At 41.5% G+C, this 72089-nt stretch overlaps 1 protein-coding gene and 1 long non-coding RNA gene across 2 annotated transcripts; one reads left to right on the top strand and one right to left on the bottom strand.

Annotated features, from left to right (window-relative positions):
- Nucleotides 1–30423: 30423 nt before the first annotated feature.
- Nucleotides 30424–57098, bottom strand: ugt8 (UDP glycosyltransferase 8). The gene is made up of 6 exons (XM_050044554.1): nucleotides 56895–57098; nucleotides 48851–49683; nucleotides 43154–43296; nucleotides 36681–36757; nucleotides 34469–34688; nucleotides 30424–34214 (listed from the first exon to the last, which is right to left on the bottom strand). The coding sequence occupies exons 2-6, from the start codon at nucleotides 49679–49681 to the stop codon at nucleotides 33833–33835; spliced, it is 1653 nt and encodes a 550-aa protein (XP_049900511.1). The 5' UTR covers nucleotides 49682–49683; nucleotides 56895–57098; the 3' UTR covers nucleotides 30424–33832.
- A 10189-nt stretch (nucleotides 57099–67287) lies between these two features.
- Nucleotides 67288–68188, top strand: LOC126390311 (uncharacterized). Its single transcript, XR_007569960.1, has 2 exons — nucleotides 67288–67353; nucleotides 67819–68188. It is a non-coding gene; the product is annotated as an uncharacterized LOC126390311 (long non-coding RNA).
- Nucleotides 68189–72089: the final 3901 nt, after the last annotated feature.

The raw sequence follows: 72089 nt of genomic DNA, 5'->3' as shown, positions 1-72089 counted from the left end.
TGCTGACCTGCGCCTGCCCACATTGAAGACAAATATGGGTAGACATGTCTCGAGCTAAACACTAAAGTTAATCATTTCTGACCATTAGAGACTTATGGTATCTGTCACTTCAGGGAATGAGAACTTAGCAAAAGATATAGACATGTAAGCATGGACTTAACATTACGACCAAAGCTAATGAGTTATTGCAGTTTTATTTTTAATTTTTGAGTCGTGATTTCAGTGATTAAATGTGCAATTGTTAGCCAGAGGCTTCCACATCTCCATTTCAAGCACTGTTCTGATGGTAACTTGCCATTTTCAGTAACATCAAAGACCACACTGTCACCCTCGACAATGTACCGCACATGCTGGCAATGTGAATTTTAATGCTGATCATCAAATTTCAGCTAAACAGCTGTTGCGGCACACATGCAGTAAATGTGTATGCACACAGATGTCCCCAAGTCTCTGTACCTTGAACATACACACACAAGCACACCCTCACTCACGAACAGTTGGTGTATATGTAACACTTGTCTGAGAGGAGATAGAAATAGATCAAGCTGTGGCTTGTCATAGCAGGAGTTAGCCATAATGACAAGAGGTGTTAGAGGCGGAGGAGACGGGAGGTGAAGAAGAGAGAAGAACAGAGGCAGAGAGAGGTATAAAAAAAAACAGAGGAAGGGTAGTGACAGAGCATGTGGGAGGGAGGTGGGGAGAGATAAAGTCAAGAAAAGTTGCTCCACTGTTGGACAGAGACGAATTAAAAGAAGAAATAAAGGCATGAGAGGGAGAGAATAATGTGTTTTGATTTGCCTAGATTAATACAATGTACACTAAAAAATAGAAATGCAACATCTGTTTTGTTCTCATTTTTTTAGTTTAAAAAAAAGATCTAAGACTATCTCTCTGCACACAGAATTCTCTCAAATTTTATTCACAAATTTGTTAGTTAGTGAGCACTTTTACTTTTCCAAGATGAACCAGCCAGCTGACAGGTGCGGCATATCGAGATGCTGATTAAACAGCATAGTTACTACACAGGTGTGCTTTAGGCCGCTCTGAAATTTGCAGTTTTATCTTGAAAAAAATACATTAGGATTTCACATGAGGGCGTCTGAAATGCACGTTTTGGTCACAGTCATGCTATATATAACACACCTGTCAGGTGGATGGATTATCTTAGCAAAGGAGAACTGCTCGCTAACATGGATTTTACCACATTTGTAAGCAAATTTTTAGAGGAGCCTTTTGTTTAAGCCTTTTGTGTGCAGAGAAGAACTAATAAAAAAAAAAAAAGGGAGCAAAAGCCAGTGTTGCAATTGTGTTTTTGTTCAGTGCAGCACGCTGAAGAAAAGGAATTTAATTTGAAAATGAGAATAATGGACAATTTGAAAACAGAGACCACAGAGCAAAACATATCCAGCACATATTAGAACTAAAACAATTACTTAAGTCAATGAACAGAAATTAATCAGCTACAATTTTGAGAATCAATTAATTGTAGGTCTCTAACATAATTATCATTGACTGTGTATGTGTGTGGGTTTTGAGCTGTAAACACATTTCTTTTGGAAAATTGAAAAATATGAAAGGCATTTTCCTCTATTATCTGAAAATTTGTGGACCAAACAATAAAATAATTGACAAGCTAAGGCTAAAAAGTAGTTTTATTTTTCCATTATCTTGCTGCTGCTTTGATAAAGCAGTGTGCGGCTCATCTCGCTCTCACAATCTCTGACCCTTCATGCAAACCAAATCAGACTGACTTGTTTTCTGACAGGTTATTCACCAGCTTACATCCTTTAAAAGTCTTGATTATGGCACAACTGGGCCTGAATTGATATGGCGATGCTGCGAGCTACAGATACATGACAACTCCCTTATTACTCCATGAAATTTTGATGTCATGCTGTGCCTAAAATCATGTCATTTCCAGTGTTGGACAAACAAAAAAAGGTAGCTTATTGCTTATTGTTCATGACATGTTTGAAAACTAATATTATTACTTTACTTATTGCTCCCCTGCCAACAGTGATTCATTACACTACTCATCATATTACTTTTCTCTTACACCACACAAAATTGGTAATGTCCTTTCTCCTCAAAATTCTAGTTAGCCTGCAAACAACAGGAGTCTTCTGTTGCTTGTGACCAGTAAGAAGACCTTTCCGAAGATTCGTCGACAAGACAGAAAATAAATAGTCACATATCCAGCCACAAGGTTTATCAGTTCTTTGTTGCGTGCAGGTGACCACAGTTAGAATCCAGTTTTGGTTGTTAAGTCATTAAGTAGGGCTGCAGGTCTCCTCAGGGGCTGCAGAGGGCTCACCATTGCTGGGGTGTACTTCCTGGAGCTTCACATTGTTGTGTTGTCATAGCAGGCATTTCAGAGCAGACGTTTGAGGTCATGTTTTTTGCAGTGGAAAGAGTCTCAGTACCACAACCTGGACACTGTTCTTTTCATGTTTCGTCCTGACAAAATCAATGTAATGGGAATATTTCCAGTCACTGAAGGTAAGCACTTACATCTTCCAGTCTGGCTTGCTGCTTTGTAAAGTGCATGCATCACAATGGCAGAATTCAGAAATGGGTTGTAACAAGTTCTTTGTTTTGGGGACCACTCCAATATTATTACTGACATTTTATTAGTAATTTGTTACACTACTTGTTACTGAAAAATGTATTCCTGTAACATGTTACTGGACTCTTTACATTTAAGGATCACTAAATGTTAAACAATGTGAGAGTAAAGTATAAAATGGAAATTACTCTAACGAGTTGGTTACTAATTAAATTTCAGTACAGTCACCCCAAAACCAAACAACCTGTGTTGTTAGACTCATTTTCGTAATTGTTGCACTGCACAGGCACGCCATGGAGCAGCAAGCTAGTTGGAAGATGAAAACGCTTTACCTTAGCGGCTGGAAATATGCCCATTACGTTGATTCTGTCAGGTGGAAGATGACAAGAACACTGGCTGCAGGTAGTCAACTAAAACATGTCCTCAAATCTCCGCTCTGAAACACCTCAGCTACTACAACCAACAGCAAAACAACATGAAGCTCCAGGAAATACACCCCACCAAAGGTGAACCCTCCTCGGCCGCGGAGGTCGGCTGTAGCCCTACACTGACTTAACAATCAAAACTGGATTTTAATCATGGACAGCTGCAGCTACAAAGCAGTGATGAAGCTTGTGTCTGGATATGTAGTGGATGAAATGTTGCTCCAGGAGTGAATCTCCATCTTCTAGGCAGAGCCTTGGGAACAGGCAACCGAAGACCCCCAGGTAAAAAGAAATCTATCTAGCCTTAAGTCTAGTTCACATTACACGATTTTCACCCTGATTTTGAGACTCTGAGACTATTGTAACCTTTTGAGTGTTCATACCTGGCGACGTGTGTTTCTGTCAGCGGGAGTCTCGCCAACTACGTTATGACCTGTGTGTGCACACCACAAGATTTCTCCACCGAGCCCTCGCTGACAGATCCAGATAACGCAGTGACGTCACCAAACTTGGAGACTTTTCTTTATTATCCTGGGTCCAAACACAACGCGCTCCCCGTGATCCTGTGGACGCCGCCATTGTTGTTGTTGCTTGCCGGCTTGTCAGTGTTGCCAGATCTTGGGAGAGAAACAAGCAACCTGGGCTATGGAAACAAGCCCAAAAGATATTATCATGCGTTTAAATAACTTATTAGACGGATATATATAGAGGAAGGTGACGTTTAGAAACAAGCCCAAAGTTGCGGCTAACCTGGCAGGTGGCAACCCTGCGGCTTGTCCTCCACATTTCTTCCGTCCTCCTGCGTGCTGATGTGGGACGTATCCCGCCTCTCATTGGCTGATGCTCTTTGTCAGTCGTGTCAGACTTCTCCAGTTTTCTAGCATGCCAGATATCCAGTCCCAGTGGCAGACGAGGGGGCGACTTGCTCGTAGGCTTGTTCACACATGAGGACTCGTCGTGGCAGACTATCTGCCGACTCACCTCCGACCCAAGGTGGCTCTCAAGATCCTCTGCGATGCCAAAATTGTGGTGAAAATCGTGTAATGTGAACTAGGCTTTAGCTACACTACGAGTGCCCTGGTATTCACACAGAGGCACACATCTGAATTTTGGGGAGCTTTGCAATTACCAATTTAATTGGGTGTAACGGAAAAGTAATACACAGCAACGAGTAGTGATAAGTAATATTATCACATTTGAAAAGTGTAACATTTGATGAGTAATATATATTTTAGTGTAGTGAGCCCAACACTGTGACTGTGACGAAAATCCACTGTGACTCTCACCCTTATGTTTTTGCCTCAAAGGCAGGGAAAATGTCTTTCCAACGTTTTAATGAAACAAGTCAATTTATTTACCTATATATAGCTTTGACAGAATGACCTCTTATTTGAAAGAATAAATAAACTTGCCTCTGCAGCCAAGCAAACAACTTTTCAAGCTGATTTGCCCAGTCAGTTTGTTTACTCCAGGGCTCTATGTTCTCCTCCAAATGTCTGCAGAGGATGTGTCAAGTTGGCCCCAGGCAGGCTGCCAGCTTACCTGCAGAAAGTGTCTTCTTTTCCATAGAAATAGAAATAAATAGCCACGGTGTCCACGGAAATGTATTGGTTCCTGTGATGGATATCTCCCTCTCTCTACTCTGTTGACCTTCCTACTTAACCTTCTCTTCCTCTGCCGTTTAGCATCCCAGCAAGAGAACCGTCCCGCGCTCAGCCATGCGTGCGCGGCAACATTACTAACACACGCGCGCGGGGTGCACACACCTGCATGCACAAACAGACACGCAAAAAACACAAACAAACGAAGCCATGCATAACAGATGTGTTATGACAGGTCTGATTTGACTTCACTTTTTAGGACACGAGGCACTATATGGCACTGAAAGAAAAGAAACAGATATACAAATGTATTTAATAAGTTACGCAACCTCGTCTAACAACCTCGCAGCTGAGGAGAGGCAAAGAGGAACCACAGCCACTGAATATTTCACAATGAAAAAGTGTGAAAGTCCAGACAGATAAAGATAAGCAGGTAAGATTGGCATGACAGAGGAATCTTGTATTTTAGAAATAGGAGAGGCAAAATAGAGACAGAAAATGAGAGACGGAGAGAGCGCGCAGCATTTGGTGAAACAAAAGTCCATTTTTCAGCCCGACGACAGGTAATCGATGAGAAGAACAGGAGAAAATATGATAACATGACAGAACACAAAGAGAGCACATGCTGCGGCTGGACACAGAGGTAATGACACACAAAAACACCAGCAGCACCAACGCACACACACGCACACACAGGCAAACACACACACAGATTTTTAAAGGTCATCAGCAAGTCTGACTACCCAGAAGACAGCTGACAATCAATAGAAGAAAGAAAAAGATGGAACAATAAGCAAGGAGGCTGTTATTTGGGTACTTGGAGTATTTTGTTCCCTTAGAGACGAAAACACTTGGTTGTTGTTTCAGCTGACCTTCAAATGGCATCAGCAGTCCAAATAACATCGGAGGACATTTCATTACTTTTTTGCTCTGTGCCGACATCAAAGTATTGTCAAAATGAGACTGAAAATATATAAATAATAAGTACAATAAGTACAAAACCCCTAATTTCTTGCTCTGGGTTTGACATTTTTTTCCACATGTTGTCAGAAATTGTATTTGGCTTGACCTCTCTCTGTCTTTTGTCTGATGCAAGATTTTATCCTGACTCATGCAGCAGCTATGAGTTCTGAGAAACAGTTATGGAATTTAAAAATCAGCAATTTCCTACCTTGGAGAAGTTTTGGAAAAATAAATAAATGCAGAAAGTTCCGCAAAAGTCATTGAAATTTGCTTCACAAATACCTGTATAATCGACAGTCCCTCCAGGTTCTTGACATGTTACAATCGCAACAAATTCAGCCAATCCCTATGCATTCTGTGCGACACTGGAAAGTTGTCCAATCACTGCAACTCTACCACAAATTTGACTATGCAAAAGTGGTAAAATCTCATTTCATTGCACAAGTATGTGCAGCATAATGATTAACTCAACCCTTTTTTGCCCCCTTCTTTCTCATTCCCTGCTACTGGACTGCTCTGTGCCTGGGACAGAGCATACACACACACAGTGACAGGGCTAACTGTTAGCATCACACAGCTATTACCAGGCTTAACGTCAGACATGAGCCATTTCGGTGTCAGTCTCAGATTAACAGCTCAGCGTCGGATGTTAACCACTGCTGCAGGGCTTCGGCTCAAGGAGTAAAACATGAGAAGAGATGAGATCACATTGTGCTGTGTTAGCTCGTGCTTCCCGGGCAGAGGTAGCAGTGGGAGAGCATGTCACATAGACGGTCCTTCAGTGCAGCTTCAAACCCTGTGGACCCCCCTAGCATCACAAATAGATTCGAATTCTGTGGGAAACACTTAATGCTCATAATAATAAGCTTTTTTGTTTTTTGCAATTTTCACTTGCCCCCACAATTTTGCTGCGGAAAAAAACCCAAAACAAATACCAACCAAAATACGGGCAGCGCTACTCTGCTAACGTTAGGGATCCACAGCAGGGTCTGGACAGCACCCCACCAACACACCAGTCCTTATTCACCTCAAAACACACTCCTCTCTTTCTCTCACTCTTTCTGCTCTGATGGATTGATGATACAGTTCCTGATGTCCCAGTGGAAACTGTTGCGGCAAGAGACCATTTAGTTTATTAACCTGTACAATGGCTATTAGGATGCTAGTTCAGATGGGGCCCATCTTCTTCATCTTGTTTCTTGAAGACGTTTCGCCTCTCATCCAAGAAGCTTCTTCAGTTCTAAATGACTGGTACGAAGTTGCAGGCTATAAACCCTTAATGTTGTGACCTTAACAACTCTGAAACTAAGAGCTCACGTGACCCCTACGACTCTGCAAGGGTTCCCACCCACACAGGCTTTATAGCCTGCAACTTCGTACCAGTCATTTAGAACTGAAGAAGCTTCTTGGATGAGAGGCGAAACGTCTTTAAGAAACGCAAGCAAGTCCAGTTGCCTACAATATAGCACTTATGATTACCATGACCTGGATGACTGAGAATCTTCACCAACAACTTGTAATCAATGTTTACTGGTGTTTACATTTTAAAACCTTGACCTGGCTGGCTAACAGCTAGCTAGCTTGAAGTTGGCAGGAGGAGAGTTTACAGACTGGTGAACTGATTTCCTCATCCCAATAAGTGACTCGCAGCCACATGCCGCCATTGTCAAAAGCCAACCACAGAAATCACCACCAACACTTGCAAAACAGACGCAAGAGCCTAAATTTAGGACAAATTTAGCAGAGCTAACAGAAAGGCGACTGAAAACATCAAGGCCTGCGTCATGCAATCAGTCACATCACTTGACATGTTCTCTCCGTGGGTAATGTCAGACTCTGACTTGAGATGCAGCTTCGACATAGTGGAGATGTAAATTTGCATAATTCCAGGAAAATGCAGATTTGCTTACGTCTGGCTTCATTTGAACAAGTATAAAGGCCAAAATATATTTGTGGCATGGCTGCCTCAGCAGAGCACATCCATTATAATCAACTGAAGCGGCTACACTGACCACAGTAGCCGTGCTTGCCCACGCGAGCAACAAACTGCTGGACATTGATTTTGCACAACTGGTCAATTTATTTTTCTCTGCATGCAGTTCTCCAACAGGTAAGAATTACATTTAATTGTGTAAAGAATAATTACAATCTGCTTATAAATGATAAAAATGAATACTTCATTGTTCCAGGGGCAACGCGAAGCAGCAGCGCAACCGTGTGCAACCGTGCTTTTTACATTACATATTAAAATAAATCAATCAAATCAATGCATCCTGTTGTTAAAATGATCCAGTTAATTAACTCAGCACTAGGTAATACTGTCTATATGCTTCCAAACACTAGATAACCAACTGCATTTTCACCTGGCAAATCTCAGCACACACACAGTGAAGCTGGCAACAACCACATGCTACATAGACGGAGTCTGTGCACCACGTCCGTGCCCCATGTATTTTGGCTGTTAGGCATGGCTTGAGACAGACTGTGCATGGAAAAGGCAGCGCTAGCTAGCCATGCTAAAGGAGCTAGAGTTAAGAACCCCACTGCCAGTTGCAGTGCTTTCCTATGACCCACCATCAAACAAGAGACCATTTCAGGTGCTGTGTCCAGACACAAAGCACTAACTTTGGAAGTACTATGGGCGCTAATGGTGGCTAATTCTCACAGATGTTGTTCCCACAAGTCATCTGAGGACATAAGCCAGTTTTTTCAGGGTTTCCTGAACAGCCAGACTCCCAGATTTGCATATGATGAACGCAAGTGCAAGTACAGCATATGTGCTTTTGGACTGGCTCCTTATTCTCAGACACTGACTGGTAAATTTCGACATGGGTATTCATTCTTAATTTTCATGATGTGTTATACACAGATGTTCCGGAGAATGCATGGGAACAAAATTTGTCTCAAAGGCATGGAGAAGTCATTGAAATTTATTGGTGAAAATCTGTAGCCCCAGTAATCTGTCTCTCTCCTCACCCCACTGTCAGACCGAGGAATATTTATATGAGGGCTTTTGCACGTGTGTGTCTGTCTCCACGTTAAAGAGACATTCATATCAAGTCTGTGGCAGTACTCCGTGAAATGAGAGCTCTCATCCATTTTGAGTGATACTTAATGAAAGTAAAATGGGTTTACACAAGTGTGTGTTTCCTTGTGAGAGCGTGTCAGTACGGGATTATGCGTGGCAAGGATCAGTCGGAGTTTGTTATTGTCACTAAACCATTCACGTTATATTGTTCCCGCCGAATTAATGTGATCTGCAGTTTGTAGCCTTTGATGTGGTAATTTTGTTCGGCTGAATACACCTGAAACGCTTCCATGATACAAAGAGGCCAGGAGGTATCCTGGGGAGCCGTGCAAGGACATGTTTCAAGGAAGCAGGGGAGAAATATTAGTATGTAGCTGATATTTCACCCTGAGCGGCGAGGATAATATATATCTCTGAGGGATTAAAGCCTTCTGCTGCAGCTGGTGGCAAACTCTTTTCTACCTCCGGGCGTGTAGAAGAAGCCTGTACAGGTGCTGTTAAAGTCTTGTTTGTTTGGGAAATAAATGTGGAGTACGCCAGCGAGCATAGTCTCAGCTAATTATGCTCACACAATGTATACACATACACACACACACACGCAGAGTGTAATAAATGAGTGTGCTTAACCTCTGTGTCTCCAGAAACACACTCTCACCCTCCTTATCGGGGGCAGGTGACACAAACGATGGTGGCTCTAGTAGTCAAGCAGAAAATCACGCAGTTATTGGGGTATTTACTACAACACACACACACACATAGGGAGAAAGAAACCAGGCATTCTCGAGGGACAGTCACGTCTCTCTGCTTGATAATCTATCTCCATTAGGCACAAGTGATAGGTTCTGATTAATAGGGGCACAGGCAATAAACACACACATACACAAACACTCAGAAATACTGACATAAACTCTTATTAGCCCAGCACCACCATCAACAACACAATCACAATGATTTATTATTACTGTGTCGGTCACAAATGAAAATACAATTTATACAATTAAGGTATGCACTTATCCTATTTTTTGTCCATGTAATGTTTCGGTTGAGTGAAAAGCAAAGTGAATAAATTAGAAAACATTCTTGATGGCAGCCCAGATGTTCTTTCATTCCTTAATTCGTCCATTTCTTAAAAGCTCCATCCAGACAAGTTTTGAAATATGTAAAAAGTACTCTGCTATGATTAATGTTTTTTTAACACGGTTTTCCCACATTTGGATTTTTTTTCTTCCCCCATTTGTGGTGCCCTCAACATCTGCTGCGATGTGTGTTCAGATTGGTGCGGTTTACATCTGGAAACTGCACACTCTATTATGTTTGATATCAAAACTTTAACAATGGTAATGCAAACTGCTCAGCACTGGAAGTTTCAGGTAGAAACTCAGACATTTCAGGGGACATTAACATAAAGCGAGATTTAGGCTATAGATCTGCGTCAATTCGACAACGTACTTTCGGCATAACGTAGAGATCCTACACCGTACCCTACACTGCACCTGATGTGCACCTACCCAGAAATGTAACTCCACTTTGCAGCGACGCAGACCTCCTGTCTATTTTTGTAAGCTGAAACCATTTCCCTCAGTGGAAACAAAGCTTTTATTTACCTTAATTTCACAGACTGAAACAAAAAAAGTGAGGACAATAAAGCCCTTAAAAATTCATTTTAAGTCTTGTGTGTGATTTATCCTGGCTTTATATGAGCAGAGGAAACTCTGCTATTCGCTAGGCTAATTTATACAATGTAAAATGCCATGGGCTTGTGCTAATAACGTTAGCATGTTGTATTTGTTTGGAAAATGTCTAGTATAAGACAGTTTTGTTGGTGGACCTTATGAATTGTAATGGAGCGGAATATTGTAATGTTGCCTTTGTTAAATGTTGCTGTTGTCGCTGGCTTCATATAGAGTAGAGGAAAAGTCCGCTAGCCACTAGGCTAATTTATACAATGTAAAATGCCATAGGCTTGTGCTAAAAACGTTAGCATGTGGTATTTGTGGGGAAAATGTGTCCGGCAAAAGACAAATGCTTTGTCTGTGAATGTTGCGAGTCATAGTAAAGCTGATTTGTGTTCTTGAATTTGAAATTGTCTCTATTAAGCCATGTTTAATGTGTGTTTTGAATCAGCTAAACTTTACAGCACTTCACAGGAACCCAGATGCCAACTAGTGTTTTGGAGGTGCAACTGCAGAGTGACACAGACACACTATTGCACAAGTATAAATGCTCACAACAGCACAGGCCACGTGCATAGGCTATGGCATAGGCTCTGCACAGAGCTGATGCAGAAGTATAAATTCTGCATAAGAAAAACACATTTTCAAGTTGAGGGATGAATCAATAATTTCAGGATTTCTAAATCTTAAATATGTAACATGTATACATATTTTGTTACAAACATTTTGTATTCAGTAATGCATTTGTCTACAAATATAACTCCTCTTATGAAGCATTCATAACTAATGTATACAGTTAATAAGAAATGACTGATAAGACTGAACAATGTAGTACTCAGATCATTCACCAATTTATACATGTGTTCAAAACTCATGTCACTGTCAAACTGCTTGTGGCAATATTGTAGTGAGCTGTTAATGTTTATGTGATGAAATAGCACAGTTTAAACAACATGTTTAGAGCTGGTGACACTTGGTGCGGGTGAAGTCATAACTGTAGAAAATTATCTAAATTTTCATATTTGGCGTCTGGTATACTGTAACATACAGGGCTATGTGTCACTCGTTCCCTATCCCCTGTGTAATAAACACTCTGAAATCTCAAGTTATTGCTCACTAAAAAGTAAGTCACTGGCACTCAAAGTATAAATAATCAGCATTATGTGCCATCACTCACAGGTGTTGTGTCAGAAACTTCTAATCAACACATCTATGAAAAGCCAAGCATTGGCATGTGATGTCAAGCGCTAACGTGATGCACAGACATGGTACAGACATTTTTTTTTTCAGTCCATTGTGGGGCACTGGAGTGTTTTTGCAGGCTGTGTTTATTTGCCCCACACAGCAAATGGTCCAACTATCCAGAGGTTGCAAGCACGAAACGCACCCACCATATGTGTGTGTGACAGGTCAGCCGCTAACTGACCTCAAATCTCACCTGGAACGCCAGACTCTTTTCCACCAGAGCCATCCCCTTTTCTTAAAATCTTTTGTTTGTGTATTCAAGGAAAGTGCAAAATGCAGTTTTCTTGTAAACAAACAAATTCTTCTTGTTGCTTGCCTTTGCTGGCGCATTTCCACATACCATGCAATACCGCTACCAACTGTCAATCAGCATAATAGCATGAACTTACAAGAATGCATGTGCATCCTTGTGTGTGTGTGCATGATACAAACAAAATGGGGACACACCAGATTTCGTCTTTAAATCCTACACTGTGATATTTAAGCAATCTTATAAGTTTAGTATGGCTACACTGTGTGACATGGATCTAATAAACTTCAGACTGTACGATGACAGCGCCCACTGAATCACAGGCTACGATGTACGATGCAATAGCTTCCCATACCGAGCGCGCAAAGATGCTGCACGCGTTATTGCTTCTCCAACTGTGAAGCAACACAGAGGGTCACATTATTAAATAACCTAAGGTTTTGTAAGCACTATATACTGTGGTGTGTCTGCTCACCTGGCAGCTGCAACTCTGCCACTATTTCATTCCATACTACATCCTTTACAAGATCATGGTAAGAGCTGGAGGAGACATCATACTGGCAAGGCTTCAGCTGCCACAGCTCGACAAGGTTTTCCACTTTGCTTGAGTCCTGCACATTTCTTTTACGTGTTTTGCCTCCATGGCGAGCTGCTATCCATCTGTTTGTTCGGGTTTAGCACTAGTCATTTCATGCTGCATTTCTATTGGTCGGTTAGTAGATGGAAAATTCCTGATGCTGTCAGAATTTTGTCCCAGGCTGTCTTTGATCGCAAGACTGTGACAAAGGCCGTTCTTGAACCGGTCACTGTGCAACATAGGACCACCATTACGAGCAAAGATATCGCCACGTCTCTTTGACACTGGTCATCTTTCATCTGGGACAGCCCAAAATTGCACAGTGTATTGGGCTTTATATGAAAATGTTTATTTCTTTGTTAGTCACTTCTATTGTCATAGTTTATTTTTAATCCACAACAACTCATCATATTTTAGTTGATGAAAAGTCATTGCTTTAAGTCACAATTTCCTCTCTGAACTAATTCAATTAGGGTGGCACGGTGGTGTGGTGGTTAGCACTGTCGCCTCACAGCCAGACGGTTCCCGGTTCGATCCCGGGTGTGGGAGCCCTTCTGTGCGGAGTTTGCATGTTCTCCCCGTGTCAGCGTGGGTTTTCTCCAGGCACTCCGGCTTCCTCCCACAGTCCAAAGACATGCAGATTGGGGACTAGGTTAATTGGTGACTCTAAATTGTCTGTAGGTGTGAATGTGAGTGTGAGTGGTTGTCTGTCTCTATGTGTCAGCCCTGCGATAGTCTGTCGACCTGTCCAGGGTGTACCCTGCCTCTCGCCCGATGTTAGCTGGGATAGGCTCCAGCCCCCCCGCGACCCTCAAGAGGATGAAGCAGTTAGAAGATGAATGAATGAATGAACTAATTCAATTAGGCTAATACTGATGTCAGATATTGGTGATAGGTTGTATCAACTGTTGATATTTTGTTTTAACAAAAAAAAAAAAAATTACACCTACAAATTTCTTTCTGACAGGATTAAATCATAATTTACAAGGTCACTCTTACTGATCGTCACTTGAAAAACTCAAACTCTGAAACTTTGAGGCCATGAATATTTAATTTGAGGCAACTAGACAACCTATTTGTACCCACATTCACACTCTGCTTCACACTCTCTGAAAGCCAAACACCTTTTTAATGAAGACTGTGGTGAACACAAATGTCACATATACATGTCGTAGATGGTGTTAATTTTGACAGCTATTTTAGTTTTAGCCTTGAGATGAAAATGCTTATTAGTTTTAGTCACATTTTAGTATTTCTTATCCTTCATAGTTTTAGTCTAATTTTAGTCCAAAAAAATCCAAAATGTTTTAGTCGACAAAAATTCATGACATTTTAGTCAGCTGTTAGTCATTATGTTTTTATGGGGGGGGGTTGTTTGTTTTCTTAACCTTTAAACTAATCCAGTTAGGCTAATTCATGTTTTAGAAATTAGAATCACGCTGACAGGTTGTACAAAATTTTCATTTAGACAATTTTTTCTACAAATACAAATAATTTCTGAAAACTTGCATTTCACCTGCAGTTTCTTACAGGTTTAAGGGGTTATTTATGAACACACACTTACTGATGGTCTTTTGAAAAGCTCAATATCTCTCTATATGTTGTCTCAAACACTAAGCTGAGACAGCTAGGATTTATACCCAGGTTCATTGTAAACTCTGACTTATCGATCTCACTGAAAAATAACTTAATTAAAGCCCAAATTCATTCTTCACCTGCAACATGATAGTCTGGAGCTTTATACTCATGTCTTACGGAGCTGGTGATTAAAACTAAACTTTCATCTCTGTCATAGAAAACTGATCTGAGTTCAGACTGTTAACTTCCAGCACAGCTACACTCACAGATAACTGAGCCTCCTACCTGCCTGTCAAACAGCATCAACCCATGAACCTTCTACAGACTGTTCAGACTGAGTGGAGTCCTGCGGGGATCAAATGTGAAGTCCGGTGGCCGGTGGCTGCTTGCTCCGCTGCCGTTCAGCAGCTACCAGCCACTGCTGCAACAAACAAACTCCATAAATCCATTAAGCACCGCCACCATCCACAGTCAGACACACACAACTGCTTATTTACTGCTACTGCTATTTACTAGCAATGGCTGACGCTGCTCCAGTGTTATGCTGCATTCACATGGAATCAGCCTGACGGCAGGCAGCAGACGGGAGACATCCGCTGGACGGAACGGGAGAACTAAACAAGCAGTGCGACGGAACGGCACGATGGCAAAATGAGACACACGTGACTCGTGACATGTGATTGTTGCTATGGCGATGTTTTTGGGCTACAGAGAGCTAACGTTAGCCAGATAGCTCGCTAAGCTAATAAAGCAATTCATAACGTTACGTTTCATATTACGTACCTGGTATTCCACCCATTCCTCCCATATGTACGCCTTCTTGGAAGCATCATGGTAGGGTTTTAAAGTTTGGTCATATAATTCTGGGTGCTGCTGCACCAAAAGCACTAGCTTTTCGTTGTCGAGTTCAGCCATGTTTTCTTTTCTGTTTTGGAACTACGTCACATCCGGTTGAGTATTCCGTGGCCAGTGAATGGTAAAAGTTAAAATAATTTATCTTTGGACAGCATTGCCGTCTACCGTTGCTGTGGACAGAATCTCTGCCGGCCTCGCCCAAGTTTTACCGTCCTTCTCTCGTCCACTAACATGACATCCGGTTTGCCGTCTGCCGTTTGCCTGATTCCATGTGAATGCAGCATTAGTGTTTTTGCTGGCTAGCAAAACATCCTGGCGCAGGGGCAGCAGCATGCAGCATTTGAAGATAATTACAAGCACAATTTCGTCACGTCTTGTCTCGACAACGAAAATGAAGCATAGATTTTGTCTAGGCTTTTATCACCAAGATCCATTTTTAGCTCGTCATCGTCTCGTTTTAGTCGTGGAAAAAAGGTCTTGGATGCAAAATTTTCATCATAGTTTTCATCAATGAACTTAACACTGATCACAGACAGACAGTAGACAGGAAAATATAGATAGTTTAAGGTCATGCCCTCAGTGCATCAGATAATTGAGCTTACAGTGTCAACCACTTAGACACTTAATGTGATGCACTGTGCTGCTACATCCTACAATGGGCCAATTAGACAGGAAATCTATAACAGCATTAGGACCTTTATTGTCTATACTATCTATCTATCTATCTATCTATCTATCTACATGATGCCTGCTCTCACTGTCTCCTTCCACCTCTCTCTCCCATCACCTTCTTGGCTTTGTACTCACCAACAGATCCAGCTAAGCCCTTCGCAGTCCACCTTTCATTATATAACCAGAAATAGATTTGAGTCAAGAGTTTTTCACACAGAGAGCCCACAATACAAGCTTCTCCACTCTCTGTGACACAGGCTCCAGACGCAGCAATTTCATTTCTGCCCGTGTCCACTTCCATTCAATCCATATCTGTTCTCCCAGTTGACATGCGTGCACGATCATGTATGTGTCATGCGCGCACACACACATATATAGACACAGATACATGGACACACATGGACAAGCACATGCAGTTCACCTACATGAGACAACATTGTATTATTTCCCCCGTGACTTTGAATGGCAGGGTTGAGTAGGAACATTGAACCAGATGCTCTTTAATCCTGTAATGAGAAAACCAGCCAACCACACATGCAGGCGTTCTCTCACACACGCACACACACACACACACGGACCCAATAATCTGTTAGACACAATGCTGGTCTTTTAATCCCGATCCCTCTCTCCCTCATAATGATGACACTAAGACTCCCTCTCCTCTATTGCAACTAATCATTTATCTGTTTATCTCACTACGCACACTGAGAAACACAGATTGCCTTTGTGTTGCCGTCTGTTCCATTCTCACAGGCCTGAGAGGAGGACCGACAAGCTGGTGAGCAGAGAGACAGACAGATGTGCAGGCAGACAGATGCACGCTGATCTGGGGTCAGATTGCGGCAGTCAGACAGTCCGGTCGTACTTAGCATTCGGGATTAAGTTTGTTAGTAAATGGGGCATGTTTTACATTATACATACCTTCTGAAAATGAAAAATATTTCTATGTGCATGTATGTGCATGCATATTTATGGGTGTGGTTATGTGTGTGTGTGTGTGTGTGTGCGGGATTGTGTGCATGCAAACTGCAACCAAACAAACAGACTCCTGTAACCAGGCAACTGATTCACTCCTAAATCTTTTAAAACCTCAGATACTATTGCCATTGTTTTAGAAAGTGCACACAGGCACAAACACACATGTGGCTGTGCACAAACACACAAAATCCCAATGTGGAAAGTGTGGTATACTTAGAATATAAACGCACCATTTCTAAGCTGCAAAAAATCTGAAACATATTCTCTCCCAGACGTGCTGGCATCCAGAAATAGACGACAGCGAGAGCACATCACACGCTTTGTTTAGGCCTAACGATTGAGACGGGTGAGATGTTGGACGGATAGATAGATACTGCATGTATGCTAAGTGAAAGGGTGAGGGGAGGGAGACGGAGAGAGAGGTGGGTGAGAAAGGGAGGTAATCACAGTTCCACCCAAACAGATCTTTCTCTAGCATGGCTGGGCTAAAAATCGATAGCACTTCTCCTTCTCCCCCGCTCTGTCACCAGCGCTGCCCAGAACTAACTTCAACACACGCACACACACACACACACACAAATTGTTGACAGAGTGAGATAAAGCACGCACACACGTAGACAAATGCGCACGTGCATACGCAGCAGATGATGCACAGATCACTTTAACACGCTCACACACGGAGTCACGCCCGTGGGCCATCTAACTGCCACCAGATATGAGGGTTTGATCAATACAGTAATATCAGTGTTTACACCAGCCACAGTCTCTCCTCTGCTCCTGCCTTTCTTTTATTTTCACCATCTTTTTCCAAACAAGTAAAAAAAAAAAACATACACCCACATTTATCATAAATGTGCAAAGCTGTCACAGACACGTAGTTAGCCTGTTTGCATGGGAACACTTCACACACACGCAGACGCAGCGGAGAGAGTCAGTGTGAATAGGAATGACTTGGTTTCTGCTCCGCCACTTGCATACAATCACGCACATTAACACACATATTTTATTATGCATTTATCAAGCCTTCGTGCATCTCTGTCTTTGCGTTTATACATACCCTGGTGTGTGTGCGTGTGTGTATGTGTGTGTCAGGATAATGGCTTGTTTGTTTATTTGCCGTTTGACACCGGTCCGCCCTCTCCTATTGATTAGTGCTCCTGCCTCTCTCTTTAGATCTCCTCCCAGTTGGCTGGTTATGAAAACACTATTGTTGGAGAGACAAGTACTTTGCCTAAAGGCTTCAAATGCTCTGTGCTGTGATTTCACAGGTGGTTATAGCGAGGCATATCCAATATCCATGGGTGGAATCGACCACCAAACACCGGTTGTGGTTTCACTGAACCAGTACTTAAAGGTTCAGTGTGCAGGGTGTAGGGGGATATATTGGCAGAAATGGAATATAATATGTGTGTTTTCTTTAGTTTATAATCACTTGAAAACAAGAATGAGATGTTTATGTCTACAAAGGGAGCAAGTACTCGTCTCACAGGTCACTATGTTGCACCACCGTGTTTGTACAGTAGCCCAGAACGGTAAAACCAAACACTGGCTCACGATAGGGCCATTTGCGCTTTCGCATTTACACATAGGCCGCTGCACTTAGTAGCCCTTCCAAGATGAGAGCGTCAGAAAAACACCAATGTTTTTGACGTGAATATGCTTTTTTCAGTGTATTTACCTGCTTGACTAAAGGTCATTTATAATCTCTGCGGATAATTAAGCTCCTGGTAGAAACCTCCTGAAAATCTGAATGTTAAAGCCCCGTTTCCACCAAGCAGTACGGTTCAGTTCAGTTTGGTACGCTTTCTTTCCGTTTCCACTGTGAAAAGTTGTGGATGGTACCAATGGAACCGTTCCGTACTGTCCCCATTTTTGGTCCCCCCTCTGTTGGGGTACCTAGCACACAGATCTGGTACTAAAAGGTGGAGCTGTGAACACTGCAGTCTGTTGATTGGTCAGTAGAGGACGGTCACTCTGCTCAGGGCTGAGCTGTGGCTGGTTTTGAAGCTCGTGTAACCACTGTTCATACTGTGGAGAGTTTTACATATAGTAAACTGTAACTATAAAATGAATAGATGGTTTGCTGCCTCTTGAAGCAGCTGTAATCTGAGAAAAAAATAATTCAATTTACTGGGCTGGCGGAACTTGGTATGTTCCTCAATGTATGAGTTGACGACGTAAATCCATCAGCACACCTTAAATTTCACTGTGATAACTTTGACCATTACTTTTGCTTTTATTGTCTCTCTTGGATGTTGTACACTTTTAGTAATGAGTGGATCTTCAAGCTTTTTTGTATATCATGTGAATTGCACATATTATAATCCTTACTTGGAGGGGAAAAAAAGCATCGTGGAGCATCGTTCCTGTGGGCTCCAGCAACACTAAACCCCTGAGCTTGCCTGAGAAGGACTAAATGCACAAATCTGCTATTTTTAAATGTCCCATGCAGAGGGACTCTCACTGCAGCCTGTTGTACTTTGTTCTGAAAATATCAGCATGCAACCTCTTTTGTTGACGATAAACAAGGTGCAGACTGATAAAGGAGGAAATTCAGTGAGTGCTAGATGGAGCAGTGAACAACATCGCCCACATGAAAGAGTACTGTTTGCAGTGGAAACACTAGGGTCTAGGTACCATGTCTGAAGGGTGAAGAGCAGAAAGATGATCACACATTGGCAGGTGCTAGGTTAGCAGCCCATCTCTGACGTGCCAAGCACTTTATTTGTATGTGAAACTGTCCTGAACAATGAACACTGAAAGAATTCTAACCAGAAGTCACTAAATACCCCTTAATTTTACACACTGCAGCTTTAAGGCCTCTCTATCACTCACATTAGCTAACACTTTGTTGTTTTTCTACCGCTCTGTTTTTCCTCATTTCCATTCCTCTCCTGCACACATTCCCATGTACATCCTGACAGCCATTCAGACAGATCTGGTGTTAAGTCTGATGTCTGTAGGCTGGTTGAGTAGGTGACATATTGCGACTTGTCTCGTGAGTCTAAAACAAAGTACCCCCGGTGCTGCCAATAAATCTATGGAAACCATTAGCTGGTGGCTTGGGACTCAACCTCATCATTTAGAGACACACACACACGTACACTCTCACTCACACACTATCCAGCCCTGCACAATCCAAATTCTGCAGACTTCCATTGTGCTTGTGCATGATGTTACTCAAAGCCCCTTGCTTTCAGCAATAGATTATGGCTAATCTCTTTACAGCCTTAAATCTGTTTCATCTATACCTGCCATCTAAACCCAGGTATTCACCCTGTGGCCCACAATGCAACTGAAACACTAAGCTTTGCGAAAGGATTGTTGTGAGCAGAGAGATATTTATCCACCCTGTGTGTTATATGCCCAATTTATTCGGGTGAAAATTTAAATGTATACAAATCACAGCTGCTGGAAAAAAACAAGTCTTCCCTATCTTATCTATCTTAAATATTTCCCCACTCCTATCAAAGGAATAAACACCTCTCCTCCATTTTCTCCCTTCCTGCCCCCCCACTCTATAGTCTCTCCTCACCACTCACTCCTATCTCCATCCCTCTATCTTTCCATTTCCTCACCGTGCTTACCTCTCTATCCCCTCAGCCTCCCTCCATCCCTTGAGGAGGGAGATACTATCTGTTCACCCCTCCCTTCCCCCCCTGCACCCCTGTCCTCTTGACCCACGAGAAGGACGAAGCAGCCCAAGCCAGCAAACTTAGCCGCGGCCTAAACGCTTAAGAATAATCTCCTTTTGTTCTTTGTCCTTCCTTGAAACATGCCTGCGCTGGACAATTTTTCCTGTCGCCCAAACTCTTTGTGCACCTCTAGGGCCTCATTTTTGCGAGTCATTAGCATGTATTACTGTCTCCTTTGCCTCTAGCTTCAAGTCAAACTCATCTCCAGAACTCCATATCTATCTATCACAGCTCCATAAAAAAAAAAAAAAAACCTCAGCGTCATCAAGCGCTCTGCAGAGGGTCATGTTAAGATAAAATGAAAAAAAGGGTGAAAAATCAATCCAATGCCCCACTAATTTGCGAGGGAGGAATGAGGACGAAGTTGAGAGAGGACAATCGCGAAGCCCGAGAACTCAGCCGGCAGTGAAACCCGATGTGATGGTTTACTAACTGCCACAAAACGAGGAGACGAGAGGAGACTGTGAATATTCAAGCTGATGAGAGACAACCTGGGGGCTTATGAATCTTTCAGGGAACAAGTTAGGAAAGGAGACGAGGAGGCGATTAGAGGAGCGTTTTAATTGAACTTCGCAAAGGTACATTTAGTTAATGCAAACAGAAATTCATCAATCCTTTACAGTCATCGCGACGAGCATTAATTCGACTGTTTACGTGCCATGTCTCTGTTCCAATACTCTGTCTGCCGGATCCAAGAGCATACTAAGATTTGCACAAACTACCCGCTCCTCGGTGCCAAATTAAATTCATCTGGAGGCAGCACAAACACAAACAGATTTAAAAGCATGCAGGTTGTTTTGGCAAAAGAGTGCTGTGCATAGGAGCTAGGCTGCGACTCTGTCAGCTGACTATCTAACAATCTGTGGGCAATGTAGTTGTTTAAAGAATAAACACATCACTGGCGGGATGGCCTCGGTACAAGTCCCTCTCATTCATACATGCATATCTCGAGGAACAGATGAGTATTTGTCGCAGACTCACAAAGCCAGAGGGTGAGACACGTTCCTGCGCACAGAGAAACACTTTTCCCCAAAGAGAGAAAAAGAAAAAGCATCCCCGTGAAAAGCGGCGATGCCACCGCAATCCATCGAACGAAACAGCGGGACCACTGTACCTCACCTCTGACTACAGTAGGTCAACTGCATCTTTATTCCAGAAATCAGCCCTATTAATAATTCATACAACGGCATCAATATTTTAGTCATAAGCAGTCATATTTCTGTCCTGCCTGTAAGACTAAATCATTAATGGCCAACGGAACTCTTAAAAACAACACAGCAGAGAGTTGATGCGTCTGTGTGTCCATCCACACACATGAGCAGCTGACCCCGAACATGTCAGCGCCCTCGTCACTTCTACCCCCCCCCTCGCCTACATCCTCAAATCACTTCTGCAACAGTGATTTAACACTCTGGGCGGCGCAGTGTATGCTGCTGATTAAAAGGAAATTAGTCTTTATTTTTAAACCGCATCATCAGTTGAGACTTATCTCCAGGCCCTCACTGGGAAGTACCATGATTTCATGCTGAAATTGCTTTTTCTTTTTTTTTTTTTTTTTTTGGTGCAGCTATCAAGTTTTCAAAGCAATTTACTGGAAGTGTAATGGCTTTCACATTGTTGTGTAGTTCATAAAGAATGTCAGGCCTGACTTAAAGGCTGCAGTGACCAGGCAGCTTCGGAGCAATAAACAACCACTACTATATTCCAGCCGCCACCAGGATGAGAAGTCAGAGAGAATTGTTCTCCTCACATTCCGGCCGACACTTTTCTGCTAAAGCAATTAACTCGCATAAAGATTTAAAATGACTGCAGAGTTTAACAAAGACCAACAAAGAAAAAGGACGAAGATGCATATCATTTAAAATAACTCTCTCTTTTAGAGGTGAATGGGGCAGGACTGCCAGCACATGAAAGCCATACCAGCGTCACTAACACGAGGGCTTGCAAAATTTCTTCACAGCTCCCTGGTTTCATTGTCATCAGTATTCACTGACCAGAATGGATGAGAGTAATAGCTGGTAAAATGGTCTGACTGTCACAGAGCAAATTACTTTCATTTTAACGCAGCGCCATCAAGCAGCGAAAGCCACTGACATGTAAATAGGAGACAAAAAAAAATAAAAAAAAAGAGAGAAAGGCACTTACACAGAAGTCATTGACATGTAAATACCAACGGAGGGAGATGAGAGATGAAGGAGAGAGGAGAGAGAGGGAAAACAGACAGAGAGAGAGAGGGAGACAGAGTCAAAGCGACAGAAGGCTGTTGAGTTTTGAAGTGCTGTAATGGTCCTCATTCTCATTCAGGTGTAATTTAAATGAATAGGTGGGCAATTTGATTGATAGAATCTTGGATGAGGCTTTCGGCTCTGAATATAACCCATGAAGAATGGAAATAACACTCTGCTCTTTATGAGTATCCCTCTCCCCTCGCACTATCTCTCCTCTCCAGCCAAGTGCAGCGCCACCCATGTGAGACAGAGTTGTACATGAGTCACATAATATCCTCTCTTTGCACCGAAATGGCTTCCTCAGCGCGTCAAGCTCTGTGCTCCATTGGCTGTCTCTGTTGCATCTCAGGCCTATGCTGTATGAGTGATGACAGGGAGCAACTGGCTTCCATTGGGATCTAATCAAATGTGAGGGCCCATGCGGCTGCAGCCTGATAGAGAGGCGCTTTAACAGAGCTGCTCAAGGGAGACTCATCCATCAACCTGCAACCAACCAAAGAGCACCGGGCTACCACTGGCAATGATGGAGAGCTCGCTGACTGACTCAATGGAGGTGTGTGCGAGCGTCTCTCTGCACATGCGCGCGCATGCATGAATACGTCGGTGCAACAGATATACAGTACGAGGGAAGATAACCATGTTATCCCCTGCTTTAACCCAGACTTTAAAATGAGTTATGTTTGACAGTACGGATATCTGATATCTGACAAGGCTGCTAACACAGTTACTTGACATCAGATGAGGCCTTCAGGAACTCGGCAGCGGCAAAAAAAGCACGGCTCATGAAATTCAGTGTCAGTATCACTGTCTTATCGCAGACTGAAAGTTATCAGACATCACTTAAATAGAGATACGTGTCCATTCTTGTGCCTGCTCAGATTCACCATGCTCTTAGGATCATGGGTGGATTATGAGACAATGGGCCCCTGGGCACAAATATGCAAAGGGCCCCACCATCTCTCCTACACAAGAGGAAGACACACGGATTTTGTGGTGGTTGTGGGTCTCTTTGTGGTCATTTTGTGTCTCCATGTGGTTGTTTTGCATCCTTTTAACATCCTTTTATCTCTGTTTTTGTTGACTGGGTCTCTTTGTAATCATTTTGTATGTCCTTTGGGTAATGTGTGCTGTTTCTTGTAGTCGTCTGGGTCTCTTGGAGGCAATTTTGTGTCTTTTTTTTGGTCATTTTGTGTCTTCTGTGGTTGTGTCATGTCTCTTTGTAGTTGTTTTGTGGTTATCTGTGGTTGTTTAGCCTGTTTTTAAGTTGAAGTTTTATGTGTGCAGTTTCTTTGCATCCTTTTGTGGTCATTTTGTGTGTCCTTTAGTTGTGTATGTGCCTTTTGTTTAGTTGTCTGAGTGTCTTTAGGGCAATTTTGTGTGTTAATAACATCATTTTGTGCTTTTTTGAGGTAATTTTGAGTCTTTTTGGTCATTTTGTGTCACTTTGTATATCAGAATGAGAGGACTCAGTCGCAGGACTCAAAAACACAAGGACTTTAACGAAGGACAGTGCACAGAAAAACAGCCCAAAAATAACAACTATGTTCCCAAAAGCTTGGGGCTTATGCAGAATGCAAAAAATGCAAGATAACTGATTAAAAAACTAGGAACAAACGGCAAGAACATGTGCTCCAAACTACTGAGACGAACTGGCACAGACAAAAGGCAGCAGGTGGACTAAATCCACAAGGGAGGAGGGGTAATGAGGGACAGGTGAAACCAATCAGGGCGGGGCAGGTAATCACTCAGGAGGGAAACACACAGGGGCAGGAAGTAAAGTGCCTGTATGGAGTGACGAGGGTACGTGTCAAAATAAAACAGGAAATACTAACAAAACTGAAAACAAGGAAATATGACCTTGATGGGGACTTCAGGATGTAACATTGTATTAACTTGTGTGTCTTTTGTGGTTGTTGTATGTGTCTTTGTAGTTGTATTTTGTCTTTTTGTGGTTGTTAAGCCAGCAGGTTTTATGTCTGTGCAGTTTCTTTGCATCCTTTTATGGTCTTTTTGTCTTTTTGTGGTCGTTTTGAGTCCCCTGTGCTTGTTTTGTATCTTTTTGAGGTGATTATGTGTCTCTCTTTTGCTGTTTTGCATCTTTTTGTAGTTGTTTCGGTCTCTATGAGGTAATTTTGTGTCTCTTTGTAGTCATTTTGTGTCCCCTTGTGGTTTGACTTTTTGGGCTTTTTCAGGTAATTTTGTGTCATAATGAGGTCATCTGTGTCTTTTATGGTTGTGTTGCATCCTTTTGCAGTCTCTTCCATCTCTTTGTGGATATTTTGAGTCTGTTCCTGGTCGCTACATGTTAATTTGGCATTTTAAGTTTTGCGAGTGAAGGCCAGGGGTCCCTGTGGCACTCTGGGCCCCTGAGCCTGTGCCCTGTAGGCCCGTTCGGTAATCCATCCAAGCTCAGGACGCCACCCATCATTGATTTTTTCATTCCGTGTCTTAATAGGTGAATCAGCAAAATGACATCAGCAAAAAATGTATTTGACTAGCGAAGCCTGGAAAACTCCAGATACGGCGAGTTTACCTCGTTTGAACTTAGTTTTTAACTTAAAGAAAACATTTTCAGCAGAGCGAGGAAAATGAAAGAGACTGCGTGAACAATAGATTCTGAGAACAGATCATGACAAGATTATCTCTTTCCTTAGCTTTTGGGGGGAACGGACAGAAATATGAAAAGCGAGAAAACCCAGAGCGAAAGAGACAAGAGAGAAATGAAATGAATGAACATCTGATAAGGATCAAATGATTTACTGAGTTCAAAATAAGGGATAGGGGAGAGGGTGTGTGTGTGTGTCTTCCTGTTCCTTTATCAGTGCAGACAGCAGGCCTATGAGGTCAGTGCCTAATCACAGTAGAGGTTAGATTTCTATCTTACTATCTTCCAAGCCCCCCCTCCTTCTCTATCTTTCCATCTCACTACTGGCCTCTCTCTCGGCTACTGTCTGAGAGCCACCGTGGGGCAAAGGATTCAGATAATATTAGTGATATGTTTCAAGGTGTTAACGCACAAATACACACAGTGTGGAGAGTGGAGACTGTTTGGATGTTGTTGGCCAAAGTAAGTAAGCATGGGAGGTTTAGCAAGGGCAGCAGTGGGCGTTATGTTTCTAATCAAGCATGGCATTGACTTTATGTTTATTTAGTTGTTATTTATTGTTTACTTAGTCACATTACCTCTCTGCTGTGTCCCTGCAGCGACACAGCTATAATTCACTCCCATAATTAAATATCTGGCTGAAAACTCAAAAGCCTGATTTTCTGCAATTGAATTCCCAATTCCTCACAGATACGCTGCATCAGCTTACAGACTCACTGAGGCCCTGGGTTGGACGATGTTTGGAGGCAGAGTGAATATTGAGAGAGAGAGAGAGAGAGAGGGTGGAAGAGGAAGTGGGAAGAAATTGCAGGAGGAGAGGAGAGGGGAAAGAAAAAAAAGAGTTGAGAGGAGGAATAGGAATTCAGAGTAGATACAGAGAAGAGCAGAAAGTAAATTAGACGGAGAGAATTAGATCAGGGAGAAGCTGAAAGATGTAGATTTTTGTGCCAGGACAACATTTGGCCATCTCTCTCCTTCTGGATGTTGTCCAGGCACTTAGAGATGGGTGACACACACTGGCATCTGTCTCTTTGTGTGTCAGTGCATCATGTGTACGACTGCGTGTGTGTGTGTGTGGGAGTTTTTACGTGTGGTCACTGGAGTTTAGAGATTACCGTGAGAGGTGAGGCCAATCTGACAGATGCTGACATACAAACCGCATGACATTGATTTATTTTTGATTCCGGCTTAATACCCTTTCCTAACCCCTTAACTTACACACATACGCAGTTATAAGTCAGTATGATTGATATAAAAGCTGTCATTCTCTCTCCCTCGCTGTCAGGCTTCTCTTATCTCCATGGTGACACAGTGACAGGGCTCCATCTATCCCAAACACCCTGACACACACACACACTCACACCTACGTGCAAATGGGCGCAAACACACACACACACACGTGCATATAAACACACACGTCGAGGCCCCATGCACAAATATAGCACATGCCAGTTATATTTGCTTGTTGCAATTATTCATTACCTCCATTCGTGTCTTTTTTGGGGCTTCGTCTTATCTTGGAGGACGCCGAAGGGACTCCGCTCCTCCGCACGGATCATTTAACTTTCATTCGAAATCTTACTCATACACACACTCACACACACACGACACTTGAAGGGCCTCTGATGTTTGAGCTGAATTCTAGCAAGGCTTCCACCGGGGCACATCTGTCATGCAGAGTGTGGGACCAGAGATTTTGAGGGAGATTTAATAGGAGTTACAGCTGGATATATACTGGGCCAGAATGACAACAGCAGCCCACCTCCACACTAGAAACTACAGGAAGTCACACACACACACACACACACACACACTAGATATTGCAAGATCTTTGCATCAGAGCTCAGAGCTCCTTAAAGTTGAAACTTTAGTCAACAGGTTCGTCAGCTGTTGGTGGAGAAAAATAGGATAGAAAGACAGACCAAAAAAAAAAGGGGGAAGCTTGAGGTGACCACAGCAGTTCATTATGGATTACTACTACCCTCTACTGGACACAAGAGTAACCTGCAGTCTCATTTCTGCCCACTTTCCCTTTCTTCTTTGCACTCATACACCCATCTCATGGTACTAGTTACACTGACCATTTTCTTTTTATCAAGCAGAAGCTGCCCTTCGGTTGTATCGATCCTCACCCTTCAGAACATGAAACACTCCACTGATCCTGCTCTCTACCTCTCACTGGACTATAAAAAAAAGGGCAAAGAAAGTCAATGAAAGACAAAGCATGAAAGAGGACCAAAGAAAAGCCTTTTGCAGAGTCTTTTCACAGGCCTTTTTTAAAGGGAAGATGAGTCCTATCATTAAGTGCGCCGAGACTGTATACTTGTTCCCGTGGTCCTTATCTTGAGGGGTGACGAGGTAACGCGCAGCTCGGTGCTGTCGGAAGAAAAGCAAATATTTTTAGCTTGAAGAGCAAAGTACATGCTGCACACACCGCGGCACCTCGCTCTGCCGTAATAAGACCAGCCAAATCCCAAAATACATGTTAGGTTTTGGGCTATTTTTGTTCAAGGGAACAAGGCTGTTTTTCACATGGTTTCACAGCAACACAAAAGTGAAAATGTGAAAAAGAGTGCGAGGACAATCGAACAAACAGGTCAGTCTCACTTGAGAGGAATACAAGACTCTTCTTCACTCTGCAACAGCATGACTGAACTGCCATTGGAATTAACCGATCTTCCTCCGTACACATAAGGTCAAGCAGTGGTGGGCGGGCTTTTCCTAGGGCACCGAATGTCCAGCACTGCAGTCAAGGTCAGTTTAGCTCTGGGTTGACGCAGAGGTAGGAAAGTCTTTCAACCCTCTGCAAAGGAATACGAGGTGCCTTTGGGCGGATCTGTAGGTAGAGCTCTTGGTATATATGTGCTGAGATGACAGAGATGAATAAACACTGAAAGAAGGCCATCGCTCATTTAAGCTCATACAAGCTAAGTCAACAATTTCCAAACTGGCACACGCCCTCAGGTGTCTCGCTCACACACACACACACACACACAACCACGCACAAGCTAGGTCCAACATCCGTGGTGAGGCACACACTTGCAATCCCTGCTATATCCCTCCAGTCTTACACTCACATGAAGACTGTGGATGTCAGTGTGCAGAAGATTAGTGCGCACCCTGATGTCAAACTATCGGCAAATCCATCACTTAGATCTCGTGCAAAGAGGGAGGGACTCTTACTCCATACAGTAAGCCCACTTAGTCCGACACAAAGTGGTTAATTGCTCCTGATGATTGTCCGTTGAGGTGGAGGGGAAAGGTAGATAATAGGCACTTACAAGTTCTGAGGAAGGAGGGGAGGGGGGTGGCTGAGGATGAATGGAGGATGCTATGAATGATGCCCACTGTGCTTTCTGTGATATCAGATTCCTCATCAGCAGAGGCCTGCCCTCCGTCTCTTCCCCCCTTCCTGTCTCAGTTAACAGAACAGTGCCCGATTTGGCCACCAGCGACAACAAAAGAAAACAACTTCAAGAACGTAAATTAAACATACCTGCAGATGCTTTTGACTGTGTGTGTGTGTGTGTGTGTGTGTGTGTGTGTGTGTGTGTGTGTGTGTGTGTGTGAGAGAGAGCGAGAGAGGTCTGTGGGCCCCTGCAGGCGGTGTGAATAATTAAGAGGGCCAGTGAGCGAGGCAGGGTACCAGGCTGGGTGTTTTGTTACCCCAGCCTCACTCAGCACGAGCATACAGCATTAGATAACCCTATCTATCCGCCCCGGCTTGTGTGCATGCGTCTGTGCAGTTGGCTACTTTAGATGATTCTACCATTTGATACCTACAAAACCTCTTTGCTGCCTGGTAACAATTCCCGACAGAAAGCCTATACATCCCCTATCAAACTGAGACTGGCAGCATCAGCTGCTGTAATCAACATCCACCCTGTCAGCTCTCAAAAACATGAACGCTATGCGTTTGTCTGTTCGATATTACAGAGGCGTAATACATTCACTGAAGGAAATATTCTGTTTTTCTGAATTAACAATAAAAATTTCATTAATTCAGAAAAATAACTTTATTTATATAGTAAGTTTCATATAAAAATGCAGTCCAAAGTGTCTCACATGGACGAAAAAAAGAATAAAAACAATAGTTTTACACTGGAAATTTTAAATAATAAAATATTAAAAATTAATCAATTAAAGTTTATTGAATAAAATAACCACCAGTGATGAAATTTATGGGCAAGAAGGGTAAAAAAAAAATTTTCATGAAAACATTTCTCAGAATTCTAAAAAAAAAAAAAATCTTGTTACCGTTAAACTTCAATTAACAGCCTAGTCCCGATTAAACAGCCAGTCCCTTTTACTCGCCTGGTGTAGCTACACATTTTGACAAATGAAGGCCCGTCTCAATAAGACGCCTGGTCAGTTCATTTTTACTGAAGTTCTTTGGATGTATATAACCGGACTGTTCTGATGCTACACATCGTTAGCTCGGTTCATTTAATTTTACCAAAACGATGAGCACCAGAGAAGACCGAAAGTCACTCAGATTTACCTGCATGATGAAAAACAAGTGGTGACTCTCTCCCTCTGGAGCTGGCATAAAGTCAGAATATTCGTCTATTTCTTGAGAACCCGGTGAGTATTTATATACCTTTAGTCCATAAGGGTCCACAGTGTGTAAAAATTAATAGTATTGTTTTAACAGGATATAGCGCTGTTGTGTGTGTGCCGGGATTTAAAAGCCTGTCCCTTATAGCCTGTTGCGTTTACTGATTTAAGCAAATAATAGCCCAGGCTACTAATTGAAGTTTTATGGTAATTCAGAAAAACTGGGCTTTTTTTTTTCCTCAAGTGAATGCATCACGCCACCACACAATATTACTGCTTAGTAGTTCTAATAACATGCAACAACCAATAACCAACAAGAAGAAGCAAAATATAATTAGACATAATTTACTAATGACAGTAAAACTTTTTCTCCACGTTCCTATCACTGTTTCATCGGTCTTCTTTAAGACAATTCAATAAACCATAGCCACTTTTTGAGGGAAAAAAAAAAGGTTTCAATCATCTCTGCAAACAAAATATGTCATTTTTATTCAGCATTAGTATTTTGTTTACATTGTTCTATTTACAACATGGACACACATGACAGGAAAATTGAGGACTTTGTCATTTTAAAATCAAAGTAAAATAAAGGTTAAAAAAAGCGAGTGAGTGGAAACGTCTAATATTTAAGGAGGGAGAGGAGGAGGATGGAAACGACAAGAATACAACGACAGCAGGAAGTCAAGAGTGAGACAAAGAGGCGGACAAATGGAACGAGCGAGTGCACTACTGAAGACGGAACAAAGGAAAAACTTCAAGCTGATGAAATGCAAACGTCACGAGAACACGTCAGACTGCGGAGCAAGTACAGAAACATTAGCGTGTAGTAAAGGATGGGCATGGGTAGACATTTAACTATGTGGAGCTCTAACATTAATACTGAAAATAATCATTAAAAAAAATGATGTATCTTCACAAATATATATATTTATTTCTCTCCAGACTCTGTTCATAGCTTCTGTAGCACCTGCAGGCCCGTCTCCCATTACCAACAGCTGAATTTGTAATAGATGATGATAATAATAATGATGATTCAAGTATAATAGTCTGTTTTAGCGGGGCTGGGTCGGGCTGTGCAGGTGTAAGTGTAGCTCACAGAGAAAGGAAGATCATGAAGCTTATTTCCTTTATCATACAGGATTTGTGAACATACATGGTTGGATGTTAAGTCCTCGACAACTTCTGACAGGTTAAGTGATAGCATTTCTGTTTCCTTTACATTGCTGTATTGTCCATGTGAGGCTTTAGTAAGTTGGTAAACAATCTCTTTGCTAGAAATGCCAATTGCAGTTGCAGCTTTACAAAGTAGACGTCTGGGCTGTGCTGCTGGAACAATGGAGGAAAATACAGTAAGTGTGGCCTGAGGCTTTGATGACCCGTCCAGCTGGAAGTCTCATGTTCATGAGATTTTTATGTCCCATGTCCACAGCGCACCTGCCCTTCTGAAATGTCCATTAGCAAGATACCGAATCCCCACAAACTCCGAAGATACTCTTCCAGCTCGCCCTGTACTTTGATCTCCTCGACGGGGGTTCAAGAAAAGAGAATTTCACTGCGGGGATCAGTGTCACTTTGACACAGCATTATCCATTGCAAAAGCAGAGGGGTTCACCTTTGTTGTCGGAACTAAGTCACTCTTTCACCCTCCTTACACCCTTCCTCCATCTGCATTAAGAATTAACAGACACGGTGGCGGAGAAACAAGAGTAACATAAAGCGGAGTGGATTGACACATAAGAGGATAAAAAAAAAAAAAAGCTACAGAAGGCAGCTTCGATCTTACGGAAAGAAAAGAACGTAAAGAATCCATTGCATGGGCGTACACTTAGTGTGATGGCTTCACACAATGGCAGAAAGGCCAGTGGTTGTTTTTACATGACTCTCAGTAGATTAAAACGTACGTCATAGTTTCATCCATACACTCAAGTCTAAAGCTGTACAGTGATCACAAGCATTGGAACAGCACACATACACATGTATTCAAGCATACTGCATACACAAATATTTGCATTATAAAAGGTCACATCCAGAATGTGAATCATTCACACTCAGAGTTAATAAAATTATATAAGGTCTACCTAGTTTGTACATGAACCTCGGTGTCTAACAGATTTTAACTTGCAGGAGAGAAGCGTTGGACAGATCTCGACCTGAACTGTCATTTAAAACTAGCATTTGCAACACGAGCTATGTCAGAAATCGGGACTCCTTAAAAACACAGGGTTTCGCCTGGAGGAGGTGCCTTGTGTACTGCGTCACATAGTGTTGTGTGCCCAATGCACGTTCTCATCGGCTTGCAATGGGTCGTCTCGTCACTTTTCGGACTACGAACAAAACTGTAACCTAAAAGGTTACAGTAGTTTATTAATCTAATATCTGCCTTAAAACTCAAGCTTAGCTGTAATTTCAAACAGATGATTTTTTTAGTCTTCTGTGATCATTAATTTACAAAGATACCCTTCAGTTTTTGCTCCTTGTATTGCTAGCATGGTGGCAACCACGGCTAACGTTAGACTTCCCTGCAGACTTTCAAGACTTTTACCCGACTGCTGATGAATTTGCAAACTGACTATCGTGATGTTATACTGGAAAATATGTACAACTAAATGGGCCCTTCTGTGCGGAGTTTGCATGTTCTCCCCATGTCAGCGTGGGTTTTCTCTGGGTACTCCAGCTTCCTCCTACAGCCCAAAGACATGCAGGTTAACTGGTGGCTCTAAATCGGCCGTAGGTGTGAGTGTGAGCGTGAATGGTTGTCTGTCTCTATGTGTCAGCCCTGTGATAGTCTGGCGACCTGTCCAGGGTGTACCCTGCCTCTCCCCATGTGTCAGCTGGGATAGGCTCCATCGTTGTGGAACATGCACAGAGCACACATGAGAGAAGTTTGTCTAGGGGGTTTTCCTCCAAAAAGCCCTTACTGGCAAGAATCTATCCATTGTAACCCCAACTACGACCAAGAAACCCCTTTCTGGAAGAAAGCCCACTAAGCAAACGTCTCCCGAAGGCTCACATATCTCGCCGAAGTCCCACAAAACCACATCCATCCAGGTGAAACCTAGTGTTTTTAGGGAGTTACATCAGAAATCATCAATCAAATGAATGATAGAGGAATGATGTACAAGTGTAGTACTAAACATGGCAATAAAGTGATGAATCCTAATTAATAAATAGATGAGGGATGCAGAATTAAGATATTAGACTGACGGAGCAAGTATTCGTAAATCGATAAAGCTCTGACTCATCCCTCATCACCTACTGGATGAGTTCGAGGACACTTGTGATCTGGCTCTGCCTATCCATAGTATCCTCGGTAGCCATTGCCATGAAATCTCTTGATGATGACATGATCACCCCTTTTCACACTGATAAGCCAAACAGTTGAGTTACTCTCCACCTGAACAAACTGTCAGCCGAGAGACAATGGGTACTCCGCACAGCTAAGTGCAGTCACAGGATGGCACTACCATGTGAAAAGGGAAAAATGTTGAAAATATTTTCAACACACTTGAAAACAAGACCACCATGAATACTGTGGATAATACAACTGCAGAGAGCACAGAGTTGTGCCGACTTGTAATAGCTGCAGCTGTCAGTCTTTGTTTTGTTTGCTTCACCAATATGTCAGACAATATGCCGTGCGAAGAGGAGGGAGTGTACATCTACCACCACACGACCCCACCACTGATTCATGAAATAAATTAAAAATAAGATAGGTTAAAAAGGTCCATCATTAAAATACATTTACACAGTAATAAATATATTTGTCGTCTATTTACAGTTTACCAGACACTTGTAGAAGCAGAGTTTGCAGTTAAAAACATTAAATCCTAACTATTTCAAAAGTTATCGTTTGTTTTCTTGTTTTGTTCTGAGGATGAGGGGTTGGCGCTCAGGATTTCCCCTCTTCATCATCCTTCCACAGGTAAGGAAGGCAGGAAGACGACAGAGAACATGCAGGAGAGATGATGCACGTGATGAAACAATGTCCTCCCAACGTGTCTTTCCTGTGTTTCATCCTCAATAACTTTCCAATTTGGTGTTGTATTGCTGTAGCTGCTTTTTGTTAGAGTTTTTTCGTTAAATTCGCCTCAGTGCACACATACACATACACCCACACACGCACACACAGATTTTGAGCACCCGATGCCTTGCTCCGTCCCCACACGATGCATCGTGTATCCTCCTACAGCCTCTCACTCGCTCTGAGTAGCAGTTGCCTCTCGACACAGACCTAAGAACAGCTTTCTCCTCGAAGCTTTTATAAAACCACTTAACCAAACCTAGAGCTGAGTCCTTGGGGCAACTTCTTCCTCATCCCTCTTGGCCATTCGAAACATTAATTCATCTTCTTTTCAGTTTTCAAGGAGCCATTGCGTTTGTGTTTCCCGTTGGCCACGCTCTCGCTATGGCAATGTCCATTGGCCATGTTACCATCATCCCTAGTGTCGCCAACTCCTCTGCTCTGCTCCCCGGACTTTCCCCTCAGCAATCGTACCAACCGTCGCAGGACAAAGATGGTCAGAGCTACGGCGGCCCCTACAGTGAAAATCACATCCAGCAGGAAGTACTGGTAGGGGGACACCTCGTATACGGCGGAGCGCAGGTGGTTGGCACCTTGATGACGTAGGATGTAGCTGATCCAGTAGACAGCCCTGGTCACAGGATGGCCCGGCTGGTCTTTGTGAATGTTGGAGAGCATACGTGCTTGCTGGCGATACCTAGGTAGGGAGAGACAGAGGTTGGAAACAAAAATATAAGGAGGCAAATATGCACACAGCAGACTTTATGGGTTATCTCTTAGCATATAAAAGGGCACGAACTCATGAGGGTACAACCATAAGAAAGAGAAATAAAGATGAACATTCACAGAGTGTTGGTTCCATATATGGTCACCAGATGGCACTGATGAACAATTACGCTCATACACAAAGCACTATTGTGTGACTGTGCACCCTCGACTTAGAATTCTAACCTGCTGTCTTTGATGACACTGGTCAGCGCTGTGTAGAGGTCTTCTTCGGTCATGTACTTCCAGTGCAGCATGATGCCCATGCCTTTGGCCGCCACACGAGTCATGGTGTCATAGTGATCTCCGAAGAGAGGAACACCTACCACCGGCACCCCGTGATACATGGCCTCGTAGATGCTGTTCAGGCCACCGTGGCTCAGGAAGGCCCTTGTGTTGGCGTGGCCTGGATGACAGAAGGGATGAGGGATGTTATTTTGCATGTTGGGTGTTATGTTCATTAGTCATTTTTGACAGGGTGCTTATTTTGCTGGGCTGGTTTTTCTCGATTATTTACAGTTTATACAGTAGAGCCCACAAACTGCTGCGCATTCAGCAGTATTTCACGGCTGCTCCCCACTTCATGAGGGCAGGGGGATGGTTTACAGTTGGAGGAAGACAAAACATCTGTGGGAGTGTGTAGATATGTATCACTTCAACAGTATAATTAACAAAATACCTCAGTCAGTGTTTTTATGAAGAGGAAAATTTCAATGTAAGGGCTTTACTTTCTCTATAACCATTTTAAAAAAGGTTTAATTCTGGTAAAAACAGCTTAAATTTCAAGTTCTAAGTCTGTTTTTGGCACTCAAAATGGCAAAAAATAAAATCTCAGCAGCATCATTCCTATTCAAACAGAACAGCAAAGTTAAAGGGGTAGTGTTGGGATGTTTTTTAAGTGGGTTTGTATGAGGTACTCATTAATACACAGTAGATTACATACATTAGATTTAGGCCGGCACACCCCCGGTTTGGAGAAACGGAGTACCACTGACATTGAAACTAAGCAATGCACTGCTTAGGAAAGGGTCAGCAACGTTACTAACTATCTAAAAAAGGCCTACCTGCAAAAAGCCAATAACAGTTTCAGTGCATGCTGTATTTAGAATATTTTAACCTCTTTACCTTGCCATCGGACGGTAATTTGCAATAGGAAAATTAAGCTATTTATTGCCCTTTTCAATGCCAGACTCCATTGAGAAAAAGATAAATTTAACACAGCTAAACACATAAGCTGCTGGTCTACTGTTGTGTATTTTGTTTGTGTTATTGTGTGACTTTGTCATTTATAAGGGTCCGTTTGGATTCTCCAAAGTCACACAATAAGACACACAAACAAACTGTTTGAGGCAGTGGTAGACCAGGAGCTCGTGTGTTCAGTGAGCTAAAATGACTGTTTTTCTCAATGGAGTCTGGTGGCTTTGACAAGAGCATAGATAGGGAACCAAAGTGTCAACGGCTTCCCTGTCGAAAGGGCTGTCTGCGGCAAAGTAAAGCAGTAAAAATATTCTCAATATAATGAACATTTAAACTGATACTATTCTTTTTAGAAAGGACTATTTTAGGTGGCGTTAAGCTGCTGCCCCCATCCACAGCAGTACATTGCTTAGCTTCTGTGTCAGTACTCCTGTCTGCTTCTCCAAACTCAGGGCATGCCGGCCACCATTGACTGAAGGAAATACACTGACTATGGATAAGTACCTCATACAACCGCACTTCAAAAGATCCAAACTATCCCTTTAATCACAGAAACATGAAGACTTCAGTTACAACAGATACAAACAGTTGGAGTCATACATTACTTGAAACTAGCCCACTAATACCATTATATTTAGAAGAAGATGGTGATGCTGTTTTTATTAAACTGAATAAAAAGTGGACTGGTATTTTGGCCATCAACATTTAATGCCAATGGGTCCACTTAGGTGCAACAGAGTAAAAGGAAAGATTCGTTTTATTGTTTTGTGGTGAACTGTCCCTTTAAAACGCCTCTTACTGACCGACCAGAGAGTCAGACAGGCATAACGTCTCAGTATTTGCAGGCTTGGGTAACCACGGTGCTATTACACCAATGCAGAAAACAATGCTGGCTGTCAATATCTGAGTGTTGTTGTACATTCTTCATCCCTGACAGGCACAAACTGGCTTACACGTTCACATTCTATCCACCGCTGTGGTTAATAAGTAGGTATGGGAGGAACCCACCCCCACAAAACCTGGTCCGCCATGCCATCAACTTGTATAAAAACACAAAGGATCAGCTATGTGTCAAAACATGTCTCGAGCCATGGCAACTACATTTCAGTTTATATGGTGCGGTAAGCCATGTGGCTGGTGATAAGAGAACAAGAGGGTGAAGTACACATTACAGTATGTGATGTCCTCTCAATGCACTCACCTAATAAGTCATTCTGAGGCATCCAATCAACAAGCTTGGTGTTGTTGCCAAGGTTACTGGGTGGAACTCCAGAGAATCTAGGGGAGGAAAAAGGGAAATAATGATGAGATAGTTTTGCTCACCTTTAAGCAGTTTGTGTTGTCATCACAGTGCGTGAACACCAAGAAAATCCCAGAGTAACTGCTGACGCAGTGTTTCATATTTATTTCATATTTGTCAGATCTTTGATCAACAAATACTGACTCCCTAAGTCTAATATTTACTCCCTAAATATCTTTGTTGGAGCATTATCTGTAAGAATTCCTTTATTTCAACTGTTTTATGACTGTTGATTTGCTTAAAGAAAACTTTGATATTTTGGATATACACTTATTTGCTGTCTTGCAGAGACTTCAAAGAGAAGATCCGTACCACTCTCGTAGGGCTGGGTATTGACTGACAAATCACAATCACAAGTACCAACACCAGTATCCTTAAATGTGATACCGATATCAATAGAGTACTTTATCTGATACCTTTTTCCTACCTCATTTGATACCCATCATGTGAATGGAAGCACTCAGTTGCGTAAAATGCCACCAGACGCCACTGCCGTATAGTATAACCATACTCTTGAATGTTTTGGTGACATCTCAGCACGCTTAACTGCCAACTCTGTTAAACATACTGCGCTTGACTTTACCACACCACAGAATGTATGGGTTGTAGCTGCCGCGGTAGTGGGCCAACCACATGTCACATTAAATATAAGAACGCTTACAGTGATTGGCTGCTATAAAAAATAGTCATTTTTTTCATAGATCTATACACAAAAATAATCAAATGAAGGTATTGTTTGACTCAAAAAGTTTTACTTCTACTTGTATTGGTATATTTCAGTTGATTACTGTCTGCATAGTATGAACAAAGCAACAGCTAACAGTCGTTTAGCTTAGCTCATTGCACTCAGAGTGGAAGCAGGGAAAGAGCTAGCCTTGTTTCGTCAAAGGTAACAAAATCCACCTACCTGTACATCAAAAGCTTACTAATCAACATGTTAAATCCCAACTGTTTAATCTGTACAAAAACCAAAGTGTTATGGGGGATTATGTGCTGAGCAATTCCTTGACCAGACTCAGTGACTTTCAGGAGTCTCTGGCAACCTCATCGTCACCACAAAACTCTAGGAAGTTAAGAAAGTGAATTAGCACATAGATTCTCTGCCCGAGGTTGAACCCGACCGTAATTTCCTGACACTATCCTCGGTAGGGCTGACCTTCGACTTAATTTTTGAAAATCGAACGAAGCTTCGAAGCTTTGGATTTTTTGGGTCAGCCCTAATCCTTGGGCTCCTCATAATAGACCTAGACCTAACCTTGGACGGAACATGTACGGGCTCGGGTGGGGTCGGGCTGGATTTTTTGGGCCCAATCTAAGCTCTAAAGTGAATATGTGTACTTCCAAAAATGTTGAACTGTCACTTCAAATAAGTTTTTCTGCAGTCAGTTTACTACTAACCAAGCTAGAATTATACTAGCTGTCTACGGCTGATGTGATGCTAATACAACATTCTAAGTGACTACTGGACTACCTTATGTATTTTTACTACTGTAGATGAATATTTTGTTGTACTTCTTATAGGCACTTAATTAGGGATGCATGATAATATCGGCACTTCATCAGTATCGGCCAATATTGGCTTTAAAATGAACTATCGGAATCGGCCAACATGCTTTTTCTTAATTTGCACAATGAATGAATATGACATACATTGAAAAGTAGTGTATTACATGTCTCCATCTGCTGGTGGGCCATTATGAGACGAGTATGCATGCATAATATGATGTTAATTCCACTACAGAGGAGACTTGATGATCACTAAATTTAGGTAGTGAAAAAAGTGGATATATCAGTATTGATATTGGTTATCAGTCAAATAGGTTGTTACATCTTGGCATATCGGATATCAGCAAAAAATCCAAAAAAGTGCATCCCTACATTTAATGTTAATCTTTCATTGGTGATTCTTCTGGCATGAGGTACAAGCATAGTGCGGACAGAGGATGTACAGTATGTACAGTGAGTGGAAGAAATACTGTATACAGAAGGCTAAATGAATTAATTGAGTCTTACATGTATATGATGCAGAGCGTGAACAAAGGGGAATTCAATGTTGATCTCTCAAAAGCAAAAAGCTGAAGGGCTTTGCTTGTTCACCCAGACATTTAGGTTTCGACCCGTTGACTTCTACGGGCGGTGGTGAATGTGCACAGTGTTGTGCGTACACTTGTCGGTGTCTGCGGCTGTGTGTGCGGAAGCATTCTCCCAACAAATGCAGCACACAATACATATGCATGCAACATTACGACCCCCATCCGTCCATCTCTGTCTCCTTCCCTCCCTTACCCAAAGTCTTTCATCTCTCTTTCTCTCCTCAACAAAGCGCCAATTCACTGTCCTGCCAATCAAAGCCTACATTCATGCAGCCAATTATCAATGACACGATTCATTTGGCCTGGTCCCTGTCCCTCTCATCAGCCCTCTTCCTTTTTCCATTAGTTTGGAATGGCCACTGAAAGCCAGATTACCATTTAGTGTCACATACACAGTCTTGGGGCTCCTGCCTCTAGCTACAAGTTTCACAACAGTCTCACTTCACCTGTAGACCTGGTCCAAGACCTACATGCAGAGCATCATTATCTGATATCTCACAGCAACAGATTAGTACTTGAGAGTTATCTTTGTCATTTTCCACAATAAAATGACAATTATCACACATCACCTCGCACACATGTTGCATGCCAAAACAAATCCAGCCACCCTCATTACAACACACAGTGCTTTTTGCCCACAGCCCTGGCAAGCTTTCTGACAACCACCTCATTCCAGACACTGCAACCACAGTCTGATTGCCTTAGATCACACCAGGGACTCTGCCCAGCTCCAGCCACTAAAATTCAATGTGTTCCCCAACCTCATAAATTCAGTCATACAGTGAGTGTTGTTGAACCTTGCTCCCAGCATGCAACAGTATGCTGCTTTTTCCACAGCTCTCAACAATACCTAATGCTTCGTGTTCTCTTTTCCATATGATATAACTGCAAATATTGCACACATACACACTCATAGAGGTAAGGTACAGACAACTGAGGTAGATATGCAGTCAAATATTTAAACTACTCCTGTGTTGATGAAGACATAGGGGGTCAAACGTGTTACTACTTTGCTTGGTTGTGTAAAGGGGTCATGATCCACCTGAGCTTGACTTCGCTCTCCAGTAGTGCAGATTGATATTCCAGTTGCTCAAGTTGACAGAATCATTTCCAAAGAGTAAATCTGCATCATCTACTTTTACAAGACATAATAAATTTCCTTCTCTACATAGCAACTTCATAGTACCGTCTAGTAATTTAATACATTTTTCCTCTAATTCTCTCTCCTGCCTTATCACTCGTATCTCACATCCTTGCACTTAACGTGATCTTTACATTACATGATCACTCCTCTGACCTCTCTTTGATGTCAGACATGTGATTTGTCTATAAATGGGTAACTTTTAACTTACTCCTTGCACTTCTGCCCTTGGTTATTTGTTATACAGGGGGTCTAGAAATATAATGTTATTAAGCTACTGCACTCATTACGGTAATATTCACTCTAGAGAGAAGTTTGACTTTGAACTCACATAATCTTGGTACTCACTCTCAGAGTAAGTTGTTGCTTCCCATTCTTTCAAAGGGTCCAGTGTGTAGGATTTAGAGGGATGTAGTGGCAGAAATTTAATATAATATAAAGAGTATGTTTTCTTTAGTGTCTAATCACCTGAAAGAAAGACTTGTAGTGTTTTCGTTACTTAAGAATGAGCTGTTTATATCTACATAGGGAGCAGGTGCTCGTCTACAGAGATCGACTTGTCGCACTGCCCTGTTTCTCCAGTAGTTAGCAGCCCCTCCGCGACGAGAGCTTTGGAAAAACGCACAATTTTTAAAACTGAAACCACTTTATCCTGTGTTTTTCTCTGCTTTTAGAGACCTTTGCGGATAATCCAGCTCCCGGTAAAAACCTCCTAAACAATGAACACTGAAGGAATTCTCACCAGCAGAAGTTTCAGCTGGTTGCAATCTGCACTCCTCACCACTAGATACCAGTAAATACCCCTAAATCTCAAATGCTGGACCTTTCAAACAATTTATCAATTTTAAAGAAATCTGCCAATCAACTAATCTGTCAGTTATAAGTAATTTTGCATTTATAAATGTTGGTAATCAGTTAAAAAATGCTCATGGGTTTCTACATTCTTATAAGCTTTTTATTCTGTGGCTTTCAATGTAATAAAAAAAAAAATCATGAATGGTTTTTAATCAATCAAGTCTCCTGGGCACAGATATGCAAAAGGAGGAAGAGACTTGTATAGATAATTCAGCTCCCAGTGATGAACACTGAAGGAATTCTAACCAGGAGAAGTTGTAATCTGCAACCTTCACTGCTAGATGCCACTAAATCTCACACACTGAACCATAAATCAGAACTGAACTAGGAAAATGCCACTCTCTAACAGTGCACTTTATACATGGAATAATCTGCAACAGACCTTAAACTTGGACTCTCTGCCACCACTACAGTTCAAATGCCTCATTTCAGATCTTAGATTTCAGATTTTAAATAATAATCTACTCTGTTTTATGTTTATTATCCTGTATTTGAACTTTTAGCTATTATTAACTGTTATTATTGTTTGTTGTTTTGTATGATTACCATTTCTATTTTAACTTTTTAACATTGGTTATCTGTTTATTCTAACATATTCAAGGTTTTCTTATTGATTGCATTTTTTTTTTATCTTTCTCCATGTTTGGAATCACTGACAATAAGTGTCTTCCTCCGTTGATTTCCTGAGTCTTAAATAAAGGTCTGAATGAATGAATGTTTTAGCTAAATCCTTTGTTCAATAGCTGTAAATGATTAAAGAAAAAAGGCACATTTGCATGTCACACACAGTGCCAGAAGGAAATGTTATGGTTTATGGTCACAATGTCTTCACTGAAACAAAAATAAAAACGAGGAGCCCTTGCCAAAAACATTCAAAGTTCAGTATTCCATCACCACTGGGTCTAAAAAAACAAACACTTTGTGAATGTATAACTGCAATGCTAAGAGTAATGCCCAAAACTACAAAAAAAATAAATAAATAAATAAAAGGCTTAAAAACAAACGACAGCAAAACTGGAACTGAAACCTATGATCCAAATAAAAATGAAAACAACCTTTTAAAGCGGCACTTATCTGGCACAGACATACCTGATCAAAGGAAACTCGACCATGCTGCCAGTTATGACTTCATTGTAAATTGTGAGTTTGTACAATTGAAGACCTTCATCAACATCTGCAAACATGCGCATGTTTAACCATTAACCCAGCCGCACCATATACCTATAGAAAAGTCAGGTTTTGGAGCCGTGTGTGTATATATGTGCAAGGACTGAAGCTTTGTTCCAGTAATGCACGACTTGGACATCCTAGAATAGATTAACCTCTATAAACAAACAGTTTCATAAGGATTACGCAACCTCAAACCGGTCAGTTTTGGTTGGCGAGCTATTCTTTAGTCATCTATGGGATAAAAATTACACAGCATGAGTGAATGTGGTCAGTGACTCACAAAGTTTTTAAATATACCGAGATAAGAGTTAATGATTTACAAGTTCATAGATGGAATTTTTAAGCACTGGACAGAAGGAGTCATTTTTTTTCCCTCCTCTATCAGCTCCACTTCTCTCCTCTTTATTTCTCATGTTTTCCTGCTCAGGTCAAAGTCAGTGAATCATTGCTGTGGGACTCTGCGTAAATGATTACAAGAAGATTAGATTCTAATCACACCTGTCTGTTTCACAAGGCAGGCACATCTCTTGTTCTCTATCTCTTGTTGTTAATTCATCCTGAGCACATAAACATCTGCATATATGGTGTATGGCGCTGTGACGGACACATGCATGCCACATAGCCACGGTATTTGTCTGCACGTTTGGGACTGAGACACTAAACTGAGCAAATTCTCTGGATAAATCAAATGCAAAGGTCTTTCCACCACTAAAACATGAAGCCATCATCACTAGTTTCCATCTTAAGTTTTCCTAAGAGGAGAACAAAGTCTCTTAAGGGTCAGAATCCACTACTCAATGCTGTTTGATCACCTGGGTGACCTCAGCTAACACCCTGAAGCAAACATGAGGTGGGAATATGGACTTTGGTCTCAGACAAAAACTGTCACAGAGGAAGAACATGGTGTTCTTATTTTATGATGTTTCATTACACAGAAGTAGTATACCTGATTATAGGGATCCATATAAAACCATAAATTAACTTTCTGATATCTGATATCCAGAGCTCAGAGTGCTGACTGGAGGGACGTCAGTAACCTGAAGCTCACTACAAAATCCTGCTCACATCTGTCACAGTGACAGCTGTGTCTTTTATGAGAGACAAAACAGATTTACCTCCAAACGACACGCTGGGGCAGCCTGGCGAGGGCTCCGGCCAGTTTGTGTGCAATGTCATGGGAAAGGTACTTGACCCCAGCTCCGAACGACACCACCACAAAGCCATGCTCCGCTGTGTCATTCACCCACGCCTCAAACTCCTGTGGGAATAGAAGAGAGAAACAATGAGAACTAAAATAGATTAAAAAAAAAAGATTTACAATGATATAATGCAAACACTTCTTTTCTATGTGTTCTATTTTTAACCTCATCAGTCTCTTCTTTCATGGTCATTCATGTGTATTGTAAACATTCAGATGACCTACATTGAAAGTATATGATCACTGCAATTAAACAGCTGAGCACCATCGCAGATAAATAGCTGACATCAATAAAACAGACCCTTTAAATGAACTTTTACCAGTTGCTGTTGTCTTTATGACTTTACAAGTGAGGTTGCTTTCACACCCATGCTCTGAATGATATATACGATTACAGATAAATGTGAGATGATGTCATAAAACTTTGCAGAATAATAACAATGAGCGCATAGTTCACCGGGAAGATTTTATCGTTTAATTTGAAAAGCAACAGGCGGATAAGATGAGAGACTCCTAGATTATAAACCCCTTAAAAAGTGCAATCATATGGTTGTAAAAATATTTCCAAGTAGACTACCTAGATTCAAATCCAGGGAATGTTTAAGAAATATCCACAGTAGAAGTTTATCACGCAAGACACAGAATGTCTAATGCATGAAGCTGGTAAATATTTAAGGTAATGTCTCAGAACTGCATGTAAGGATGTGCTGAGCTTGCATTTTGCAGTTCGGTTCAGAGTGTTACGTTATAATTTCATATTCCAACATTAATGAGCAATGTTGGAAGTACACAAAGTGACTAATCTCAATGAACCAGTATCATTTTCCTTTTTATTTTACATCTAGAGGGCCTTATTTCATCACACAACAACTGCAAGGCACTAGTTTCCTGTTTCTGACACATACATTATAATAAGAGTAATATGTTGGCCAAATTTATTCCTCACTAAATATGACATCAATTTTAATCTCCTCTGAACTGCTGCCTGTTGCAGTTTGCTTCAAAATATACAAGTTAACAAGTAAAGCACTTGTTTGTACAAAATTAAAACTGTGTGCACATTACCTTGGTACATTTAGTCATCTAAAACAGGAAAGCACAGAAATGTTGGCACGAGATGGGGAAGGCATTACAGTATACTTTATTGTATCTATGGGGAAACAGCTGCTCCTGATTATCAATCATTTACAAAACATCATAAAACTATGCACAAGTCAACACAGCAACAAGCCATCAGATACATACTAAATATCCTACATGCCACATACACCCTTTAAGGAGCAGACAGCCACTTTTATGTGCCAAGTTTGGAGATATCTTAAGTTTCTGCTGCCAACAGTACAATACAGGTGAAATGAATTATTTTCTGATGCTCAGAAGTCTCAACAGCATCTTGTCTCTCTGAAGACAACATGCCAGTCACTTTGGGTAATCCACAGTCATCAGTGACTCATCATAACTGTTTTGTTCTTCCAACTATTTTCTGCAGAGGAAACAGCCCCCTATATTATAGCTGAGTGGCACCAGTGGAGGTTTAAACTCATGCGCATTCACCAGGCAAAAATTAAATAAGAATATATTGACTTCGGTTAGTCTTTCTATGAGGACTGCATCTATAGTGTGTTATGTGGGCCTTCATAGTGCATTTTGATGCATTTGTAATACTTCCTGACTACACTCATGCATACACAGAATGCTTTGTGATGCACTTCAGCAAATTTTAAAACATTATAGATGTGACTTAAAAGGAATTACAAGTGCCAAAGAGTCTTGTGGAAGCTCTTGACTAGTTTTGAAGTAAAGGGTTGACTGATGGGGACCTAAAATACATTATGACTACCTACACAGGCTTTTAATGTAAAGTCTACCAAACCAGAAGACTCTGAAAATACTTTAGAAAGAGTCTGATACCCTCTCACAACTTAAGACAATATATCATACTGTCACAGAGCAGAAGTTTTAGCAGAGACTGGGGATGTTGCAGTGTCTCCATTTGCAAGATTGCTAGCCTCAAAGAGGTAAAAGGTGGACAGAAATTGCTGCAGCTCTCCAGTGAGTATGCTATATGCTATAGCTAACGTTAGCTAACCACTGTTCCAAATGGCTATTTGCAAGCTAACGTTAGCTACTGGAATGTTTGGTATTAACCTACGAGCTAACCGTGCATCTTAGCACAAGATTTCCAACTTCAATTATACATAAAGTATGGTTTATGAAGCTGGAAATCTTCCGTTAAGACGCAACGTTAGCGCGTAAGCTAATAGCTGGCAACTCAGTAACGTTAGTCGACGTTAGCTTGCAAGTAGCTCCCTTCGGCTTACTGGTTAGCTAGCTAGCTGGCTGTATGCTAATGCTACAGCCTGTAGCATTAGCATACTCACCCAGGGCTACAGTACATTTTTGTCCACCTTTTTTCCTCTCCACTGTTTCGTGGTACAAACGGCACGACAAGTCAAAAAGATGCGCTTGTGACTCTTGGCAACTCCACTACTCAACTGTTTCCTCCCATAAATCACTGTTGTGTTTTTTTTACGCCCTTCTTCTTCTTCTTCTTCTTCTTCTGTAAGCCTGCAATGGCAGACAAGGCGCGTTTGGCGCATTGCTGCCGCGCTCTGGTCACAGTGGTCATTACACCTGAGTCGGCACCTGCTGGCCTTGATCCTGTGATACACACAGGTCTGTTGTGTGTACAAAGTCAACTGTTCTAAATGAGTTAAGTCTTCCACTTCCTCCCACAAGATCTTCCTTTCTCCTGTGTGCAGCCAGCACTGAAGCATCACATGCTGCACAGTCTCCATCTCTCCATATTCCATACATTTCCCACCTGGTGTTTCCCTAACAACACTAATCCAACACTTATCTCCTTTTTTTTTTACAGTCCAAGATAACTGTGACAGTTCCCTCTGTGAGTACTGTTCGTGTCCACCCAGTTTCCTATCTCCTGTTTGGTGCCAGAGAGAATGCAAGCATGCGCACACGCACGCACACATGAAGGTGTGTGAAGGGGGTTTGTGATGGGTGTGACTGTTAGAGTGGTTTGCTTTCATTGTATAGTGAAAATGAAGCTTGACAAAATATATTCAGTCTTTTACTTACTTTGCGTATGGGTTTTATACCAATGACAACTTATAATACTACATGGATTACTATAGCACACTATGAGTCCTTACTACAGTTGATTGCTGAGACGTAGGTGAGTCTAGGAAGTCATTCAAGACAGGACACTTGAACTTGTAATTCCTTATAAGTCATATTTATAAAGATTTATGACTGGTGATACAGTACATCAGAAAGCATTACACACATTTATGAGTGTAGTTATAAAGCTTATGACTGCATAATAATACTCTACGAACGCCCCCATCTTGCACTATACGTGAGTTCTTCATAGAAACTTACCGACACAACAGTTCTATTATTTAGATCAGAACTCCCAGTCGTATGTACAACTTGGATGTTGATATGAACAGTGATTTCAAGTCTGATTGGTTAATACTGTAACATCGCTTTTCCTTAAGACAGTTCGGTACAGGGTTAAAGGGTTAGGAAAGAAAATTCCAACTATCTCACGATCATAATCTCATTGCCAACTATGCTATCTATTGGTATACTTTAGCGATGAAATGTTGCTGGAATTGTTCACAGTTGTATTTAGGAGGACTCAACATCTCTCAGTAAAACAGCTTCTGGTAAGTAAAGATGTAAGGACTGACAGTGGGTGCTCTGGGAGCAGCCATGTTGGAGTGATAGAGGTGGAGGACAAGTAGAGGGAGGGAGGCTAATGGTCCAGCTGCGGCAACTAAGGCTGGCCCTGGCACGGAGCAACATCAGGGGCACACTGGGCTCTGTGTCCCAGCAGCGCAGCCCTACTGTCCCTACAACGCAGCCTCAGTGACCCCATAAAAGAGTCTCAGTGTCCCCAGAGCTCTGCCCAGAACAATGGCCTCGTTCTCCCTCCACTTCCATTATAACTCCCTCCACACAGCGCGGCACAATGCTCCCTATTGGCTGGAGTGGCATTCCAAAACCCCCCGCAGTAGATACCGACGGCCCGCGCTCTCGGCGTTCGAACGCTGGACTAACCCCCCGTCACCACCCGCCTCTGCTCTCCATGGCTCCCCACCCTTTCTGCTCAAAGTCTACTGCGTCCATTCAACCCAAACCCATCCTCACCCCAGCATTGTCTATAAAGGATTGCTTTGTAGCGGGATTGATAATGTGGGGTCGCAACGATAAGGGAGACAATGGGGTCAGGCAAGGATAGATACAAAAAATACTGAAACTCAGTCAGACTGTTAAGACAGAGGAGGGGAGACAGTACGAAGAGTATGTATATTTTTTTTATGTGAACTGACAATAAGCTTCATCACACAGGCAAAGGCTTCACGAGTGGGAAAATCAGTGACTTGATCCCCGCATCAACAAAAATATTTGTTTTTCAAGACAGCTTTTGAATATGTCACTGACATCAATCAATGACAAACAGTGAACAGGAAATTGATAAAGTTGTGCAAACCTATACAAAGGAAAGAACAGGCTCTTCTTGTTGCATGGCTATTTAATCTCTTGAAATCCTTTGTGCACACACAGGTCACACACATACTGAGGAAAGGCAGAGCCCGAAATGTCAATGTGTGTAAGTGGACAGTTGCTCATGGTTTTTCTTTATTTAATGTATAAATGCTCTGCCTATACCTATATAGGTCATCCAAAAAGGATTGACTTCTCCCAAGTCTGAGTCAAGCAATATGACTTGCCATCCTGTCCATAAAACCACTGTTTACATAATGTCATAGTCAAACTCAGATAGCATGAATTAGCCATTGTATTGTAGTACTTTTGTCACCAACAGCAGACCTCAATTTAGGCTCTGGTATCAATTGTGGGCCCCGAAAACACTACACGTGGCCACATTTGTGACATTTTTATTTCAGCATGTGGTTCTAGAAATTAATAAAACCATCTCTCAATATAAGTGAATGAGGACGTTGACTCTGCAGTAGGGCTCGGCAATATTACAATAAAAGTATTAGGTCACTGCGGGAAGTGTTTCATATCAATGAGCAGGGCTGATTTATGATGTTTAAATTATATGTTTAAATTAACATGATAAAGCATCTTGATGTGTCACATATTTAATTAGCTGGATTACACTAATCCAATTCAGTCTCAAGGGGGGGCTGGAGTCTAGCCCAGCTGACACTGGGCGAGAGGCGGGGTACACCCTGCCCAGGTCGCCAGACTGTCACAGGGCTGACACATAGATGGATAATCATTCACACTCACATTCACACCTACGGGTAATTTAAAGTCACCAGTTAACCTGCATTTCTTTGGTCTGTGGGAGGAAGCTGGAGAACCCTGAGGAAAGCTATGCTAACACAGGGAGAACATGCAAACTCCACACAGCAGGATATAAATGTGATATAAAATGACATACACTGTAAAAGAGGATTTTATCTGTATCAGACACTCCTACTCTCGAAGGATTTCAACAAGGACACACATATTCTCCAAAGTGAAACACTGCCTAAGTCCTCTTGTACATGGGACCACACAAACTCTTTTCATCTAATTTTGAAAATCTCGCCAAGTGCCTTCTGTGAGTACTGACCTGTGGCAGTGGGTTGGGGGGCTTAGTGAGGATGCCTCCGATATACACCACATGTGGCAGTGTGGGCCTGGGGAACTCCAGAGCCATGTCAGTGCACAGCATCCACAGCCGGCTGCCCTGCACCAAGTCAGCCATGGCCACTTGAGGCTTCACTCCATGTTTCTTCATAATCCGGTCATACTTGGGTAGTGCAATATAATGGACTCCAAAGCGCTGCACCAGGTAAACAGCTGTGTTGGCGATCCTCTGGAACAAAGACATGTGGTCTGTCAGCAGCGAGTTGAATTCGGGTACATATGAAAGTGGAGCTGGGGCGCCCGCCTCTGCAGGGTACCACAGGCCTGTGCTGAACACGGCGTATTTCACACCCAGGATGTGAGCGATCACAAAACCACACATCTCATTAGGGTCCACCAGCAGCAAGTCAAACTTGGCCTCCTTGAGGCGGGTCATTACTTCAACACTGCCAACGACAGCATCACAGTTCTGGGAGTAGTGGTCAAGAATGTCAAACAGTTCCAGAAAGGTCAGGCGACCCGAGAAGATGTTGCTGACTTTGGACTGGAGGAAGTTGTCAGCTGTGGTGCTGTTAAAGATCCCTGGGTAGCGCTGTAAATGGTAGTGAGGTGAAGGGGGCACCCCGCGACCCTCTGAAATTAGAAAATGGGTCTCATGGCCTTCCTGATGCAGAGCCGTGGCCAGCGTCTTGAAGATGTAGAGGTGGGATTCAAACATGATGGGTGGGACCACGATCACTTTAGCGGCCCATGATGCACTGGGACTCCAGGTGAGGAGGCCAAGGAGGAGTAGTAGTGACGAGGGTAGTAGCATGGCTGAAATGATAAAGAAATCACCAATGTTAACACCTGACATTGAAATAAAAACAGAGGATAGTCATCAAAAATAAATGTCAGTTGCCTAACCACGACTCAGAAGGTAAAGAAATAAGAGTTTATAGATCTGCCTGGTGTGTCTTAAACTTTTATTGTCTCTTTGCACCTTAAGACCTGGACACACCAAACTGACACTGTGGCAAAGAAGGCTAGTTGCTACATCACCTATGTCTTGGCCAAAAAGTTGCACTTGAACACACCGCAAAGGCTACAGCCAACGGCCAACTAGGACGTACGTTCTGCGCCCGCATGTGAGGAAATAGAAAAAGCCCGTCAGGACGGATTCAAGATCGGGGTTTGAGAAAAAAATCGATACAACATAGTATTGCGATATTTTTATGTGGCATTATCGTATCGCCACACAGCGCCAAGATTGGATCCTCTGGCGATTCCCACCCCTAATTCAAGGTGCTTGACAGAACAAAGGATATTTAACATGCGTATATGAACAACAATACAAACAATTACGAACCATTTACTACCAGACAGCTCAGTGGCTTAAAACACGGTCTCGTCTCATATAACAGGTTAGTTTTGATCTGATTACCTTTGATTGTTTTCCTCACCAACCACCAATCAGAGGGAGTTCAGTCACTGATAGGCTATGCCTTCTCCGCTGCTGATTCAACATGCTAAATCGGCCGAATAAAAGCCAACTGCGGCTGACTAATGCTAACGGTTCATAACACACCCCAAAAAATAGGGCGAAAGACACTCATCAATGGCCCAAAATTGACAAACAGCCAACTGTCGGCTTGGTGCGTCAAGACCCTTACTCTGGCCAAGCATTTATCAGTCATCTATGATGCAAGTACTTCGCATAGAGAACATATCTTCCATTATATTCATCACACTTCAGCCTGTAGATAAATCCAATCTTATCATCATCCTCGAGCTTCACCCTGAGTTTCAGTTCTATTACACACACTGAGATGTAGTATCTAGAGAATACAACTTCTCACGATCTGTGTGGTTCCACCTTTCCTACTCAAACTTTGCCTTTCTTTCTCCTTCCTCCCTCTTTCGATTCCACCCCTTCATCCCTCCTCACTCTGCACACAGCCGTCACTGACATGGTGTGGGTAGCACCAACGTCATTCTAAACCTCCGGCCGCTCTATTCACAAACACAAACACAAAGAGCCATTCTCATGCCACCATGTCATAGCCTGTGCCCTATATGCCTACACTCTCCCTCTCATTTGGATTAATCATCAACACTGGAAACCTCTTCACGGACAGCCATCAGTTAGCCAGGTTTTCCTAATCTGCAATGACTAACCCATGCTCTCTCCATTACCTTAAGGAATGCGCTAACCTTTGGAGGAAGATGTCTAAATGACACTTCATGAGCGATTGTGACTTCGGACCTGGAGATACAGGAGCCAAGAAAGCAGTGAAAGCCACGGCCAAAAGAGGGGCTTTGAGTAGCATAACGAGCAGTTCAAATATTAAATTACAAACAAGACAATGTGGCAACAGATTAATAATTTCTTGACCAATTTAGCCAACCACCCCCTTTCAGATCTCTCCTTTTGGAGCACTTGAGATGGAATACAGTTATTTAAGTATCTGTCCCAGATTATGAGTTCAGATGAGGCCAAAAAGAATCTAGGGGCTTGTAAGGTCAAATCTTGTTCAATTGTTACTCATGCGTTGGCATAGTGTGTCATCAGCCGTAAAATGCGCTACACCTAGTTAACCAAATAAATGAAAGTCCTTGGCTTCAACCCAGCCTGGGCCAGTGGGTGTTCCCTGTTGAGAGTTGAAATGGTCTAGTGTTTGCATGGATTTCATCCCACAGTCTAAAGATTAGGCGAACAGGTAATTGTAAACCGCCTGTAGGTGTGGATGTGATTCTGCGGCTGTATGTGTCAGACTGGCAGCCTGTCCGGGGCGTACCCTGTCTCTAGTTCAATGTGTTCACTGATACAGTACAAGCGGTTCTCCTGTCAGCCCCACAAGATATCTCTTAGATCACGTTTTATCGTCAGCGTAATATCTCTTTACATTAAATCTATCTCAAATGGCACGGCCCATATCGTCTCAGCTGACCATCTCCTGATAGTATCTTAACAGGATTACATAGTGTATCAGCCACCTGTTTGTCCACAATATGAAGTTTCTCTCCGCAAACAGCTGGGGCCTGGTAGGGAGAGGACTCAAGGTGGCCACCATTTTGTTTAGCATCCTGGGGATATCGTTACAAACACTTCTCAGCCCAGACTGTTGATGGTAACTATAGAAACCAGCCACTGTCTACTGAGGACTGTGATGCGTCATGACTTAAATTACTAACAATGGAGTCTGGTTACCCTGCGCACAGGGAGGGCTGAGGAAATTATCTGGATTAAGAGAATTGAAGGATACGAAATGACAGAGTGATCAGGGTGACGACAAAGTGGAGATGAATAGGGCACAAATTGAAAACAGTAGAGAAAGACTTTTTAAAGTTTGCCAGGAAGCTTTGTATAAGGCATAATATGTTGTGGTAAGTACATAGAGGCTATATCAATATGATATTGTGACACAAGCCACATTTATTATCAAGTGAAACAAATGTCTGAACCTACAGCTGAGTGAAATCTGCAATCAATACCTCTACCTGCATGCCCATTATATTTAAATTACATACATTATGTGGGATTTATATTATGCTTGAGTCTATTAATTAAAAAAAAAATACTGTGTAGAAGCAAAAGTCACCTGCAGAATACACTTATACTTTCCTTAAGTTTTACCCAATACTCTGCATCCACTAAATTTTCTCTGTTTTCTCTTCAACAATTATAGATGTATGAAAAATAATTAACTATTTGTTCACTGGCATTCAAAGAGTCATATTGTGATGATATGATCAAATTGTGAGATTGGACTTAAATATTATTACCAGCAAGCTCTGAATAAAAACAAGTTAGAGATAGTTTTGTTTTACATGTATGGGGAATTACTTCTGGCATAATGTATTACCATAGTAACCAAGTCATTGCATTAAACATCAATTTGAATACTTGACATCATTATGCAAACATATTGTGATATAGGTCACATACTGGCCTGCTTTATTTAACAGCTCAAACTCAAACTCAAAAAGATCTGTAAAAACGACCTTAAAGATGACTTAAACTGTGCAAAACCAACCACCGCATAAGCCTCAACAGACAAAACGTTGTAAATAATTAGAAACTCCGAACATATCTCCGCTATCGGCTCAAATTAATTGCCTTGTACTGCAGCTTTCAGATGTCTGTTATTAAAAATCAAACCAATTACAGCTCTCACATAATGCTATTTTCATCTATTAAGAGTGACACAAGAAGGTAATTATACAGTGATTGTCACTCTCTAATATGATAATCTTGACTAACATTTTCTTGATTTAGCACAGCGGGAGCAGCAGCCCTGCTGCTTTCACAGTGGGGGTTCATTAGTTCAGTGCACCCTGTTGAGAGGGGAGATGTGACTTCCAAGAACTGATACTAAGTCGAACAGAAGTCATTGCGAGCTGTTTATTTTGGCCACATGTCTTTTAAATGGAGCATGATTAACTGAGCTTGGGTTAGTTTGCTGTAAAATAATCCAAATGGGTTCCCTTAAAGGCTGCAGACTTAGTAAGGCTTTGATAATAAAAAGAAAAACAGTGTATGCTACAGAGCCTGCCTGGGGGCAATTAGGAAAATAAATAAGTACATAAATAGTGTGGCCATGACTTTCTTTAAACGTGGAAAGATTATTAAGTCGGGCTGCCCTTAATAATAAGCAAAGTTAAATCATTGTGCGTGGCTATGAGAGAACTACTGATCTCCATGGAGACGACTGTTGATCACTGACTAACTGGCAGGTGTATCATCAGTAGCTTTAGCTGCCTGCAAACATGGCAAAGTCTGAATTGATTTAATTTATTTTTAAACTAGAAATTACAGTGACACGCTGGAATCACTTGCGGTTTGGCCTGGAGTCACTCTTAGCAGAAGACACTTCATTCTCAGCTGCTCAAAACACACCGGTTCATATATAAACAAGACGCTAACCTCGGGGCAGTTACAGATTTCATCATGCGACAGCCAGAAGGACGTGGAAGTCTGAGTGGGACAACTGGATGTTAGGGCTGGGCTATAGATTGATGTTATATCAACATTATGACATGTGATGTCATCTTTGATTTTGGATATCGTTATAAGTGTTGTTTTAATCAGAAATAGATGTAATTTTCTGAACTTACCAGACTGTTCTAGGTGGTCTATTATTTGCGTTTACCCACTTAGTCATTACATCCATGTTACTGATCATCACTTTATGAAAGTACCAATAGTCAACCCTACCATATCCCCGCAATATAGACATTGAGGTATCTGGCAAATAATAAAAGGCATTAATGCAAAGACATGCATTGCTACAGACAAGTGTAACCAGCATTTTGCACTAGGACCTGACATATTATCTGGCATGTAGGTTCTTACGACAAGTTAAAGCCATAATTTAATCTGTGACAATGGTTACCAACAGATTGCTTTCATGCACAAAGTCATGTGATTTAAAGCCAAACACAAGATGTGAGACACTGAATGAATTTACAATAAAATCTTTTTCTTTTTCAAAAATCGGTGTCACTCATATGTACGTATTTTTGAGATTTGGACCGTCTCTAATGATGTGACCATAATTCTGTTTATGGCAGCCTATTCTGGCAAATTTACTTTTACTCACTACATAATAAAATAGCATCACTCCAAAAGAGACAACCAATCCACCTCATCTAGAACTTAAATTATCTTGTTCCTACAGCTTATTAGAGGTGCAATGTGTAAGATATAGATACGTCCTGTCTTGTAATACCTCACGAGGCACAGGTAGTGAGTCACCATAGCGTCCAGTCTGCCCTCAGTCCAACATGAGAGGATGAAGAAGTCAACTGGTTGTTGTTCTCAGATACCTGCTATCTCTTCCGACATAAAGGTCAGCAATCTTTCAATGTCCTCCATTCCCTCTTCCATAATTGATAATCCGACAGTCAGACAATCTAAAGTCCGAAATCCACGATACCGGTGTGGTTAGGTCAGCCACTTCAGGTTGGTATACAGCCAAACTACGATTGCTAGACTAAACTAGTTTGCAGGCTCACAGTTCATCAGTTATTCAACTCCATAAATCCACGTGTTGGTCGAATCGAAAATATGTTCAAAGACAGATAATTTGAGGTTCAAACCCCAGAATATAAAATCTGCCTAAGGCAAAGGCTGTCAAATTGTCAAATGTATTAGCACGCTTCATTTTGATGTCTTCAACAAGCAGTGCATGCATGTGTGAAAAGGCACATAAGCACAAAGTCACCAGAAGGTTAAGGATATTATCATATTTGTAAATTAGCAACTTTGTCCTCTTAAATCTATCATGAACTGCGGAGCCCAGACCACTCTGAAGATAGGTTACTCTTGGTCAAGAGCCTTTAGAGCCTGAATTTTGGTGAAAACAAAATGAAAGTGGGAAAAAAAACACTTGACTTTCCCATGCTGAGACACATGATGAGCTGTTTGTAATGGCAACAAGGTCTCCCAGCAGGCCCTCATATCTTTCAGCTTCATCAGCATTTTATAGAAAGTGGATATTAGATATACATAAAGCCTACTTATAGAGATCCTCAGGGAAGATTACTCCTCATAATGATAGACTATGGAATTATCGCAAAATGTCCTCCTTGGGGTAATCGAGTTCCTCAGCGTGAGGAACCCAATTACCCACATTAGCTCAGTAAGTCCGATGCTGTATTCAGTGTAACCCTATAGACCGACGGACAGACGTTCAATGCCTCATTCAACCACATTCTTTCCTCACCCTAAAAAATGTTTCCAACATGCCACTGCTGCCACTCTCTGTCCCAGTTCATCTCACCTCATACCTCCATGACACCACAATCATTGACACATAAGAACAGGTCCGACAGGCTCTGTGTTACCGACAATTATACATAAATGTAGCAGGGGACTGGGACAAAGCAGTGACCACTAATTAACATTAACATAATGCAAAGACTGGTTGCAAACAAACATGTGGAGGTAAAGTGGTAAAATAACCTTACACAATACATTCAGCCCACAGTTGTAATCCCTGGGATGACATTTATGAAATTAGGATTGATAACCTTATTTCTCAAGCATGGCAGCCCCGTCTCAGTCCATATGGGTTTATCCTGTTATCCCTTATAATAAGCTGTGGGTAAAGTCACACCTCGAGTCGTGACACACACACACACACACACACACACACAGTTTAAGTGTTTAGGCAACACTTCAGAGTTTTGCAAGAAGATGCCAATCTCAATCAGCATCCAAGATGCTGGCATCCTGTGCCTTGTAGTTTTTCTTTAAAACATCAGGTGACTGTTTTGGGTTGGTGCAACAGGCCAAGCAGGTGACCTGGCTTTGGATGTAAAAGAGAAACACTGCCTTTAGGCCAAACAGCCTTTGGGGTGTGGTGTACATGTAGTTTTCAGGTCATATAGGGTTAGCCAACTGCACATCAGGGGTTTGAGATGATGTAACCTTCTGGGTGCAATTTTAATACATAAATAAAACTCTGATATTCTGAGGACTGGTAAAACCTCAAGGCAGTACAATTTGACAGACTGGCTTTGTTTAATGACAGTGTTTGCTTTTGTGTAGCTTAATTTGCAACTAAAAATATCTCTGTGTTTGTGCCATGGGTGCAAAAGCTCACCAGGGACTGACACAGAAACTTGAAGTCTAATAATCGTGAGGGCAAAAGTACAATTCAAATAAGGCTGTGCAGACATATTAAAATAAAACTAAGAATTTAATGAGTCTGATGCGACGGCAGATACACAATAATACCAAATAATACACAACGGCAATTAAGTAATCGCTCACAGTGATATGTGTTTCGTTGGAGATGATTCGCAGAGGACTTGAACGCAACGCAGCACAGATACACCTACGTCTCAGGAGGATTCGCCGCACCTGAGCTTTCAGTAAAACCAGCCAAACAACACGACAGAGTTCACACTTGCAATCTTTACAACGATATCCTCCTCCTCTTTGTAACTATGCTGAGAAAGAATTATAACAGTTTCGTTGAGTCAGAGGATCAGTGCGCACCTGTTGCGTTACGCACGGAGGTCGCCTGTCTGTTTCTTACCTTGTGGCTTGAATGTTGCTCGGGGAGAGGTGGAGGTGGTGGTGGGGGGGGTGATTTTCTCGGACGCAGTTTAAAATGACGGGGAGGTAAAACACAAAAAAATAGTGAGGAAAAAATTGCTGTAAAGTAAAATGTGTCCCCGGGTATCGACTACGCGCAGAGGCAACATTAAACTCCGAGTCCGTGTCACAGGGGCGGTGATAGGCGGGACCAGCCCGGTTGCATGGAGGAGAGGAAGGGAGCGGCAGAGGGGGAAAAAACCGTGGTTGGCTGGAGGACAATAAGGGTGGGGAGTTTCGGCCCATGCAGGTACTTTGCCTGTTACAGGTGAGTCCATCTGTGTTGGAACAGTCAACAGTTTGGGGCCAATGCTTGGAGCAAAGGTTGGTTTTGAAGGAGGCAAACAGCTGGAAACAAAATGAATGATTAATTGGGATTTGATTATTTTTATTTATTTATTCAACCTTTATTCAACCAATAAAACCTCAAGATAAAGAGTGCCCTGGCGAAGACAGGAGGCAACATAAGTCACAGACAACATAGAACAATAATACAGAATAAAAATGCACAGCTCTAAAACAAGCGATATAAAACACAAAATAAGTTATCTACAAAGAAAAGCCCAAAAGAATGTCAATATATACTAGAAATAACCCGTAAAAATACAAAACCTGCAACCACACATGATTACAAATGCAGCTAAGACACACTGTGACATTGGCATACAGAGGATTGTATACAAAAATCCTGCAGCAGTGCTTTGAAACAACAGAGAGAAACCAAAGAGTGCAACTTTAAGGCACGTTTTATGAAAGGTTTTTAAATTGTACAGCTGCAATAAACAGTTTTATTTATGGGTTAATCCAGGAGTCGGCAACCTTTATAATCAAAAGAGCCATTTTGACCCAAAATAATAATTTAAAAAATCTGTGTTGAGCTGCAAAACGTGTTTGAATGTCTAAATTAGCCTTTATAAACTGGGCACTCCAACACCCATACTACCATACTATATAGTATGTCAGAAAAATATTTTGTATGTCCCAATGCATAGTATGTCAAAGGCAGTATGCCAAATATACCAGGATGTTCAACTACATCAGGTGTGATTTTTGCAGTGTGCTTTGCTGGCTATTCTGACCCACAATCCTTTGCGCAGTGGACGTGTCACATTGACTGAGCTGCAAACAGCTTAACAGCTCATTGACAGATGTCTTTAATTGTTTAAGTGAACAAAATAATCATAAATATTACAGCCAACAATGGGACATAACTATAAAAATAACAATCATTTCACTGTCACAAATTTAATATGTTAGAATCTACAATCTGTGCAGTTATAACTTTAAAGTTAAACGACACACATTGCAAAGTAACAACAGCAGAGCTCTCCAGGTTGATCTCCATCTCTGGTGAACTCGGTAAGTGGCGTTTGTTTTATCTCCAAGGTAACAGATATGAAAGTCAGAGGGTCAAAGTTCAGGGTGTAATGTTATGAGGCAGTAGTATGTCCCAATTGTGTGCATACTGCAAGCAACAGTACGTACTTTTTAAAGGCTGCTGCAGTGCAAACTGAAAGTAAAAAGATTATTTGGAATGCACCCAAATAGTTTAACTGAGCATATATTAACCCTTTGAAACCTGATCAAATTGGCTTGATTTCTTTCAAAAACATGAAGAAGAAATAACCTGAAAATATGCAAGAAATTAGCTACAAGAGAAAATTAAAAACAAGAAAATTAGCTTAAAAAAAGAAAGTTAAAAACAAACAAAGGAAGGAATTGACTTGGAAAAAGGTGCTTAAAAATTATAAATATAATTTTCCCTAGCTTTTTCTTTTTTCCCTATTTCTTAAAATAATTTTCTAAATCTGTTAAGTTTCTGCAATTTGTGGGACATTCCTTACCAAGTTGCTCATTGCCTTTTTCCCCCCATGTCTTTGAAAGAAATTGCACCAACTTGCTCAGGGTTCAAAGATTTAAATACTTGTGAAAGGCGTCTAAAAGCAGCACAAGAAAAGTGACGTCGCTCCAGGTTTCAAAGGGATACTATCTTTAACCACAAGGTGGCCACTGTGCAGGGCACTTTTTGTGATTATATGGTACTTTAACTTTGCAGAGCTGGCACTGAAATCAAACAAATCCGTCCATGCACTACTTAATTAATCATTTTAGTCCAAGACTTTTGCTTTTTTGGATTTGGCATCGATAGCTAACCAGTGAGGGAGACTCAAGACGAACCGCTGCTATTGATTTTCAGCAAACTTTCAAGGAAAAGGTGCCAGGCAGTACATGTTTCACGCACATTTTAGGCTATAGGCTTCACATTTTTGCAATCGAAGAATGTAAGATTTTTGGGGGGGCCTACAACATTTGTAAATGAAAATTAAAATGTTAAAAATAAATAAATAAACAACTGTTAGTCATTTGCATATAACTGTTTTGTCAAAGCCACAGGGAGCCGCTGGAAAGGGGCTTAAGAGCCACATGTGGCTCCGGAACCACAGGTTGCCTACCCCTGGGGGTTTTTTTTCACAATGAATTAATCAAGTTGTTTGTAAATAAAAATATGTTATAAAACTGAGGAAATTTTAGAGGCAGGAACCTGACAGTATCTGCCATTTTTGTTTGATAAATAACTTAAAGGTCCTGCATGTAAGATTAGGGGGGGATATACTGGCAGAAATGGAATATGATATAAGTATCTTTTCTTTAGTGTGTCACCGGAAATTAAGAATGGTAGCGTTTTAGTTAACCTAAAATAAGTTGTTTACATCTACTACATAGGCAGCTGGTCCTCATCTACAGAGATTGCCATGTTTCTACAGAAGCTCAGAATGAACAAGCCAAACACTGGCTCTAGATAGGGCCCTTTGCAATTTAACATCTGACACCACTAAATGTCACACGCTGGACCTTTAAAACACTTTATTAGTTTTTTGTCTTGTTAGTCATGTTGTATGCCTTTGTAGTCATTTTGTTTCACTTTGTGGTTGTTTTGGGTCTCTGTGGTTATTTTGTAACTCTTTGTGGTTGTTTTGCCCATTTTAGTTGTTATTTTGTGTCTTTCTGTAGTTGTTTTGGGTCTCCCTGTCATCATTTTGTGTCTCCTTGTGGTTATTTTGAGTCTTTTTCTGGATATTTCACATCTCTTTGCAGTTCCTCTGCATTGCTTTGTGTTTGTCTATGTCTCTGTGGTCATTTAGAGTCTCATCCTGACGCCTGTACTATAAAGCCAATTCAAATTATCCAGCATATCTTTTTGTTACCTGGCTTGACTAACCCAAACATTGGCTGACTGGATAACCTGTTCACCTGTTCAGTTTTCCTATCCAGCCACGAGTGTCTTCACGTAAATGAGGCAGGGGTGTTAATTATGTGCGACATGAATGAAGTGGGCTGCTTCATATCATATGAGATGAAATGGTACTAAATTTTCTTTTTAACAGAAGATGTTGAAACTTCAAAAATACTATTCAAAAATTCACCATCGACTTATATTATCACTCGGCTGTATGTGACATGGAGTACTTGTTGCTATTTAGTTGGATGATGATGAATATGTCACATAAAAGACTTTAAAGTAACGGCAGACTGTTCCTGCTACTGAAATAAAGAGCAGGAAAGCAGCCTAGTTAATGACTAATGAGGTCTATCTTGCAGTAATGTTGCATTTATAATAACAGAAGCCAATTAACAGTGTTTGGATTATTTTTCAGATACAATATTATCTTTTTTCCCCTAGTTCTCACCACACGGGTGAATCAGAGTGTAAAATAGCAACACTATCACTGCAGGCTAAAATGAGCTTTGCATAAATTAAGATACTGCTAAAATCATGTGTTTAGTGTGTAAACGATCTCTGCGTTTGTTAGAAGCTCTGTTTTAAAACCAGTGGAAATCGAGTCCTGGAACAATGAAATGATTCAACTGACCTATAACAATATATAAGCTACTCTTTTTTTTTTTTTACCTGAGACTCTAAAATTTAGCACCTGGATATTTTTTTCTTTAGCGATTTGATTGGTCAGGGGTCACGGTACTGACAGGTGATTTATCCCGGTAAAAAGTGAACCAGCTTCATAGTACTGAAAAACCCAGAGTTGACCCTGAAGTTACCTCGCTACCTCCAAATCCTGCTTCGTAGCACAGGCCTTCCCCAGACACTCTGGGGCCCTGCATGGGCCTTTGCCAATAGGTCGGTTCAGTAATCCGTCCATGGTTGTTCAAGGTCAAATGGTCGAGCCATTCCACGGGATGTTTTTACAACCTGGCAACCTGGAGGTCATTCTTTTTTTTAAGGCTTGTAGCTGCTCTATGAGTAAATAATTTGTTAACCATGAGCAAAGCCTCTAGTTACAACTTATGAGCCTTTTATGAATAGTGCCTTACACACAATATATGCCCTCTCCATGGATGGATTGCTGAGCAGGCTTACTAGGCACAGGTCTCAGGGCCTAAAGTGTCAGGGCCCCCTTAGCCTTCATCTGCAAAATGTCACGGACCAGAAAGAGACTGAAATTAGATGCAAAACGACCAAAAACAACAAAAAAAGAGGCTTAACAATCACAATGTCTGTCTCGCTCCGGTGTAGGAAAGGTGGTGGGCCCTTTTGCATACCTGTACTGGGGAGCCATATTTGCATAATCTGCCCATGACCCTTCCTTCTTAGTAAACGAGAAGAGTAAATTTGCATTCAACAGAAACTGAGGTAAGGCTCATAGTAATAAAAGATTAGAAGAAATCGACAGACTTGATATTATGCTAAGATGATTCCATGTCCTTGAGGCATGTCAGACACTATGCTATTTACTAACATAACGCTATATATCTATTTCACCCACTCACCTCTTACGTGTGTGTGTGTGTCTGTGTGTGTGTGTGTGCTTCTGAAAGATTGATGACGGAGGGCTGCAAGATAAAGTTCCTGCTGCTGCTGGAATTCAGCGCTCTCTTCTACTAAAACCATATTGGCAAAATGCTTTGTAATATATCTTTATAATCAGCAAGATAATTAGCTATCTGCAGCAAACTGTTGTGCTGAGCCACATTATTATACCATCTGTACCACTCCTTCCTGTGTGTGTGTGTGTGTGTGTGTGTGTGTGTGTGTGTGTGTGTCGTATTTTCTTGGTCAACAAAAATGCCATTAATTGTTCAAACACCACCAGCTGATGGTTGTGAACACTGTGTTATAGGTAGCTCCATCTTGATTCATCCAACAACCCATTTATTTTCATTTAACACAGCACAACACACACAAACACAAACACACACACACACCCCGAACTGAAGGTATGAAGCTTATTGTGCTATCACAGTTCACCTGAGGGAGGGTCCAGTGTAGGGGCTTGGGGGTTAACTCCCCACCCGCAAACAGTCATGAGAGGACAGATGCTTATCAGGCAGAAAAGAGGGCGGCGATAAAGAATTGAAGTCCATTGTAATTGTGCTGACATAGGGCCTTGACTGTCACACAAAGAGGTAGGTCTGTTGACACGGTAAACACATACATGCACACCCGAAGCAACTGAAGGGAATGCACATTTGCATAATTTGGGGGGATGGGAGTCAGAGAGCGGAGCCATGATGTGTGTAGTTAAAGACAAATGGATGTTTCTTCTCCAACAGTGATCCATTTGTTTAAGCACCAGCCCCTCACACACACACACACACACTGTTCATCTCTTTCGATACATTCACTGCCCTCAGCATCCCATTTCCTCAGCTATGCCCTGAGTCATCACAATATGCCACTCTGCTATTGGCTAGCGGGCCCAAGCATCCACTCGGCCCTCCAATCCAAGACGGGCCTGTATGTAGATTTGGAGTACGCGACCGCTGCTTACTCGCCATTTGTCTGTACGCTGCTCCTGCCTTTACTCTCCCTCACCGTGTGTCTGTTTCCCACTTTGCCCATGTACACGATTTCTCTCTGTTTCACTCTCTCTTTCCCCTCCTCCTCCGTCTTCTCTCTATCTCCCTGCCCCCTCCCTTCCTTTCTCCCTACCCCCCCACCCCCCAAGATATCAGGTGTGTCACCTGAGCTCCATATCAATAGTTAATCACCCTGGGACACCCAATCTACAGAGCATGACAGAACTCTCCCATGGAGAGTTGTGGTGGTCACGGCGTGTGTGTCAGTGTGTGTGTGTGACAAAGACAGAGAAGTGGGATAGAGAAAAGGAGAGAGTTAATGCGTTAAGAATATGCAGTGAGTTTAAACAATGTTCACTATGTCCACATACGTCCCCTATTTTAGTCCCAGATGTTATTTTAAAGTTTTTATCTGTGCAAAATTGCCAACATGTAGTGGTGGAGTCTCGGGCTAGCTGTCCGTCAGTGTACAGTTTGTCTGCTACACTGGACAAAAATATGAATTGCAGATTTAAAATCCTTCACAGCAAAGGTCAGGTGCTGGCTACAAGCAAACTAGACCCACTCTGAGCTAAATGTGCTCATACTTTGAAGGCATATTAGTAGAAGTGTTTTGGTGTATTGTGGTATCTGTACTTTAGTATATGTGCTGTGGTTGTATGATGTTTAAAACTACATTTTTTGAATAACATTTTAGGTCTACATTTAAAAGCCCAAATCAGCAATAGGTACAAAATCTCTGTGCAACACATCAGTCCCATACTCTGTACTGGAACTATGTAAAATTGCATCGTCCATATAAATTAAATTGAATTAAATTAAATTAGATTCAATTCAATTCAATACAATACATTTCAATTAATAAATACAATACAATACCATTTTTACGAGTTGAAATAAAGGATCTAACAAGTTACTTTTTCTGTAAACGGCTTAGTTTTGTTTTTGCTCACAATTTTTTTTTTTAATAGATTTTTTTGGGGCATTTTTACCTTTAATTGATAGGACAGCTGAACGTGAAGGAAAGGAGAGAGAGAGAGGGAATGACATGCAGCAAAGGGCCACAGGCTGGAGTCGAACCTCGGGCCGCTGCGGCAACAGCCTCATACATGGGGTGCCTGCTCTATCCACTAAGCCACTGACGCCCCTTTGCCGACAAATTTGTTTAAATCTGTGTCAGAGAGCACTTCTTCATTTCCAAGATAATCCATCCACTTGACAGCTGGGGCATAAACAGCATCATTATCACACAGGTGTGTCTTGGGATGGTCACAGTAAAAGCCAACTCTAAACTGTGGGGTTAGATCACACAACACCACAGATGTTGCAAGTTCTGGGGAATATCCACCAGAGCTGCCTGTGAATTCAGTGTGTCGTTTAACCCACCTCACAAATGCAGACCATGTGCGACCACGCCAGCTCAGGACGTCCACATCCAGCTTCATCACCTGCACGATCGTCTGACACCAGCCACGCAGAGAAGTTGATGCAACAGTTGGTTTGCACAACTTACACCAACTGTCAAAAACCATCTCAGGGTAGCTTATCTCAGTGGCTGGTCTCACACGACCTTACACCTTAAGAAGCCAGATGTAGAGGTCCTGGACTGTCCCTCTAGACTGATTGGATGTGCTGCCAAATTCTTGGAAATGACATTGGAGATGGCAAACAACCTGAGACAGCACTTCATAGCTCAGCAAAAAAAACAAACATATAAAACCAGCGCAACACACTGTAATGTTACATAAACACTTATCAGCAGCACACTTTGAACACTGGCTTGCATATTTCTCAATGACTCCCTAGTTAAAGTCAATCATCTCAGCAGGGCCAGTGCATTCAGCCGCTCCTGGGTCACAGTGTTTTAATTCTTTCTTTAAGTTGAGAAGCACCTGTCTGCTTCTGCCAAGGTCATGGGTGTGGAGATGAGGATCCAGTGAAGTGACAGTCTCTGAAAACTGCAATATTATTCCCCATAAACAACTGGATAAGTCCACAGTAGCACCACGACAGGCTTCAGCCTACTTTCATTGAGCGAAGTAGACCTTCAAGGTGTTACTCAGTCAATCTTTTCCTGTTATAACTTGTCCCCCCTGCAGAAAGGTGCCACTGTGAATGAGAGGTGTTCCTTGGTGTGACCCAGTATAGTATCACAGACCTATAACAGTAATAAAAAAAAAGAAAGATGTAGTAATGACAAAATGCCCATGTCACCTGGATGCTACCAAAATGATTTTTACTACCACTGTTACATTCTATGATGTCATAAAAAGACTGGGGACATTTTAGTGAGTGCCAAGATCATTTGTAGAGCTTTTGCTGCCATCTGCTGGACAAAATATGGACATGTCAGTGCTAAAGATAATTGAGGCAAAGAGTCCTGAAGTTACAGTTGCTTGGACTTAAATTCCCTCGGTTGATCATACATGTGATGTAAGTGTTGTAGGGTTGGCTGGCCCGTCTTAACTGTCAGTCCACCTTAAGTGAGCCTGACCAGATTCCAAAAGGCACCAGCTCATCGATGCTCCTCTAGCTATACATATACCATGCAAACCCCTCAGGCTGCAAAGACCCTGCCTCTCATTCCTGTGGTGAGCTATTGCACACTGGTGGGTTGGTGATTGAGGACAAAGAGGTGAACCTCTGTACCTGTGATGGTTTTTAAGAGGGTATTTTCTTAATATGTGTCAACCTCTTGTTTGCCCATCCTAGTGTTCTTTTTCGGTGTTCTTGACCGGAGTCTGACCCAGGAAGTAAGGGTTGGGGCCTGTTCAAGCTGGGGCCGAGCTCGCCAGTAGTCAGTGTGTGCTGTGTTTGCACCTTGTGCTTATCTTTAGTTTTGTGTGTCTGTGTTTGCATGTAACTTTATCACCCTCTTTGAAGCAGAGTGGGTCTGTCTCTAAATTTCCTGGGCTTGGTAGACAATGACCCTCCCCCCAACAAGTAGTTCTTACGTTACACGCTGTCTCTTTTGTTCGGCTGTACTGTAGCTTTCACATGATTTTTATGGGTGCCAACAACTATACTTTGTTTTGAGACATATTTAATTGGTCTTACTTTGGAAACCTTGTCTCTGCGGTCCCTTTGTGTTGTATTGGCTGGTTAAAATGACTGTCAGAGGTCATCTTCATCAAATATGTGAGGGAAATTCCCCTTTTAGGTTTTAGAGTGATAAACTGTCTGAGATTTGTGATGCTCAGTAGCTCTGAATAACTCATGCTAAGAAACCAAACTGATTTCTAAAGGAGGCTTCATTTTACAACACAACACAAACAGCTAACTAGATGCTTATCAGTTAAATTTTCCATATAGAAAATGAAATTCAGGCAACAGAAAATTTAAAAAATTTTAAGATTTTAAAATTGTATTTTTTTGCCTCTCAGGTCACTGTATGATTAAGAGTTTGGAGTGTGTGATTTTAAAAGTTTCTATTTGTGTAAACTGGGATTAAAAAAAAAAGGAAATTTAAGAAAAGGGGGAGCTGTTAATATTTCTGGCCATGCCGCTTGACACATTTGCATTCAGGGATAACTCATTTTGGGTCAATATCAAATTCACTCATGTAAATGGAAAATCATACACCTTCATTAACTTGGTTTACAAATAAATTAAAGACATATTTTTCTTCTTTACAAATATCAAATATCTATATTTCATTTATTGTAAATATAGTATTGCCATTTTGATTTTGTTCTTAATTTGTTTTGAGTCTCTTTATAATGTGTGGAAGAAGTTTATATCTTCCAATGAGAATTTGTAATGTATTGTTGCAGATAACGTTTGAGGGGGAGAAAGAAAATGGACATGACCATTGAGAGTAATCATTTGTTCAGGTTCAAGCTCATCACTTAGTCATTCAGACTGCAGACCAGACATTTTGTGATGGCGATACAACAAACAATATGCAGAATTCAAATGATGAGTCTTACAGTAATATTTTTAGGGATATTATCGCATATTGGTGTCAAAGGAAATGAAAGGCACATAATGTTGCAAAAGAAGGCCACAAAAAATAACTGCATTGATATGACAGTTAGTTCCAGCATAACACATCACGTGTAAGTGTTATCAAACAGAGACTAAAGGAAAGGTGGCAAAAGCAATGTGAGGAAGAGAGGAAAGGACAGAGGTTTTTCAGAATTCAAAAAGAGAAATGAGATGTAGCCTACACAAAGGTGAAGAAGAGAGGAAACAATAAAATCAAGACCTAAACAGTCCACAGTTCAAAATAGGCAAACATACAGGAAGATGTGAGCTCTAGGGGGAAGATGAAATAATAAAGCATGTCATATTATATCGCCAGAAATTCTAATCCTTAAAAAGATAAAAGTACAGTTTGATCTAATAATCATTTTACAGAAGAACTCAGAGGATTAATCCTATTGATTACTATTTCATTATTTAAAATAAATTAATTAATACGAGAAATGTATTTATTTATAGACATTCTAGCTCCCACACCACACCAGCTGGTGGCGGTAATGCGCCATAATGTTGTTTGCCAGCCGCCATTAAACCTCGTAGAAGAAGAAGAAGAAAAATCACGGCTTATCTGGTCATGGCTACGCACAGAACCTGTCGATGCTGTAGGTGACTTTCGTCGGTTATTCCCTTTAAATTCCTGTTATTATTTTACCAGAGGCGCCAACTTATGGGGAAGCCTCAGTGTTTATGTAAATATAAAGCATATAAGAGAGACATATATGATGATTATCCCGCTTTGCGCAGGAGGAAAAGTTAATTCTGTTAGCCTGTGTAGCTAGCGTTAGCCTTGCTATGCGGTTACAGTTACTAATCAAAATATTGGTGATTACAAAAGGGTTTCATTCGAGTAAATTGACTTCTATGAAAAGTTAATATGTGTAGACTATAATATACATTTAAATTTTCTCTGTAAAGGGATGCCTTCTTTTTGTATGATCTACTTCCGCTTACTTTTCAGCTTTATTTTCCGTTTTAAAACATCGGTTAGAAAATGGAAAATAAAGCTGAAAAGTAAGCGGAAGTCACAGTTTAGTGACGGAGGCTCTTTTCTCTTCCATGTCCTGTAGTGATGCTGTGGTCAAACGGCTCCCTGGCTGTGCAGCTGCTCCCTGCAGACCTCAGGATCTTCCTTCAGCACAAACACTCAGCATTCCAACTGTCTTTCATTACAAGTTTGTTCATTGTTTAGTCGGTCAGCAACAGTTGCAAAAGTGACCCATCCTTTGGCTTTTATGCATCTTTTAACAATGAGTAAATTACTAAAACAGTTGCTACAGCCTCTGTAGGACACATCAGTTATTAGATTTGTCAGAGTTTCCTCAGGTAAAACTAGTGATCTCATGCCTTGTCTTTGATCCTGTTCTGAGCTTATTCAAAATCCACACTGTAACAGGCTTAATTAAATATTAATAGAAATTAAAAAATAATTAAATATTATTAAGAGTGGTTGTATTTCCTAAAAGCATCTCAAAGCTGAGACAGTCTTTAATCCATTGTAACTCCATGGACTAAGATCATTTCAGCCTGAAGATGATCTCTGGAAGGGAAACAGAGTCTAGCAAGGATTAATGTTTCAATATATATAATTTTGTTTCACACACAAAGGGCATGTCTTGTAATAAGGGCTGCAACGATTAGTCGACTAATCGATGACTAATCGACTATCAAAATAATCAGTGACTATTTTAGTTGTAGACTAATCGGTTTGAGTCATTTTTCATAAAAAAGTACTATAAAAGTACCCAAAAATAAATAATATTGGCAGCTTTACACACTCTCCCATGAGGGTGAACTAAAACCCTTTGGCGTGAGTATGAAACACGACATTAGATGACATAATTTTGGGGTTTGGGAGAGACAGACCAACAGTTTTCAACATTTTAACACATTTCTTGATAAAATGATTAGTCGACTAATCCAAGAAATAATCGACAGATTAGTCGACAATGAAAATAATGGTTAGTTGCAGCCCTACTTGTAATGAAGTTGTTTCGGATAATTCTGAACATATGCTTCCACACAGTATAGTCAACTGTAAGTTCCACAGCATATACAAGCAATGGACAAAAGAGTGATTCAGCAGTGAACACGGTGACAAACAAAAAAGAGCTTAACATTTTTCATTATTAAATCCATTGAGTAAATGTTAATAATGTGAAACTCAAAAAGAAAAATACATTGGAAAATAAAATCCGACACTTTTCTTTGATGGATCACGATCTCTCATTTTTTCAGTTTCACTGCTGAATGTTTCAGTCCAGTCCATCTGAATAAACAACAAGAGATACATTTTAAATTTGCTCTTTTGAAGCGGGACGTTTCCTCTTGTGTTTGGGTTTAATACTATGTGTCGCTTGGTATGATTTGTGACATCACTGCAAGATTACGGGAGTTTACTGACAAGTAAAATCAATAAAGATCGTCACCCATCGCACTTGTCTTTGAGATTATTGTCACAAATTAATGATGTATAAAATTCAACTTATTGTGCCTTTTATTCAGCTGTATTTACTTGACAGTTTTAGTTAAGATACTAAACACTGGAAGGAGGGCATAGCTTCTTCATCAGCTTCACAGAGTCTATTGAGAGGAGTCAAGGTCAGGTGAATGATGGATTGATTGGTAACTGATTCATTTTCTATGTACATGCTCACGCAATTACAGCAAAGTGAAAGCTGCGATATTAAGTTTTTGGATATAATTAGTTCATCAACTTTTAATGAGTTGGTCAGAGTTTGAGCAAAGAGGCCGGCTATCACACCTGATGTTTTAATTAGGGAACTGATGACAAATCACTTGATTGAAGCACTGATTCTTTTTCATTATGGCTGAAGTGTGAAACCAACCTCCAGACAGCAGGTTATCAAGCAAATCTTTAATGCACAAGCTTAAAGTGGTAACATTTGTTCATAAATGTTGATGGCTACATCACACACAGAAGATAAAGATTTCAAAATAATCTATCTGATCTTAAGTAAACATTTCTGTATGAAAATATGGCGATATTCATTAGTGTTTTTCATTTCTCTGAGCTCCTAACAATGAATCCTCATGACTACTGCCAAAGCCTTTGACACATCCTATACTCAGTGTACAAACAGAGTGATCACACTTTTATGGCTTCAGTAGTGTGCATCCATTTTGATATCAAATTAATTAAATTAGGAAGATACCCTCATAGCCTGTTTTAACTTCACATCTGACATCTACGCAGTTTAATGCCACAGATCTTGCAAGTTTTAGGGGAGCGTGCCATTAGTATGCTGACTGCAGGCATGTCCACCAGATCTGTTGCCCATGAACTGACTGTTCATTTCACTACCATGAGACGTCGTCAGGACCTCCACAAACTGTCTTCATCTGCAGAATCGTCTGAGAACAGCCATCTGAACAGCTGATACAATAATTGGTTTGCACAACCAGAGAATTTCTGCAGAAACCATCTCATCGTCCTCCCCAAGGTCTCGACCTGACAGCAGTTCATCATCGCTACCGACCTGAATAAGTAACTGCTCACTGTCAATGGCGTCTGGCGCTTTGGAGCACTGTTCTCCTCACAGATGAATCCCAGTTTACACCATACCAGGCAGATGGCAGAGAGCGTGTGAGACGTCATGTGGGCAAGTGGTTTGCTAATATCCTATCTATGGTAACACTGTGACAAGAACCTGAGACTCACTGTCATGCCAAACATTCCAGCTCTTGCATGGCCCGCATTCTCAGCAGACATGTCGTATGTCAGTGTGCTCCAACTTGCCGCTAGTCTCCAGCAACAATCTGATCGATTCTGTGCAAAGGAGACTGTCGCACTGCATGAGGCAAATGCTGATTCTTTAGGGTATCTGTGACCAAGAATGCATTGCTGTAGCGCTAGTTGTGTGAGATCCTAGTAATTGTCTTTGTCAAGATAAAGCTGCACATTTCAGAGCAACCTTTTATTGCAACCAGCCCAAGGCACACCTGTGTAATCATGCTGCTTAATCAGCATTTTGATATGCCACACCTGTCAGGTGGATGGATGATATTTGACACATTTTTTAACAAATTTGTGACCAAAATTTAAGAGAAATATATCTACTGAGTGTGTAAAAAAAGTCTTAGGTCTTTAATTAAACCTATGAAAAACAGGAGCAAAAAAAAAGTGTTGTGTTTAAAGTTTATATTATCAATATCAAATCAGCTATCTTTTCCTGACCTCGTAAAGCTTATTCATGCTCATATTTTATGTGGGACAAATCGTAGGTCATGTATCACCCCAATTCTCACCTCCTTCCATTGGTTGCCAGTTAACCTCAGAAGTGATTTTAAGATTCTATTAATAACTTGTAAAGCTCAACACGGTTTAGCCCCCAGTTATATAGCTGAGCTTCTGACTACCTATGTTCCAAGTCGTGACCTGAGATCCTCAAGCCTACCCTCGCTAGTCGTCCCTAGTCGTCCCTAGATCAAGGTTGGGAACGAAAGGTGAGCGGGCTTTTGCCATCAAGGCCCCGAGGCTCTGGAATCTGCCTGAGGGGAGATTAAGCTGGCTGGCACATTACCTGTTTTTAAATCATTGCTTAAAACATATTTTTAAAGGAAAACTTTCCTTTTTAATTCCTGATTTGTACCTTTTGTGATTCATTTTCTTTTGTTCTATTTTTGCCTCTGTACACACTATTTTCCTCAGCTCTTAACATTTAAAAAAAAATGTATGCACTTTATGAAGCACTTTGCAACCTCGATTAGATGTATGCTATACAAATAATTTATCTATTTAAAAAGTTCTGTTCGTTGTGGTGGAGTGGCAGTTTTAAGTAGCATAAAATGGAAATACTCAAGTAAAGTGCAGATCAAATGACACAAAGAAGCTCATCACTTGTTCATAAAAAGGCTGCTGACACACTGAATTGTGCTCAGTTGAAAAGCCAATACAATTTCAATTGCATCAATAGCTATATAAAAATGTTTTATCCACCAAATATACATTTATGTCCAATCTGTGGAAGTGTACGTTGAATGTTATGGCAGCTGTGGCTGTATCCTCGGGCCAGATACTGACCCCACATTGCTTTCAATGGCTGTTCCATCGGTGTGTGAGTGTGTTTAAACTGAGTAGTAGGTGGCACTGTGTGCGGTAGCCTTGACCACCAGTGTGTGAGTGTGTGTGTGTGAATGGGTGAATGTGACTCTGACATGTAAAAGCGTTTTGAACGGACTAGTAAGGTGAAATGGAAGTTGCTAAATACTTAAATGTCATGCAACTGCTGCGAGAGTATTGCACCACCCACCTCATGTGTATCTGCTAACACATGAAACAAAGTGTGTGTGTTTGCTCAAAATGCTTCAACTGCAGTAG

The sequence above is a fragment of the Epinephelus moara genome, chromosome 5 (genome assembly GCF_006386435.1).
Source record: "Epinephelus moara isolate mb chromosome 5, YSFRI_EMoa_1.0, whole genome shotgun sequence".
NCBI lineage: Eukaryota > Metazoa > Chordata > Actinopteri > Perciformes > Serranidae > Epinephelus > Epinephelus moara.
This window is presented reverse-complemented; position numbering and strand designations above follow the sequence as displayed.

Coding starts and splice junctions, on each gene's coding strand:
- ugt8 (XM_050044554.1), bottom strand. CDS start 49,681: ATGCTACTACCCTCGTCACTACTACTCCTCCTTGGCCTCCTCACCTGG. Junction 43,297..48,850: donor CCCCCAACCCACTGCCACAG/GTCAGTACTCAC, acceptor CTATTCCCACAG/GAGTTTGAGGCGTGGGTGAA. Junction 36,758..43,153: donor CCCCAGCGTGTCGTTTGGAG/GTAAATCTGTTT, acceptor TTCCTCCCCTAG/ATTCTCTGGAGTTCCACCCA.